Genomic DNA, 72,089 nt, shown 5'->3' with positions numbered 1-72,089 from the left:
CTTTTTGTGACTTCATGGACCGCAGCATGCCAGACTTCCCTGTCCTTCACTATCTCCCAGAGTTTGCTCAAGCTCATGTCCATTGAGTCAGTGATGCCATCCAACCATCTCATCCTCTGTCATTTCCTTCTACTGCCCTCCATCTTTCCCAGCATCAGGCTCTTTTCCAATGAGTCGGCTCTTCTCATCAGGTGGCCAAATATTGGAACTTCAGCTTCAACTTCAGGAAATTCAGTTCGTCCAATGAATATTCAGGGTTGGTTTCCTTTAGGATTGACTAGTTTGGTCTCCTTGCTGTCCAAGTGACTCTCAAGAGTCTTATCTAACACCACAGTTTGAAAGCATCAATTCTTTGGCATTCAGTTTTCTTTATGGTCTAAATCTCACACCTGTACGTGACTAATGGCAAACCCATATCTTTGGACCTTTGTTGGCAATATGATATCTCTGTTTTTGAATACACGTTTAGTTTTGTCATAGCTTTTCTTCCAAGGAGCAAGCATCTTTTAATTTTATGGTGGCATTCACTGTCTTCAGTAATTCTGGAGCCCAAGAAAATAAAATCTGCCACTGTTTCCACTTTTTTCCCCCCGTCCATTTGATGCGAACTGATGGGACTGGATTCTATGATCTTAGTATTTTTGAATGTTGAGCTTTAAGCCAGTTTTTTCACTCTCCTCTTTCACCTTCATCCTCTTTGCTTTCTGCCACATCTGCATATCTGAGTTTGTTGATATTCCTCCTGGCAGTCTTGATTCCAGCTTGTGATTCATTCAGTCCAGCATGTAACTTATGTTGCCCCTGCTGCTGCTAAGTCACTTCAGTCGTGTCTGACTCTTCATGACCCCATGGACTGCAGCCTACCAGGCTCCTCCATCCATGGGATTTGCCAGGCAGAGTACCGGAGTGGGATGCCATCGCCTTCTCCAACTTATGCTGAGTACCTATTTAAATTTAAAATAAATAAAGGAAATAAGTTAAAATTTCAGAGCATATTGCTAATAAAATTGCTATCAAAACATAAACCAAACAGACAGATTTTGTCCTATTTATAGGCAGCAGTCTTTGAATTATAAAATAATCTTCTGATTCCTGAACTGGTATATTTTAATGCAACTAAAGTACACATAGCTTGTCCTTGGCAGTAAATATCAAACAGAGAAAAGTTGTATTAGGTTAATAGTTAAAATATTACTTTGACATTGAATGTTCTTTGTGGACTGGATCTCAATTAACTTCTTGAACTTCTGGTACCTTAATTGATCATCTCCCTTTTCTATTTTAAGTGGAAGTTTTAAAATAATTTTCCCCCAAATTATGACTTCTGTTTATCTTTTTTCCTTGGGCTATCAGTTCAGTTCAGTTGAGTTCAGTCGCTCAGCCATGTCTGACTCTTTGCGACCCCATGAATCGCAGCACACCAGGCCTCCCTTTGGTCCATCACCAAATTAATAGATATCTGGTAAACTATATCTTTATCACTTGAATTGTAGAAATTATATCCAGTTGGCTTCTAGTTATATACACAGACACACACGTTTCAGATTTTCAGTCTGGTGCATGGTATTAAGGTATGTTATAAGACACCTTTATATAATCTAAAATATTGATATAGATTTATCTATCACTGAATATCATTACCTTATGAAGTGAAACCACTCAGTTGTGTCCAACTCTTTGCAACCCCATAACTGTAGCCTACCAGGCTCCTCCATCTATGGGATTTTCCAGGCTAGAGTACTGGAGTGGGTTGCCATTTCCTTCTCCAGGGGATCTTCCCAGCCCAGGGATAGAACTCAGCTCTCCTGCATTGGGAGATGCTTTACCGTCTGAGCCACCAGGGACACTCAATATATTAATATGATATTTTAAAATCATAGTTTAATAATGTAAATGTAAACTCCAGAACACATAATAGACACCTTTCTTCATATATAGGCACATGTGATTTAAGAAAGTAATTTACATTATATTTTCACCATCTACATGCAAATGAGTGTGACCCACTTCTTAATTACCCTATGAGAGGCTATGCATTCCTACCAACAAGCTGAAAACATTTCTGAAACAATTTTTTTTGAAAATTGCATTTAGAGCTTACTTTTTCCTATATTAACCAGTATCAACTCTTGGCAAAGTCTTGGTCCTTTCAGAGTTGGCTTAACATCTCAAAACAACATGCTTTTTTACATGTCAAAAGCATGTAAAACCAAAACTAATGAAGATGACTGGTGAAGAAGGTGAAGACACAAATTAGAATCAATTATTCAATGTGACTATGACATAACGAGGTGTATTTTTCTCTGTGGCTTCTAGCCTATATCTGAAGCCAGGCTCAAATGCGAAGCTAAAAACATAGTTTGAGTACATGCATATGAAATCTCTTCCTAATTGTCTACCTGAGTTGCACAAAATAATATATAAATATTGGCAACACGTTTGCTCTTCTTACTTTTATTCCTCGCATGGAATTGGGCTTCCCTTGTGGCTTAGCTGGTAAAGAATCGTCCTGCAATGCCGAAGACCTGGGTTTGATCCCTGGGTTGGGAAGATCCCCAGGAGAAGGGAAAGGCTATCCACTCCACTATTCTGGCCTGGAGAATTCTATGGACTATATAGTCCATGGGGTCGCAAAGAGTTGGACATAACTGAGTGATTTTCACTTTCACATGGGAAGTCCCTATTTAAAACCAGTGGAATTGGTAATTCTCCATCTTGGAAACATATAGCGAAAACTTTCTATAATACTTCCATGGAATTGCATATTTAAGATTTTCTTTAATCTATATGTGAAGTGAGCACATGACTCCTGGTTCATGAGTGTTTGGTGAAGATTAAACAATAAAGCATGTAAAGTCTATTACAATATCTGAAAAAAATATGTGTACAACAAATGTTAACAGTTTCCCCACCCTTCGCTTCTCCTCCTGACTAATACAATACTTGGGGTATTCTAACTTGTTAAATTAGGTTGCTAATCCAGCAAGTCATAAATGCTATAAAACCCCGCCCCCTCCAAAAACATTGCAGCTGATTTTAACCCATCAAAGAAGAAATGCCAAGAAGTTTAGGGGATCTTCATGTGCCACACATGTCACTTTTTGTTATAATACAGGAAACTCTTCAGTCTTATGTGATGAATTCGAACAAAATGTCTCAACTTGAAGCAAAACATTTTTTATTGAGGTAGAATTGACATACAATATTATATTCGTTTCAGACATAGAACATAATGATTCAACATTGGTGTACATTTCCAGATGATCATCACATAAGTCTAGCTGCCATCTGTCCCCATACACAATTAATACAATATTACTGACTACATTTCCCATGATATACTTGACATTTCTGTGATGTTTTTATTTTATAACTGGAAGTTTGTACTTCTGAATCCCTTTCATTCATTCCCTCCCCCCAACCTCACTCCTATCTGGCAACCACCAATCTGTTCTCCTTGTCTATGAGTCTGGGTTTCATCTTGCTTCTTTTTTTTTTTTTTTTAATTCTGCATATAAGTCAGCCAGAGAAGGACAAATACTGCATGATTTCACTGCATGAAGCAAACCATTTTGTCACATTTTCATCATTTTACAATTTCTGTAGGTGATGACAAAATGCTGAAGAGGATGGGACATTTTAGACAAACACATTTCCGCAGACATATTTCAGATTGATTGATTGCAAGGAGATCAATCTGTTTTCTTTTTTCTTTTCTAATTTTGGGCAAAACAAAGAACACTGGTAACCGAAATATATGCAAAGTCTTTTCAAACAGTATTTATTTTTGGCTCTCAGAGAGCTCAGCTGTGAAGGAAGGTGCTGAAATGCTGGTGATGTGGAGTTTCAGTTGAGTGTGTGCCTGAGCTGAGGTTACAGCCCAGAGGAGCCCCAGCTTCAGTGGGCCCCCACTTAGAGGAAAAGTGGGCCCCCTCCACGCTGTGAAGTGGCTACATACTGTGAACACAAAAGCAGAATAACAGTGTTTGGATGAACCTGCCAGTCTGAACTGCATTTTCTTACACAGGGCCCATAATAGGCATGGAAATTTCTCCATCCAGACTCTTCTACAGATAACAGATGATATCTCTCCTCTGGAGATGCAGCTCTCTTGAATGAATCATTTAATTACATAGTGTTTCTTTTTTCTTTTTTTGTCAGTGGGAGGTGTGGTTTGGAGGTATTTTTTGAAGAAAGTGGACCAGAACCTGTCATTAAATAGAAAGCATTCTGAGAATTCCTCGGCAGATGCAATGATTGTACCCCGTGATTTGCATTTCCAGGGAGAAGTTAGAATAACCCTATCAGACTCCTGCAGAACACGTCCCCTACTTGGTTTAAATTTTGTATCCTTGTTCATAGGTTTGAGAGGAGTGTCTGCTGTGTTCAGCCATCACATCATCAGTTCTACATCTTTGAGGGGGTCATCTAATCCATTACCATAGGTAACATTTTGCACTATGGTTCCTGGAATTATTTCTGACATAGTTGAAAAGATATTCTGGAGTGAAGCATGGGAAGGAGAGATGCCTTAAGAGCCAATAGCACAATACTTCAGAGATAATGTAGTGCTTTCTTATCAAAACTCACTGATGAGTATTTGATGTAGAAAGTGTGTCTTCAGGCCAAGCCTCAGATGGTCTGGACTAAAGCTAAGGAGAACTTAGTTGTTTTGCACAAAAATATAGGTTTTCTATACATAGTCATGTACGGATGTGAGAATGGGACCATAATAAGGAAGGCTGAGTGCTGAAAAACTGGTGCTTTTGAACTGTGGTGTTGGAGAAGACTCTTGAGAGTCCCTTGGACTGCAAGGAGATCAAATCAGGCAATCCTATAGGAAATCAAACCTAAAAATTCATTGGAAGGACTGATGCTGAAGCTGAAACTCCAATTCTCTGGTCACCAGATGCAAAGTACTGACTCATTGGAAAAGACCCTGATGCTGGGAAAGAGTGAAGGCAGGAGGAGAAGGGGATGACAGAGGATAGCATCTCTGACTCAATGGACTTTAGTCTGAGCAAGCTCAGGAGTTGGTGATGGACAGAGAAGCCTGGCATGCTGCAGTCCATGGGGTCGCAAAGAGTCAGACACGACTGAGTGACTGAACTGAGCTGAACTGATAGACAGTCCAGGAAGGAAGAGGTATGGATTCTCATATATAAAGAGATGCAAGAGTTTCTAATAGAAATGATCAACTTCCAGATAAGAGGCTGGGACTCTGGAAGATAATCTGTCTAAGGGATAAAACTTTGGGCTGGCTTCTTTGAAGCAACTTGATACTTAAGTATTATAAATTATTTGTTTCTTGTCTCTTTACTATTTCCTTGCTCGCATGAGCCCGCTAATTCAGTCAAATTCTACTCAGAAGAATGACCATGTTAGAGCAGTGCCTTGAGGAAATAAAGACCAAGGATTTTTGTTTGTTTGCTTATTAGTTTGTTCATTTGTTTGCTTTGTTTCTCATTAATAATTGGTACATAAAAGGAAACAACCAAAAGAAACAAGATAGGAGATTTGAATAGAAGCTGAATATTAGATTAATAAGAAATTCTGAGAAATGCAAGTTCATAGAAGAACTTCCCAAAATATGGGGAAGTGGGTGAATAACATAGGTTGTCCATAAGGTTTTTGTATATTCAATTTTATTTAGATATTGTTATTTAGTATAAACCCCAAATCTTGAAGGTTTGGGGACTGCTTAGATTGCAACTGAAATCTTTGCATTCTGGATTTTTACAGATATTTTGTTTAACTGGCTGTATGCATTTCTTTGGATAGAAGTATGGATTTTCACAGTCAACACATAAAATTCATACTCCTAAGTGTTGTGCATGAGACTTGTGGACCCAAACTACTTTTCACTCATTTTTCCTGCTTTTCCCTATAAGACTTTTTAACAAGCATATTTCCAAAAGAAAATATTTTGCAAACTTGACGTGGACTAGGAACAATTTTTAGGAGTAGGTCAGGAAAGAACATCATTCTGGAGAAGAGAAGTAATCTTTCTGAATGATATAGTTCAGAGAATCCTCCTTCTGTTCTTAGTCACTCAGTCATATCCATCTCTTTGCAACCCCGTGAACGTAGCCCTTCAGTCTCCTCTGCCAATGGGATTCTCAGGCAAGAATGCTGGAGTGGATTGCCATGACTTCCTCCAGGGATCTTCACAACCCAGGGAACAAACCCAGGTCTCCCACACTGCAGACAGATTATTTTTACTGTCTGAGCCAGTAAGGAAGCTCCAAAATACTGGAGTAGGTAGCTTATCTTTCTTCAAGGGATCTGGATCCCAACCCAGGAATCAAGCCAGGGTTGCACATAGATTGGACAGTACCATTAAAGATAATGGAAATTTTTTCCCTTAGAGGTTTTATCATTTTCTTTTGTTCATTTGGCTTTTCAGCATGATTTCTAAGAAGGCTAGCTGTAAAAATTATGGAAATAAATTTGACTCAGCTTAGTATGGAATACTAGTGAATGAAGCCTTCTGACTGCAGACTAACAAAGCAAATAGGTACTAAATTAAAGTGCAATATTTTGTGTTTCCATTTGTTTAACAAATATTTACTGAATTTAACAATTATTTACTAAATTTCAAATATACACTGAGTGCACTACTATATCATGGGGTTACAGTAATAAATAATGCAGGGTTTGTTTTTTTTTTTTCCTCCTTTTTGCAAAGTAGGTAGGTATCAGACATCACATCTATAACTACCAGCATGGGAAATATCATATAAAGGATTTTAAGTGGTGCTATCAAATTTCCAACATCCATTGAATAATAGAAAAAGCAAGGGAATTCCAAAAACATCTACTTTTACTTCATGGACTATGTTAAAGCCTTTAACTGGCTGTGGATCAAAAAAAGCTGTGGAAAATTTTTAAAGAGATGGGAACACCAGACCACTTTACCTGTCGCCTGAGAAACCTATATGCAGGCCAAGAAGCAAGTTAGAACAGGACATGGAACAATGGACCAGTTCAAAATATTGAAAGGAGTGGTTCAAGGCTGTATATTGTCACCTTGCTTATGTAAATTATAAGGCTGAGTGCATCATGCAAAATGCCAGGCTGGATGAAGCGCAAGCTAGAATCAAGATTGCCAGGAGAAATACCAGCAACCTCAGATGTTCAGATGATACCACGCTGTGGCAGAAAGTGAAGAGGAGCTAAAGAGCCTCTTGATGGGGGGTAAAGGAAGAGAGTGAAAAAGATGACTTAAAATTCAACCTTCAAAAAAACCAAGATCATGACATCAGTCCCATTACTTCATGGCAAATAGATGGGGAAAAGTTGGGAAAAGTGATTGATTTTATTTTCTTGGTCTCCAAAATCACTGTGGATGGTGACTGTAGCCTCAAAATTAAAAGATGCTTGCTCCTTGTAAGTAAAGCTATGACAAACTTAGACAGTATCTTAAAAAGCAGACACAGCACTTTGCCTGCAAAGGTCCATATAGGCAAAACTGTGTTTGTTTTTTTAAAATTACTTTACAATATTGTATTGGTTTTGTGATACATCAACATGTATCTGCCACAGGTATACACGTGTTCCCCATCCTGAACCCCCCTCCCTCCTCCATCCCCTTACCATCCCTCTGGGTCACCCCAGTGCACCAGCCCCAAGCATCCAGTATCATGCATTGAACCTGGGCTGGTTCCAGTAGTTATGTATGGATGTGAGAGCTGGACCATAAAGAAGGCTGAACACTGAAGAATTAATGCTTTTGAATTGTCATGCTGGAGAAGATTCTTGAGCACCCCTTGGACTGCAGGGTCAAACCAGTCAATCCTAAAGGAAATTAACCCTGAGTATTCATTGGAAGGACTGTTGCTGAAGCTGAAGCTCCAATAATTTGGCCACCTGATGGTAAGACCCAACTCATTGGAAAAGAGCCCAATGTCGGAAAATGTTGAGGGCAAGAGGAGTAGGGGGCAACAGAGGATGAGATGGTTGGATGGCATCACTGAGTCAATGAGCATGAGTTTGAGCAAACTCTTGGAGATAGTGAAGGACAGAGGAGCCTGGCATTCTGTAGTTCACGGGGTTGCAAAGAGTTGGACGTGACTTAGTGACTGGAAAACAACAAAGTAGATTATATGTGTGAAATTTAGAGTCACTTTCAATATTAGTTATTGATAGCTGTGCCAGCATAGGAAGTTCTTTCAGGAATAAATCTGTTATACATTGTACACAAAAGTGCAGTTCCAGGGGTCCTACAGTAAAATAAGCATGTAGTGTGAAGCCCAGCATTATAAGCACCTGAATAACAAAGGAGAAATAACATTAAACATGTAAGGAACCAACATCTAGAAAATTATCTTGGATGTAATACTGAATTGTAAAGAAGAATCAGTTCTCATCAACATCTATTCAAAATAGGATATCTGTCCTGTCAGAGATATACTTGAAGTGGAAATGGTTCGGAAGAGAGGACTGTTAGGAAGAACATCATGGGTGTTCTATGTTTCCATCAAGAATCTTACCCAAGGGAAGTGGAAATTATAAGAAGAATCCCTGGTGAGCTTGCCACAGGTTATCAAGAGACAGCAAAATATAGGGCTACCCTTTGGTTCTGGATTTGCTGAGTGGTTCAGTTATGTCTGACTCTTTGCAACCTCTTGGAATGTCATTTTCTGATATCACAGCAAAAGGTAGAATAATGCAATCAAGATGCACTTCCCCATGTGCTTTTGGCATAAAGAGCTAGTTAGGAAAGGGAAAAAAAAAAAAAAAGTATTGATCAAATCAAGGATATTGCAGTTGGGGTACTAAGAACAGACCTCTGAGGAATCCACAGAAGTACTCAATGAGAGAAAAAAAAAATAAAAATCACACGGACATTTGATACCTTAGTTGCACAGATGCTGGCTGACAATTCTGTCATTTCCCTCCAATTACCTCTCCCTCTGAAACTATCAGGAATAGCAGTTGAATAGTATGAGGTGTAAGAGAAAGAAAGAAGAAACCAACTTTTACCCCCTGCAGTCTACCAAGGCTAAATCAGATCTAGGGTTTTCAGCTGGTGAAGAGTTTTGAGTGTTTATTATTGCCTTAGACCAAACCAGAGTTGTTGTTGTTGTTGTTGTTGTTTTGAGTCAACTAGAGTGGATTTGTCATGCCCTAAAAGCATAGAAAGATGTGAATCATCAGCAAAATTGTGGAATATTTCTAAAGTTTCAAACAGAAATAAAGGGCCATCCCAGAGAGTGGAATTGAAGGGATGATGTAAGAAAGAACAAAGCTACTTTTTATATGCAATCAGAAGCTCACTTGACAATAAAACAAGTTATACATACATTCCTCACATTTGGACTCATTTTGATCTTAATTATTCATCTTTTTGTAGTGAAAAATTAGCTCAGTGTTGGATACATACTGGTCACAGGATACATTCTCAATAAATGAATAAATGTTCCTTGTGTGTGTGTCTGTGTGTGTGTGTTAAGTAATGTAATGTTTAGGGGAGAAAGTTGATGGAAAAAATACCCTGGTTGACCTTAAAATTGGCTAAAGACATGATCTTAGCCAGTTGGGAAGCTGGAAAGGGAAAATTTCCCAGCTATCAGCACTGATGAAGTGCTAAACCCAGTAGGGTTTAGAAGTCTAACAGAATGAAATTTCTTACACTCTATCAGCACCTGTAAGTAGATATTTAACTACTAAGCTAATCACAAAGGGTTTACATCATCAGAATTTATGAGGAATTAAAACACTTGACTGAATCAAGGGAAAATTTTCAAAATTACCTGCCATAGGCTATTGATCTCTCAGCAGTTCATTAAACACCTGAAGCAAACATCTCCCTGAGCCATGAGGGCAGCGGATGGGAGCACAGAGAGATACAGATGGAGCAAGGATGTGATCCATCAGCATCCTGGCTCTCCTTGTCCACCCTCACTCTCATCCCGGTTCCCTTTTCAGTGGTTGACGTGCTTGTCCCTCCTATCTTCTTAGTAGGTCTCATAGTGATTGATGAAGCCTGATAAATATAAGGATGTCCAACATAGGGGTTAAAAAATCATGTAACTTGGATTTCCCTGGTGATCTTGGGGTTAAGACTTTGTCTTCCAAAGCAGGGTGTGTTGGTTAAATCTCTGGCTGAAGAGCAGAAGCCATTATCTAGCAAAGTAAATAAAGACTTTAAAAATGGTCCACATCAAACAAAAAAACTTAAAAAAAGAAAGATGAATAAATCATATAATATGATGGCTCCTTTTCCTAAAGCTGTATTTGACCATAGCAAATCCTGAATCAGGAATCAATGTGTACTTTCCATAAACCAGATACTTACTATGACTCTCCATACTCCTCCATCGTTAAATTCCAGAGTAAATCATGTCTTATGTGGAAAATCACCCACAGAAACCCTGTCTCCTAGCCTTATATTGTCACTAATTGCGTAAAGGAGCTTCTTTAAGATACATGGAAATATAAAAGGAAAGGAAAAGTGATACTTAAGCAAGAATAGAAGTTGAGCGCTATCTTGAAAGTTGACGGAAAAATCAAAATCATCTAAGAATGTTTCAAGTATAAGAAACTAACAGTCATCAAATCTCCTAATTAAATTACTTCTAGTGCATGGAAGTAAAAACCAGTCTGTCAAGGCAGGAGATGTGGGTTTGATCCCTAGATTGGGAGGATCCTCTGGAGAAAGAAATGGCAATCCACTCTAGTACTTTTGACCAGGAAATCCCAGAGACAGAGGAGCCTGATGTGCTACAGTCCATGAGGTCTCAAACAGCTGGATATGACTTAGTGAATAAGAACAACAACAACAAGGGAAACTATTGCATGGGAGATCAATAGATAGATAGACACATAGATAAACATTTATTTTTAAATTAATGTATATAAGTTAATTTTACTCCTTTCCCCTGGATTATTGACCAGTGTAACATATATTTATTAGCCATCTATGTTGTCAGGAAATGTAGTACATAACTGAGGAGAGAAGACAGATATGAGATAGACCAAAACTTGAGAGATCACAGCTTTTAGGAGATGACAAGTGAACACAGTATCATAAGACCAGTAAACTGAGCTCTGATGGAGGCACTCTGCTTTCCAGGGAATCTCAGCAGAAGTTTTGTCAAGGCTGGAGGGCAAGATGGACTGAATTGTGTCTCAATCCCAAAATCCACATGTTGAACTCCTAACTCTCAGGACCTCAGAATGTCACTGTGTTTGAGATGGGGTCTTTTAAGGACTAATTTAGGTAAAATGGAGGAGGAAATGGCAGCCTACTCCAATATTCTTGCCAGGGAAATACTATGGACAAGAAGCCAGGAGGGGTATTGTCCATGGGGTGGCAAAGAGTCAGTCACAACTGAGTGTACATGGATAAACACATACACAAGGAAAAATGGGATCATTAGGATGTCTGTAATCCAGTAAAACTGATATCCTTATAAGAAGAGGAATTTAGAACAAGCATGCACAGAGGGATGACCACGTAAGGCCAGAGAGAGAAGACAGCCTGGTACAACCTAAGTGAATTCGCTATACACCTGAAACTAACAAAATATTGTAAATCAGCTATGAAAGTAAAAGCGTTAGTCACTCAGTCATGTTCCATTCTTTGGATCCCATGGACGGTAATCTCTGTCCAGGCAAGAATACTGGAATGGGTAGCTATTCCCTTCTCCAGAGGATCTTCCCAACCCGGGAAACAAACCTGGGTATCCACCCTGCAGACAGTCTTTACCATCTGAGCTACCAGTCCCTCAGCTGTGCTGAGTGCTCAGTCACTCAGTTGTGTCCAACTCTTTGAGAACCCATGGACTGCAGCATCCCAGGCATTCCTGTCTTGCACCATCCCCTGGAACCTGCTCAACTCACATCCATTGAGTTGGTGATGCCATCCAATCATCTCATCCTCTATCCTCCCCTTCTCCTCCTGCCTTCAGTATTTCCTAGCATTGGAGTCTTGTCTAATGAGTCAGCTCTTTGTATCATGTGGCAAAAGTATTGGAGCTTCAGCATCCATCCGTCCAAAGAATATTCAGGATTGAGTTCCTTTAGGATTGACGGTTTGATCTCCTTGCAGTCCAAGGGACTCTCAAGAGTCATCTCCAACACCACAGTTCAAAAGAATAAATTCTTCAGTGTTCAGCTTTCTTTAGAGTCCAGCTCTCACATCCTTACATGACTACTGGAAAAACCATAGTTTTTACTAGATGGACCTTTTTCGACAAAGCAATGTCTCCAGATTTTAATGCTATCTAGTTTTGTCATAGCTTTTCTTCCAAGGATCAAGTGGTTTTTGTTTTTGTTTGTTTTTTTAATTTTGTGGCTGCAGTCACCATCTGCAGTGATTTTGCAACCCTAGAAAATAAATTCTCTGTTTCCATTGTTTCCCCATCTATTTGCCATGAAGTGGTGGGACCGGATGTCATGACCTTAGTTTTCTGAATGCTGAGTTTTAAGCCAGCTTTTTCACTGTCCTTTTTTCACCTTCATCAAGTGGCTCTTTAGTTCCTTTTTGCTTTCTGGCATAAGGGTGGTGTCATCTGCATATCTGAGGTTATAGATATTTCTCCCAGAAATCTTGATTCCATCTTGTGCTTCATCCAGCCCAGCATTTTGCATGATGTACTCTGCATATAAGTTAAATAAGCAGGATGACAATATATAGCCTTGATGTACTCCTTTCCCAATTTGGAACCAGTCCATTGTTCCATGTCTGGTTCTAACTGTTCCTTCTTGACCTGCATACAGGTTTCTCAGGAGGCATGTAAGGTGGTCTGGTATTCCCATCTCTTTAAGAATTTTCTACAGTTTGCTGTGATCCACATAGTCAAAGACTTTAGCATAGTCGATGAGACAGATTTTTTTTGTAAATTCCCTTGCTTTTTCTATGATCCAGTGGATGTTGTCAATTTGATCTCTGGTTCTTCTGCCTTTTCTAAATCCAGTTGAACATCTGGAAGTTCTTGGTTCATGTACTGTTTAAGCCTAGCTTGGAGAATTTTGAGCATTACTTTGCTAGCATGTGAGATGCGTGCAATTGTGCAGTAGTTTGAACATTCTTTGGAATTGCCTTTCTTTGGGATTGGAATGAAAACTGACCTTTTCCAGTCCTGTGGCCACTGCTGAGTTTTCCACATTTGCTGGTATGAGCCACCAGGGAAGCCCCTAACAAAGAATTCTAGAGTGAGTAGCCATTCCCTTTTCAGGGGATCTTCCCAAGCCAAGGATGGAACTCAGGTTTCCTGCATTGCAAGATTCTTTGCCATCAGATAAAATAAAGCAAAGTAAACCTCAAAGTGTATCTGACTGGAGGACAGAACTGGAATATACATAGCAAGATGAATATGGGCTTTCAGCAGCCTTCAGATCCTAGATGGCAGCAAGTGGTTGGTTACTAAGAGCTACTGACTTCTAGCAAAAAAGAAAAAGGGCCCTACAGAGCTGAGGATGACACATTGGCAAAGTTGTATTTCACCCTCTGCTTCATCTTTGGACATTATAATCACTCTATGCTTTGTGATTCGTTGCTATTCTCACCAATAATGGAAAGTCACATGTTAGAAACCAGGAAAAAACCACTTTGCAAAAGGACATTAATTTATTAGTAGAGCTTCTGAGGGGTTCTAGAAGGATTGATCACAACAGATGGAGATGAGTCACTTGAGGAAGTGTACATCTACATTGGTTTTTTTTTTTCATGATTTCAAATTTATAACAGAATTAATACAATTTATCACCAGAGATTGATGGCATTTCAAAAGCAATGAGTAACCACAAGGGTGAAACATTTTAGTGTAGATATGAACACAGCCATTAGTTAAAATAAGAAATATTCTTTAAACTATTAGACTGATGACTGGATAAGTGAATAGAATTCAAGTATTGGCTAATATTATTTAATAATACAACTGAGATTGTAATATTTTGTAAAGCACAACTTGATCATGATAAGGAAGAAGCTTTATTGAAAGAAGAAGCATTAAAACACAAAATATTCTTAAAACTCTGAGATAGATGACTGGATAAATGAATAGATTTCAGCTATTGGCTAATTTTATTCAATAATACAACTGAGATTGTTTTACAGAGCAAGATTTGATCATAATAAGGAAGAAGCCTTACCAAACTGAAAGAAGCAACCTTGAATAATGGTTAAATTTGTGAATTACAGAACCACACACTCATTTAAAATTGCATCTCTACTGTACATTTGTTGTTTAATCTTGGGAAAGTATCACAGCCTCTTTGTGCTTTAATTTTCTCATATTTAAAGTCATTTTAAGAATGATAATAGCATTATGGAATGTGCCGGCCACTGTAATGAACGTTTTGTATACAAGTATTATTTTGTTTAATCTTCAGTGCAGTTCAGTCACTCAGTTGTGTCTGACTCTCTGTGACCCCATGGACTGCAGCATGACAGGCTTCCTTGTCCATCACCAACTCCCGGAGCTTTCTCAAACTCATGTCCATTGAGTCGGTCCCAGCATCAGGGTCTTTTCTAATGAGTCAGTTCTTCACATCAGGTGACCAAAGTATTGGAGTTTCAGCTTCAGCTCAGTCCTTCCAATTAATATTCAGGACTGATTTCCTTTAGGATGGACTGGTTTGATCTCTTTGCTATCCAAGGGACTCTCAAGAATCTTCTCCAACACCACAGTTCAAAAGCATTAATTCTTGGGCACTCTTGAACAATCATCAGAAAACTTATAAATACAAGCATTATCATTAACCTCATTTTATTCATTAGGACTCTGAGACAGAGAGTGGTTAATTAATCACTCCAAAGTCCCATCTCTGGTAGTGACTAAGCTGATATGTGAACCTAGACGATCTCTCTCCAGTGTCCCTACTTTCATTATAATCTACTGGTTCCATAAGATTATTAGTATAATTATTATAAAAATTGTTACTAGAGGCAAACACTCTCTGCTCAATTAACTTACTGAATACCTAGATATTTTTGCACATATCTGATATCACCTTATCCTGAGCCTTAAGCAGTCTGTCTCTTGAACCAGACCTCAGTTCCTTTCTTCCTATCAGGGACTCTGGCTAGTCCCTTCTTCCTATAGTGGCTCAGTTCCTTTCCAGAACTGCTTCCAGCCAGATTCCCTCTTAAATCTAGATTTTGATGCCTGGGCAGTGTTTCCTTGATCAGTTCTTTGGTCTTAGGTTCAGGACATCTTCAAATTGATCATTCTCTTCCCTTAAAGTTCCTTCTCATGGCATCAATTTCACCCTCAACTCTGGACCTGCTTCTTGCCCACTGGCACCAAATGGCTTTGTTCTTCCAACTACAAATGGCTTTGTTCTCCCTCCTCGCTTGATGTGAAACTTCATGCTTTCAGACATAAGGGAGTCCAGAATTTATAAAAGAAGGTGGAACATAGTGTGTGAGAGCCTGGACTTTGGAGAGAGAAGCCTTCAGTTTGAACTTAACTCTATCATTTATTATGTATGTGACCTTGAAGTTCTTGCCATCTCTAGATTTAGGTAATCATGTAGGTGACACCAGCTCCTCTCTCTTAGAGTTGCCTTGAAGATTAAAAGCAGCAGCATGTGAAAAGTCCTGGGTATAAATCACAGCACTTAGTACATACTCAGTAAAGTGCTATCTTAAGATAATAATATTTTAGTTTTGCTTAAGGTAATGTAAGCTATATTGTCAGAAATAATAGATACATAAGCAACAAATGGCAAGACTTAGATGCTCATAAATTTTTCCTGCTTGAAAGCAAGAGGTCTTAATTACCTCCTAAATGGGTTTGCCAAGTTGATATCCCCTTATCGCTTTTACTCCATAGCCATCCACTCGACCATACTTTATATTTCAGTAATGGTAAATTATATTCTTCCTCAAAAAATACCATATGTCTTTACATTTACATAACTGTTCCTTAAACCTGGTCTCCCTATCCATTCATTTCCCCACCTGGAAAGATTCTACTAAACCTTAAGAAGAATCCAACTCAAATAAAGATTATGTCTCTCTTCCAGCCTCTCTGAGTTTCCAGATTCACAGTCCAACTGAAGTGGAACAAATGTTACTTTCCTTGAAAGTGCATCCAATAGCTTGCTTGTTCTGATAAATTTATGGATTGATGTTCTTGTTAAGTTGCTAAGTCATGTCCTATTCTTTGTGACTCATGAACTGTAGCCTGCCAGGTTCCTCTGTCCATGGGATTTCCCAGGCAGGAATACTGGAGTGGATTGTTATTTCTTTCTCCAGGGGATCTTCACCTCCCTGAGACTGAACTCTTGTCTCGTGTATTGGGAAGCAGATTCTTTACTACTGAGCCACCAGGGAAGCCCAATTACACATTTACAGTGGTAACTGTATCATTCTAGGTTTCACCTAGATTCTGAGCTCTTTATTACATCACTGGTGTATCTTCAGGACCCAGTAAAGATTCCTGATGCTTACCAGGAGTCTAAACTTTGAATGGATGAATGGACACAAGAGAACTTTAATGACAGCAGTAAATCAGAACATTTTTTTTAAGTCATTCTCTACCAAATTCCAGTAGTTTCTACCAGAGGTCACAAATGCAGGTCCTTCTCTCTATATTTTCAGCAATTAGTTTCTACATTATCTGGTTTGCCAGTGAACACATGTTACATATCAAGCATATATTTGATCTTTATATGGGGCTTCCCTGGTAGCTTAGATGGTAAAAAAAAAAAAAAAAAAAAAAAAATTGGCCTGCAATGCAGGAGACTTGGGTTCTATCCCTGGGTTTGGAAAATGCCCTGGAAAAGGGAATGACATCTCATTACAATATTCTTGCCTGTAGAATTCCATGGACAGAGGAGCCTGATGGGCTACAGTTCATGGGGTTGCAAAGAGTAGGACACGACTGAGTGACTAAGACCTCTTAAAAAAATCTTGTTCAGTTTAGTTCAGTTCAGTTGCTCAGTCATGTCCAACTCTTTGTGACCCCATGTACTGCAGCATGCCAGGCCTCCCTGTCCATCACCAAATCCCGGAGTTTAAAAAAACTTTGATCTTCATGTAATTGGCTTCAACTTCCTTGTATAAGTTGCTACAATTGACATAAATAATACCCTGGATTTCCGTCATAACATTCAGCACTATGAAGTGGAAGGAATATGTGCTTTAGACCTACAGTGCTTGTTATGCTTCATGGACTCTAGGTACTTATTTTACTACTTATTTTCTCTGAGAAAGTTTTTCTCCGTCTTTAAAGAGAGTTTATAATCCCAATTTACAAGGCTTTGTTAAAAATTTAAAATTATAATATTGCACATTAATACACAGAATTTAAAATCACTGAATAACTGGACGATATAACTACTACCAATTATTGATTACTATCGACATACTATTGTGATATATGGTATCTCTATATATCTATTATTAAGAGGGAAAGAGTAAAATAAATATATAGAGAGGAAATCAGAAGAAAAATTGCTGGGGATTGAAAATGTACTGATAATATTTGTTAGATCGTCAGTTAAGTTGGCAACTTAGGAGAACACAGATTAATAGGCATTCATAAGGAAAATAAAAGTAGTGGGCAGGGATAGCTTAATACTGCATTCCATTTATGATAAGAATAAGGAGACAACATAGTTGAAGCTCAACCAAATAGTCAAACTGAGCTGTTTTGGCTAAAATTCAATATCCTCATGATAATGAGAACACAATAAGAAAAAATCACAAGTTAACTAGGAAACTAAGTAGAAGTGAATCAACATTCTTTTGTCTTAAGCAGTCATATAAGAAGAAATAAAGAAAGGGTTTGTGTAATGAACCAAGAATGAGAATTTCATATTCAGGGACTTCTTAGGCACTTCATTCTGACAAAAACTTTTCTTCCCTGTTCTTGATATTTTCTTGCTTTAGAAGAAAACCCTGAATTAACATAATGCCCTGGCTTCTTTCTGCCTCGTTACCAGTGTGCTGAACATAATTGTCCATCTCGTGCACTGAACAAATCTAGGGACACTATTCACATTGTATTCTCTTTCAACAGGCCCAGTGGAATAATTGGGCACACACAGCCTGTGCAAATGTTCTCAGATGCATGTCTTCATCTCTCCTTATCCTTGGGCTGGGGAAATAACTTTTCTCTCTGCAACTTGGCCTGGTAGGCTTAGTTTCTCTCCTTATCATCTTGAGGAGGAGCTGTTCCTCAAACACATTTTTTTCTGTTTGCTTGTTCCTCCATGCCTAATCTGTACAGAGTCTGCTTCCTTGTAGGGTGACCAGTGCGTGCCATGCTCAGTTGCTTAGTCATGTCCAATTCTTTGTGACTCTGTGTATTGTAGCCCTGCAGACTCCTTTGTCCATGAAATTTTCCAGGCAGAAATCCTGGAGTGGGTTGCCATTTCCTAGCCCAGGAAATCTTCCTGACCCAGGGAATGAACCCTCACCTGTTGCTTCTCCTACATTGGCAGGTGGGTGCTTTACCACTGTGGCACCTGGGAAGCCGTTAAGTATGGCTAATTTTGATGTTCAGTGTTAGGAAGTCCAGTTGATCATACACATAAACCTTTACTATTATTGAAGGGAATGTTTTGGCTCCTTTTGCTGTTTATTTCTCAGTTAGTTTGTGACCCAGGTCACAGCAAAGAAGAGTATTGTTTATTTAGTTCCTTCCAAGTAAATCTAATGTGGGAGCTATGGGCCTTGAGAAATGAGCAAGGTGTAAAATTTTGTAGAACAAATTACACATGAAATGATTTGGGCTTTGGGTATGGTTTGAACAGATGGCTGTAAGCTTTGTTAGTAATTTCCTAAGCAAGACCATGTTGACTTTTCTTTTAAATCCTAGTGATTTGCAACCTGTAGTGCACAACAGCTGATTTTTCAGTTGCAGAATTAGCTTCATGAATGCGTGGCTTGGGTATAGGATGCTGAACCTTTGCCGTATTGTGATTTTAGCTGGTCGCTGCCACTGTCACAGGGGAGTGGCTAGAATGGCCCACGTGCAAGAGTCTTCCCAAACCTCAACAAATGTGTGGACTCCTTCCGTATGCAGCTGAACACATCTCAGTCTTGTCCTATGTTTGGTTTATATGTGTGAAGAGCAGAGACCATGGTTTTTAAGGGCTGTCCTCAGAAGCTTTGTTATGAAGGGGAAGCAGAGGCAAGAGTTGATTAGAAAGAGCAGATTGTCATTACGGAACTTTCCGACATCAGTATGTAAAGAATATGTCCTGTATTTGGTCTGAAATGGGGTAAATTGTGAACATTACAGAGCACAAAGAACCTTCTGGCTGGCTGTAAATTGTTAACATCAGCTCTAGGAAGGAGAATGCATTGTTGTTGTCTAATCACTGAGTCCTGTTCAACTTTTTGCAACTCTATCAACTGTAGCCTGCCAGGCTCCTCTTTCCATGGGATTTCCCAGGCTAGAATACTGGAGTGGGTAGCCATTTCCTTATTCAGGGGATCCCATCCCCAGGGATCGAACCCACATCTCCTGCATTGTAGGCAGACTGTTTACTCTTTGAGCCACCAGAGAAGCCCCATTGCTGTGCTAAATAGTGCCAAAATTAACCTCTTGCTGAGAGACTTTCCCAATTGAGTTTTAATTCCAAGTCTTAGATATCAGAAAATTGATATAAACCACCTGGTATCCCAGTAAGACCCAACTGAGACTGCCATATTCTTTCAGGATAATGGCTCTGCTGTGGTCTTTGGCAACACACCCAAAAACTGCCTTGGAAGTAATTTTCTTTTTCTGAGAAAACTCTTTTAGGAGCAAGGATTGATTTGCTTTTTCCACTTCTGAGATATGATGCCAGTGCTGTGATAATTTTGTTTTTCATAACTCCTGGGAATCTTTAAGATAATGAGGAATATCAGTGACTCAATGTTGAACAAATACAAGTCTGAGGCCATAGAGGAAATATTTTCCTTCTAGCGAGAAAGGAACTAGTCTTCAAGTTAAAAGAACACTGTCCCTACCAATATGCCAAGAACTCTTTCAGCTGAGGCTGAACGGACTAAAAGTTGAGAAGTACTTTATATTCTTTGAAATTTTAAATCATGATCATAAGAAAAATTGACTTGGAACCTTAATTCTATGAAACTTTAATATATTTGGACTTTAACTTACAAAGAATTTAATATCCCTATTTTAATATTTCCCAAGTAATAGTAACAGTATTTATATTCAAATGTGTGCCACCTTTTTTTGACATTTTCTTATTGGAGTATACTTATGTCATCAATCATGCTCAACACAGACCTCATAACAGACTATGCTAAGCAATGTTTTTTGGGGAAAATGTAGATTGGAAAATCAAATAGAGATTAAATTTTCAACCTTGTTTTTATTTTAAGTAATGAGCTCTTCTCACCCATTTTGGAGCCTTTGGGCAGGAGATTTCAGGGTAGTCAGCCTTGATCACAGTGCTCCTGAAGGTTACTTCAAAACGAAGCATTGACATTGGGGGAGGGCCCACACAGGTCAGGGAAGAACAGGCTTGTTAAACTTTTGCTCTTCTTCCTGGTCAGGGAAAACAGCACTAAGAGAGCAAAATGTAGGGGAAGGCAGAAGGGGAATTCTTTCCCCCTGTTTCTCAAGGTTCCTTCCTTGTGGAGCAAGATTAATTAGTCAAACACTCCTAGCTTTTCTCTGTTTCATTACTCACTACATTGTGGAGAAATTAATGACTAATCTTGAAGTAATTTGGGAAATAAAAAAACTGTACCTTCTTGACACAACTCCTCCTTTTCCTTCTGGAAGTGTATAAGGTCTCTTCTGATCCTTTTTGTCATAGGTCACACAGTTGTTTTTTTTTTTTTTCCTCCCCAGGAGTGGAGGTTTGCAGGGGTCTAGTGATACCTGTCCACGGAAGACTAATTCTTTTTAACTTGGTTGTCATTCAGTCACTAAGGCGTGTCCGACTCTTTGCAACTCCGTGGACTGTAGCACACCAGGCCTCCCTGTCTTTCACCATCTCCCAGAGTCTGCACAAACTCAGGTCCATTGAGTCAGTGATGCTATACAACCATCTTATCCTCTGTCACCCCCTTCTCTTCCTGGCATCCATCTTTCCCAGCATCACAGCTACCTTGTCATGTCAAAAGGGCTTGCATAATTCAATGAAGCTATGAGCCATGCCATGCGGGGCCACCCAAGATGGACGGGTCATAGTGGAGAGTTCTGACAAAAGGAGGTCCACCAAAGGAGGGAAGGGCAAACCACTCCAGCGTTCTTGCCTTGAGAACCCCATGAACAGTATTCCAATTTGGGGAAAGGGTCAATACCAGGGAGTGTACCCACCAGGAACTGCATCCTCCAAACTGTGATGTGTCAATAATAAAGATGGTATTTTGTTCTCATCCAATGATTAACTAGTTTATTCTTGAAAATTCTTCCTTCTGGGCCAACCTGAATAAGTGGTAGTATTTCAGGGTTTTGCTGGGAAGGAAAAGAGCCCCAAATGAGTACAGTCTTTCATCTGGAATGGGTGTACCCTATAGACAGGATGGTGAGGAGAGAGACTAGGGTGTGTTTAGGCCAGGACTGTGTAGGGTGTGATTATGTACACAACCGTTTCCATCCAGTAATAGTTATAGTAATAGTTCTGAGACAGTTGTTTCTGTATCAAGCTCAAGGGAAACTCTGCTGAGAATGGAACAGAATTGGTCTAATTTCTATGTGTGACCTCACCTTAAGATGCCATCTAGTGAGAAATCAATTCTGAGTCTGTTTTACTGATATCCCCTAGCCATGAATGCTTTTCATGATAGATCAAGTCCTGGGGGAGGTAAAGCCAGTCTCCCTAAGGCAGCCCATGGTAAGATATTCTGTGACTATACAACTTCATACACTATGCATAGTCAAAGAACATAAGAGATAGCTGAACTATCCTCATCCATCAATGTCTTTTTGCCCAAAAAACTCACTTGGAGCAACAACAAACAACTTTTACCTTTGAATACATGACCTTCAGGCCCAGGATGACGTATTTGAAGACAGAGACAAACAAAAGTTAACCCTCTCTCTTCTCTCTCCAGGCCTGACCAGTGCAAAAGGAAACAGCATCATCACCTCTCATAATGTAAACATGATTCTCTTAATTCTGCCAAGTATCCCAAGTATCCTCCAGACCTTTCTGTATGTTACCATGCGATTCACACTCTACACAGAGCAGGGGGAGTGAGTCTGCGGTCTTGTGGAGTCTAGCCTAGGCTCTCATACATAATACTGTATCTTCCAGTGGGTTTCCCAGCATCTTTAAACCATGTTTTACTTTTCATATATAAACAGCCTTACTTTAGTCACATATTTGTAATAATAAATAGAAAGACTTCAGACTCTGAAGCCAGACTATCTGGGCTCAAATCCTGACTCTACCTCTTACTAGCTTTGAATCCTTAGCAGAGTGAAATAAATACCACATGCCTCTCCACAAGTAAAATGGAGATAACTAAAGTCTCTCTATATCGTAAGGCTGTTCCCAAAATTATTAAACCGTGAATAAATGTAAAGTTGTCAGAATAGTGCCTGAAATATGACTAGTGTCAAAAAAGTTGTTAGGAGAGATAAGATAAAACTTAAAACTCCTTTGTATGTCTTTGAAAACTCTTCACTGACAATAATGAATTAACCTGTATTTTGATGTCTATTGGACCCACACCCCAGGGGCCATCTCCATCTCTGAACTTTGTGACAGCAGTGAAATGTCTAATCTGCTGTTTTATTTACAGTATCTGATCATGATATGTATACACATGTTAATATATATTGAGTTAATGAACTAATTCATATCACACCAAAATCTACCTTGTTCTTGATCCTTGTCAGAGGCATCCAGAGTCCATGTGTATGAATTCATGAAAAGCACTCTCTGGAAGTCTTCTCCCACTTTTTTTCCAAGATAAATTTTGTCTCTGCTTCAAGGTCTATATCTAAGTTCAACTGTTTAATGAAACTGATAAGATAATATAATGCTTTAACTGGAAAAGACAACTTTGTTACAAAATGGGAGAGAAATAAGGATTGGAGAGAGCGCAACTCTTTTTAGAAGTTTTGTTGGGACGGAGTCCAGAAATATGAAACAATAGCTTCAGGGGTATATGAAGACCATGGCAGTTCTGAGGAAGGTTCTGGGGCTTTAACCATGACCCTCAAATATCCTTTAGCCCATCCAGAAAGTCCTTTGGTATATTTATAGTCTGAAAGGGAGAACTAGAAATTTATTATTTATAAGTAGAGTTCACAGAGAAATAATTTGAATACTTTGATTTTTTCTTTAATCTGTAACTCATACTCTAAGGGCTTCCCTGGTAGTTAAGCTGGTGAAGAACCCACCTGCAATATAGGAGACCCTGGTTTGATTCCTGGGTTCAGAAGATCCCCTGGAAAAGGAATAGCCTACCAACTCCAGTATTCTTGGGACACCCTAGTGGCTGAGATGGTAAAGAACCTGCCTGCAATGTGGGAGGCCTAGGTTCAATCCCTGGGTTGGGAAGATCCCCTGGAGGAAGGCATGAAAACTCACCTCAGTATTCTTGCCTGGAGAATCCCCCTGGACAAAGGAGCCTGGTGGGCTACAGTTCATGGGGTCACAAAAAGTAGGACATGACTGAGCAACTAAGAACAGGATAGCAATTCACAGTCTAAGGTGCAACAATACGTTTGATATATAAATAGGCTTCCCTGGTGACTCAGATAATAAAGAAACTCCCTGCAATGCAGGAGACCCAGGTGTGATTCCTGGGTGAGGAAGATCCCCTGGAGTAGGAAATGGCAACGCACTCTAGTATTCTTGCCTGGAGAATCCAATGGACAGAGGAGCCTGGCAGGCTACAGTCCATGGGATCATAAAGAGTAAGGCATGACTGAGTGACTACTCTTAATTCAAATCAGATCAGTTGCTCAATTGTGTCTGAATCCTTTTGATGCCATGAACAGCAGCTCACCAGGCTTCCCTGTCCTTCACCAACTCCCAAAGCTTGCTCAAACTCATGTCCATCACGTCGGTGATTCCATCCAATCATCTCATTCTCTGTCATTCCCTTTTCTTTCCATCTTCAGTCTTTCCTAGCATCAGGGTTTTTTCTAATGAGTCAGTTCTTTGAATCAGGTGGCCAAAGTATCAGAGCTTCAGCTTCAGCATCAGTCCTTCCAGTGAATATTCAGGACTGATTTCCTTTAGGATGGACTGGTTTGATCTCCTTGCAATCCAGGGGACTCTCAAGACACATACTCTAAAGTACAACAATATGCTTGTTGCATCAATAGACTGTCAAGACAAATTCCCCAAATCCTGGTCTCTCCACATGCCTCCTCTTAGATCCCTTAAAGAAGATTTAGTACCACTGCTGCTTAAGGGTGGGGAAAAATGTCTTTTAACACAAAAGACTTGGCATTATGTTTATATACACATTAAAACAGGAGAAGATATGTGTTGTTTTACCATTATTTCTTTGACTTATGTAGGAAAAGTACAGAAAGCACAGAAGTTCAACAACAAGAAAAAGAAAACACGACAAGTTGAGTGCAAGGTAAAAAAGGTGAAACCTGTTATTATTACAAACTTTGTCTTTTATTCATGGTGTTTTTATAATAATGGAAAGTAAATTTTAATTTCATAGCCATGATGATATAGACCAAAACATTTCAAGTTCTTAATAACCATTCATGAATATTATGACAAGAATTAGATTTTTGCCCTGTAGTTATATATCCAAGTTGGGCTTTAATTCCTTAAGCTCTTTTTTGGCTATGGAGAAAAATATCAGAAAAAAAGTTTAATAGTTGTAGTATTAACCCAGCAGAAAGCTTTGGGCTATTAATCAGAGAGTGGACCTTTAGCCCACAAAGACAAAACTTTCTTTATACAGATGAAAAGTTCAAGGAGCTGAAGTCTGGGAAAGTTGATTGCTGTTAAGGATCCTATGAAGGAGAGAGGAGCCAATGTTTGCACCAACTGGGAACTATTCAATGGGTCTGAAATGGGAACATTTTTTCTTCATTGTTTAAGCTCCGGATAGTATCAGTGTGATAATTCTTTTCTATATTAAGTGTATGCTATGTGCCAGCTACTATTTTAAATTCATAGTTTAGAACCCCCAACAGCCATGTGTTTTTTATATGATTCAAACCTCACTGGCAATACTGTTGGCAGAGAGGTAGACATCTGATTTTCTGACCCAATAGATTGCTCTGGGATTTTCAAAGTGGAACCAAAGTCAGAAAGTGAAGCTTTTTTCAGTAGTGACAGCTATGTGGAGAGTGGCTTTGGTGTCAGTAATAGTCACATATTCCAGCATATCAGGAATGAGATATATGAAAGAGACATGTGAAGACAAACAACAGAGAAGAGAACACGATGGTGGAGGAGTAAGTGGATGTGGAGTACGCCTCTCTCCATGGATACATCAGGAATACACCTTCAGACACAGAAGTGCATGCAGAATACCAGCTGAGAGCAAACAGGAGTACCTGACTAGTGGAAAATAATATATAGAACCATGCAAAACTCGGTAGGATGAAGAAACTGGGGGAAAAACAAGAGTGTTATTAGGATGGGGCCTGCCGTTGGTGGGTGGGGGAACCGAAGCAGGGGTCCAATCGATCCCCACATCAGGGCAATTGTCTGAGTCAGAGGAGAAACATTCAAAGCTGAGAGTGAAACAGCCTATCTGTGGCAGCCTAAATAGAATGAGAAACAGACAGTCCTTGCCGCAGCCATACATACCCCGGATGGCGCGGCGGCTGAGAGCTGGAGTTTAGGGATTGTGGGGCAATCCCAGGGAGAGGGCTGTTGTTGACTGTGTTGAGAGGGATCGAGGGGATGTGAGGGAGGAGACTGTAGTGAGAAATGCCTGTGGGGGAAAGCCAGGCAGCCATGAAAGCAAGTCGATACTGCTGAGTCATGCCTAGCGGGTAGAGCCACCACCATAGCCTCTCTCCCCCAACACACCAGCATTAGTAGATGAACAACAGAGAGGCCGGCCCATCAAACACCTGATGAAGAACTACAGAGTAGGACCCCACCAAGGGTGCCTCTTAAAAGTGCCTAATGCTCCAATTTGCAGAGTAGGACCCCAATCAGGGGGAGCCCTCTAAGTGCCTGATGCACCAAACAACAGAGAAGGACCCCAGGAAAAGAAGCCCTCTAAATGCCTGAATGGGCAGAGCTATGGAGAAAGACTGGCCAAAGAGGCCTTCTGATCGCTAGCAACAAGAGGCTTGAAAAAAGACTGTTAGGGCCATAACTCCTGCTGTGGAGGCAGTCTGATCCCTGCACATTTGCTGCTGCCAGGGTCCCCTCAAGTCAAGCAGCTGTGCAATTTTCACGCTCAACTCTCACTGGGGCAGAGCTGCCACAGGCAAAAATGTCTTGTGCTTGTGAGCACAATGTCACTTCAGTCATGTCCAACTCTTTGTTACCCTGTAGACTGTGGCCTGCCAGCCTACTCTGTCAGGGAATGGGGTTCTTCAGGCAAAAATACTGAATTGTATTTGGCCAATACTGGTTGTCATACCCTTCTAGAGCACTATTTTTCCTGCTGCCCTAGATGCCAACTCCCCTGAGTACCTGGTGCTCCCAGAAGCCCTGTGACCCAAGCAGCTGCACCACCTCCACATCTGATCCTCTCAGGGGCAAACCCAAGTCCTCCAGGGCAGTCTCAGCAGCAAACCCCAGTGGACGACCCACATGCAGAGGTGAAAATAAAACCACAATTGAAATCCAGGGGCAGTGTGGCTAAGGAAAAAGACCCCAAACCTTCCCACCAGCTACACAAGCTGCAGATTAAATCCACACGATCAACTAAGCAGACTCTGTGCCTATGGAATATATAAAAGCCTGCTGAGAGCTCCCACAAAAGAAAATGAACTAGTTCTGATAGCTATGGACATTGGAGGCAAGAACATAGAGGAGTAGGACCAGATTAGAATCTGAGCTGTGCCCAAGTCCAGAGATCAGGATAGTGTTAGAGGGCATCCTAGGGAGGTGAGGTGGACTGTGACTCCCAGGGAGAGGGCTCTGACAGCAGTGACTGAAGAAAAATATCTATTATTCTTACGGTTTGACTTGTTCTGTAGATTCTTTTGGATTGTTTTTTCTTTTCTTTTCCTTCCCCCAACCACTCTGTTTTAGTTGTCAATTTTATTGGCATTATGAAATCTAATTAACTTTTTGAGCTTTTAATTTTTCTTTTCTTTTTTCTTTCTCAGTCATATCTTTTATTGTTATTATAAACCTCTGCCTCTCCATCAGGCTTTTGCAGTTCTAAGGAGTTTTTCTTTTTTTTTTCTCTCTCTCTCTCTCTTTTTAAATTTTTTACTTTTTAAACCTATTGATATATATTTTCTGTGTTTATTCCTTTGTTTGTGTTGCCTACTGTTCCTTTCCCCTTGCAGTTAATCTTTAATATATATAAATCTTCTTTATCTACCTCTACTTAACTTTGCATATCTCTTCTTACTTTCTTTCCTTTCCTCTCAACATATTTGTTAGTTTTATTTTCATTGATTGGCACCTTGCTTTAGTTTTGTTTTCCAGTTTGTACTTTAATTAGTTTTGCTCTGGTACAAACAATTTTTTGTTTCCTTTGTTTGCCAGTTCAATCTATTGTACTTCATTTTTTGTTGGAATGTTTTGATTTTGCTTATGGGTGTATATGTATATGTTTATATTCCGTCACACTTTCTGTTGTTGTTATAAACCTCTGCCTCTACATTGGACTTTTACAGTTCTGGGGTGCTTCCTTTTTTTTTTTCCTCTCTCTCTGTTTTTTTAATTTTAACTTTTATTTTTTTTAACCTATTATATTTTCTCTACACTTATTCCTTTGTTTGCCTTTCCTACTGGTCTTTTCCCCTTGTGGTTAATCTTTAATGTATATAAATCTTGTTCATCTACCTCTATTTAACTTTGCATATCTATTCTTTCTTTCTTTTCTTTCCTCTCAACATATTTGTTAGTTTTGTTTTCATTGCTTTGTTCCTCACTTCGTACCTTGCTTTAGTTTTGTTCTCCAGTTTGTGCTTTAGTTAGTTTTGTTCTTAACTGGTAAATATAATTTTTTTATTTCCTTTGTTCACAGGTAAATCTATTGTACTTTATTTTTATTGGACTGTTTGACTTTGCTCATGGGTGTATATGTATGTATGTATATTTCATTATTTTAATTTTATTTGCCTGATTTTATACTGCCATTTGTCTGAGGTTCATCTTTGGTTTTTTGTTTTGGAATATTTGTTTTAATCTCACTTAATGCCACTTAATAACAAACCACTTGAGGAATCTTAGTCCCTGACCAGAAATCAAGCCCTGACCTTTTGGAATGGGAGCACTGACTCCAAGACCCTAGACTATTAGAAAACTAACCCTAGGGAGTATCAAATAGTGAGAACTCACACAAAGGAAACCACTTAAATACAAGATCTAGCATCACTCAGCCACCAGTAGCATCCTGTGCAGGATGCCTCATCTAAGCAACAAACAAGACAAATATACAGATGCAGTCTTCAGCAGACAGGAATACCACCTCACTCAGCCTTGCCCATCAGAGGAAAAACAAACAAACAAAAACTCACCACAAATCTCACCCTATACGAAGCTTACACAAACCACTGGGCCAAACATATGAGAGCAGTAACCAAAAGGAAGAAATATAATTCAACCTTGAAGCCTGGGAAAAAGAGACCTAAAACACAATAAGCAAAAAATAGTAATAATAATAACAATGAAAAGATAGAGAAATACCACACAAAGGAACAAACTAGAAACACGGAAGTCCAAATAAATGAAGAGGAAATAGGCAAACTACCTGAAAAAGAATTCAGAATAATGATAGTAAAGATGATCAGGAACCTTGAAAACAAAATGGAGAAAATGCAAGAATCAATTAACAAAGACCTAGAAGAATTAAAGAATAAACATGCAGACACAAACAACACAATTACTGAAGTTAAAAAATACTCCAGAAGGAATCAATAGCAGAATATCTGAAGCATGAGAATGAATCAGTGAGCTGGAATATAAAATGGTGGAAAAACTTCTGAAGAGCAGAATAAAGTAAAGAGAATGAAAAGAACTGAAGATAGTCTCAGAGACTTCTGGGGCAATATCAAATGCACCAACACTCAAATTCCCAGAAGAAGAAGAGAAAAAATAAAGGTATAAGAAAATTTTCAAAGCAATTATCGTTGAAAATTTCCCCAACATGGAAAAGGAAACAATCAATCAAGTCCAAGAGGCACAAAGAGTCCCATACAGGATAAACCCAAGGAGAAACAAGACACATACTAATCAAATTAACAAAGACTTAAAAACAAATAAAGCATATTAGAAGCCTCAAGGGAGAAGCAGGAAGCAATAATCAAGGGAAAACCCATATGCTTAACAGCTGATCTTTCAGCAGAAACTCTGCAGGTCAGAAGGAAATGGCAGGATATATTTAAAGTACTGAAAAGGAAAAATCTACAACCAAGAGTACTTTACATGGGAAGGATCTCATTCAAAATTGATGGAGAAATAGAAAGCTTTTCAGACAAGCAAAAGTTAAGAGAATTCAGTACCACCAAACCAGCTTTACAACAAATGTTAAATGGACTTATACAGTCAAAAAATAAAAGAGAAGAAAAAAGATCTACAAAATCAACCCCAAGCAGTTCAGTTCAGTTTGGTTCAGTTGCTCAGTAGTGTCTGACTCTTTGCAACCCCATGAATGCAGCATGCCAGGCTTCCCTGTCCATCACCAACACCCAGAACTTACTCAACCTCATGACCATTGAGTCAGTGATGCCATCCAACCATCTCATCCTCTGCTATCCCCTTCTCCTCCTCCCTTCAATCTTTCCCAGCATCAGGCTCTTTTCTAATGAGTCAGCTCTTCATATCATGTGGTGAAGTATTGGAGCTTCAGCTTCAGCATCAGTCCTTCCAATGAATATTCAGGACTGGTTTCCTTTAGGATGGACTGATTTAATCTCCTTGCAGTCCAAGGGACTCTCAAGAGTCTTCTCCAACACCACAATTCAACAGCATCAATTCTTAGGCACTAGGCACTCAGCTTTCTTATAGTCCAGTGTTCACATCCATAAATGACTACTGGAAAAATCATAGCTTTGACTAGATGGACATTTGTTGGCAAAGTAATGCATCTGCTTTTTAATATGCTGCCCAGGTTGGTCATAGCTTTTCTTCCAAGGAGCAAGTGTCTTTTAACTTCATGGCTACAGTCACAACTGCAGTGATTTTGGAACACAAGAAAATTAAGTCTCTCACTGTTTCCATTGTTTCCCCATCTATTTGACATGAAGTGATGGGACCCGATGCCATGACCTTAGTTTTCTGAGTGTTGAGTTACAGGCCAACATTTTCACTCTCATCTTTCACTTTCATCAAGAGGCTCTTTAAATGTTCAAAATTGACAACAAAAACCTAAGAGCAAAGATTAAAAATCTAGAGTAGAGGTTGGATTTTCAAAGATACAATATTAAAGAAAAGCAGAAGGAAAAAGGAAGAAAGAAAAGAAAAAAAACACACAAGAATTATTAAAACAAACCAAAAAAACAACAACAAAAACAAACAAACAAACAAAAAACCACCAACAACCATCCAAAGACTATATATGGTGTTTGCCTTAAAAAAAAAAAAAAAGTCTTTTTTTTTAAAAATAGTAATAGTAGGTTATAGAAATAAAAATTAGAAGAGAAATAGAAGACTTAACAATTAAAAAAATTAGAAAAAAAAGAAAAAACAAACAAAAAACAAACAAACAAACAAAGGAATGATTTTAAAAATAGTAAAAATATATCTAGCCCTTCTCTGATGTTGTGGGCCGTGTGGTATCACTTCCAAGGTGGTTCCCTCTGTTTAACTTCTTCTGTTTGCTGGTTTTTTAGGCTCACTAGTTCAGTCGCGCTGTGGGGAGGGATGCTGCAAACAAATAGCACTGTCGTGTGCACACAGTGTCTCAGCCCTGCTTGACCTGTCCCTTCTCGCAGGGCACAAACCACTCCAGCTCTACGATGCTCAGCCAGGAACCGTCTGGGGCCGGCCCTAGGCTGCGTGCACTTCCCCAGTCCAAGCCACTCAGATTCGGCCCTCAGGTAGCCCTCAGAGGCACAGATTCGGCTGGGACTGCGCTTTGTGCCCTTCCCAGGTCCTAGTAGCTCAGGAGTTTGGCGAGCATGATCGCCGCGGCTTGTCACCTTTTCTGCCGCTGCTGCTCAGCTTTCTGGGTGGACCGCTGGTGCCCCCCGTGAGGAAGATTGTGACTGTCCAGCACCCCCAGAAGTCTTAGCAAAGAAGCCTGCTTGCAGTTAGGTAAGTAAAGTCTCTCCAGGTCTGCAATTGCCCCTTTCCAGTCCACTTCACACCAGTCAGAATGGCTGCGATCCAAAAATCTGCAAGCAATAAATGCTGGAGAGGGTGTGGAGAAAAGGGACCCCTCTTACACTGTTGGTGGGAATGCAAACTAGTACAGCCACTATGGAGAACAGTGTGGAGATTCCTTAAAAAATTGCAAATAGAACTACTGAATGACCCAGCAATCCCACTGCTGGGCATACACACCGAGGAAACCAGAATTGAAGGAGACAGATGTACCCCAATGTTCATCGCAGCACTGTTTATAATAGCCAGGACATGGAAACAACCTAGACGTCCATCGGCAGATGAATGGATAAGAAAGCTGTGGTACATATACACAATGGAGTATTACTCAGCCGTTAAAAAGAATTCATTTGAATCAGTTCTGATGAGATGGATGAAACTGGAGCCGATCATACAGAGTGAAGTAAGCCAGAAAGAAAAACACCAATACAGTATACTAACACATATCTATGGAATTTAGAAAGATGGCAATGACGACCCTGTATGCAAGACAGGAAAAAAGACACAGATGTGTATAATGGACTTTTGGACTCAGAGGGAGAGGGAGAGGGTGGGATGATTTGGGAGAATGGCATTCTAACATGTATACCATCATGTAAGAATTGAATCGCTGGTCTATGTCTGATGCAGGATACAGCATGCTTGGGGCTGGTGCATGGGGATGACCCAGAGAGATGTTATGGGGAGGGAGGTGGGAGGGGGGTTCAGGTTTGGGAACGCATGTAAGAATTAAAGATTTCAAAATTTAAAAAATTTTTAAAAAATGAAAAAAAATAAAAGAGGCTCTTTAGTTCTTCTTCACTCTCTGCCATAAGGGTGATGTCATCTGCATATCTGAGGTTATTGATATTTCTTCTTGTATTCTTGATTCCAGCTTATGCTTCATCTAGCATAGCATTTCTCATGATGCATATAAGTTAAATAAGCAGGGTGACAATATACAGCCTTGACATACTCCTTTCCAGATCTGCAACCAGTCTGTTGTTCCATGTCCAGTTCTAACTGTTGCTTCTTGACCTGCATACAGATTTCTCAGGAGGTAGATGAGGTGGACTGTTATTCCCATCTCTTAAGAAATTTCCACAGTTTGTAGTGATCCACACAGAGGCTTTGGCATAGTCAATAAAGCAGAAGTAGATGTTTTTCTGGAACTCTCCTGCTTTTCTGATGCTCCAACGGATGTTCTCAATTTGATCTCTGTTCCTCTGTCCTTTCTAAATGAAGCTTGAACTGGATTTGAACTTTGGAAGTTCATGGTTCACACATTGTTGAAGCCTGGCTTGGAGAATTTTGAGCATTACTTTGCTAGTGTGTGAGATGAGTGTAATTGTGCAGTAGTTTGAACATTCTTTGGCATTGCCTTCCTTTGGGATTGAAATGAAAACTGACCTTTTCCAGTCCTGTGGCCACTGCTGAGTTTTCCAAGTTTGCTGAGATATTGAGGGCAGCACGTTCACAGCATCATCTTTTATTATTTGAAACAGCTCAACTGGAATTCCATCACCTCCACTAGCTTTGTTTATAACGATGCTTCCTAAGGCCCACTTGATTTTGCATTCTAGAATGTCTGGCTCTAGGTGAGTGGTCACATTGTCATGGTTAGCTGGGTCATGAAGATCTTTTTGTGTAGTTCATCAGTGTATTCTTGCCACCTCTTCTTCATATCTTCTGCTTTTGTTAGGTCCATTCCATTTCTGTCCTTTATTTGGCCCATCTTTGCATGAAATATCCCCTTGCTGTCTCTCCCAGTGGTATATTACTCAGCCATAAATGAATGCATTTAAGTCAGTTCTGATGAAGTGGATGAACCTAGAACCTATTATACAGAGTGAAGTGAGTCAGAAAGAGAAAGATGAATATCATACTCTAACAAGCATGTACAGACTCTAGAAAAATGAGGCTGAAGAATTAATTTACAGGGCAGCAATGGAGAAATAGACAGAGAATCAACCTATGGACATGGGGAATGGGGAGAAGAAGGTGAGATGTATGGAACGAGTAATTTGGAAACATACATTACCATATGTAAAATAGATAGCAAATGGGAATTTGCTGTATGGCTCAGAAAACTCAAACAGGGACTCTATATCAACCTAGGGGATGGATTGGGGAGGAAGATAGGTGGGAGGTTCAAAAGGGAAGAATATATGTATATCTATGGCTGATTCATGTTGAGGTTTGACAGAAAACAACAAAATTCTTTAAAGCAATTATCCTTCAATAAAAGAATAAATTTTAAAAAAAAATGAACACCAGATCCATGCAGAGACCTCTGGAGTTCTTAAAATCTTTGAAATCCAGTAAGTATTCTTTTTTTTTTTTTAATACAATACTTCAAAATCAGTTTCTGTTATTATCAATCAAAATATGTGAAGTCGCTTCAGTCAAAACATCTTGAAATGGCAATCGAAGTATCTTTTATTTATTTAAGAGTCTAATAATGTCAGAAGAAAATATACTGTCTGGTGTGGTAACTGTAGTTATAGAGGAAATTCTAAGATACTGTGAGGGCTTAAAAGATAATTTCCTATTCCAACTATCAAGTTGACCCTGTGACTGGCTACAGTCCATAGGATCTCAAAGAGCCTGACACAACTAAAGTGATTGAGCACCTAGGAGTAATCCCATTAGAAAAATATCAACTTTTTATCTAATATTATTACATTTGATTGTAAAGAGAAAAAATAAGAATTCCCTGAGTATCATTTACCTAGCTCCTTCCTGAACATGAAATTTCAATAAGCATGTACTCAGTAGTTGAATTTACAAATTATGATTTGAAGGTAAATCTCACTCTTTATGTAGCTTTATGTTCAATTTTTCAGAGGAAGAAGACTAAAGGATTGAGAATCAAATTTCACCCTGGAGTTTAATTCAGTTCAGTTCAGTCGCTCAGTACTGTCCAACTCTTTGCGACCCCATAAATTGCCTGTCCATCACCTTCTCCCGGAGCTCACCTAAACTCACGTCCATCGAGTTGGTGATGTCATCCAACCGTCTCATCCTCTGTCCTTCCCTTCTCCTCCTGCCCCCAATCACTCCCAGCATCAGAGTCTTTTCCAATGAGTCAACTCTTCCCATGAGGTGCCAAAGTCCTGGAGTTTCAGCTTTAGTATCATTCCTTCCAAAGAACACCTAGGACTAATCTCCTTTAGAATGGACTGGATGAGAATCCCTTGCAGTTCAAGGGATTCTCAAGAGTCGTCTCCAACACCACAGTTCAAAAGCATCAATTCTTCGGCACTCAGCTTTCTCCACAGTCCAACTCTCACATCCACACATGACCATTAGAAAAACCATAACCTTGACTAGATGGACATTTGTAGGCAAAGTAAAGTCTCTGCTTTTCAATATGCTACCTAGGTTGGTCAGAACTTTTCTTCCAAGGAGTAAGCGTCTTTTAATTTCATGGCTGCAATCACCATCTGCAGTGATTTTGGAGCCCCCAAAAATAAAGTCTGACACTGTTTCCACTGTTTCTCCATCTATTTCCCATGAAGTGATGGAACCAGATGCCATGATCTTCATTTTCTGAATGTTGAGCTTTTAGCCAACTTTTTCACTCTCCTCTTTCACTTTCATCAAGAGGCTTTTTAGTTCCTCTTAACTTTCTGCCATAAGGGTGGTGTCACCTGCATATCTGAGGTTATTGATATTTCGCCTGGCAATCTTGATTCCAGCTTGTGCTTCTTCCAGCCCAGTGTTTCTCATGATGTACTCTGCATATAAGTTAAATAAGCATGGTGATGATATACAGCCTTGAAATACTCCTTTTCCTATTTGGAACCAGTCTGTTGTTCCATGTCCAGTTCTAACTGTTGCTTCCTGACCTGCATATAGGTTTCTCAAGAGACAGGTCAGGTAATCTGGTATTCCCATCTATTTCAGAATTTTCCACAGTTTCTTGTGATCCGCAGTCAAAGGCTTTGGCATAGTCAATAAAGCAGAAATAGATGTTTTTCTGGACCTCTCTTGCTTTTCTGATAATCCAGCAGATGTTGGCCATTAGATCTCTGGTTCCTCTGCCTTTTCTAAAACCAGCTTGATCATCTGGAAGTTCATGGTTCACGTTTTGCTGAAGCCTGCCTTGAGAATTTTGAGCGTTACTTTACTAGCATGTGAGATGAGTGCAATTGTGCAGTAGTTTGAGCATTCTTTGGTATTGCCTTTCTTTGGAATTGGAATAAAAACTGACCTTTTCCAGTCCTGTGGCCACTGCTGAGTTTTCCAAATTTGCTGGCATATTGAGTGCAGCACTTTCACAGCATCATCTTTCAGGATTTGAAACAGCTTAACTGGAATTCCATCACCTCCACTATCTTTGTTCATAGTGATGCTTTCTAAGGTCCACTTGACTTCACATTCCAAGATGTCTGGCTCTAGATTAGTGATCACACCATCGTGATTATCTGGGTCATGAAAATCTTTTTTGTACAGTTCTGTGTATTCTTGCCACCTCTTCTTAATATCTTCTGCTTCTGTTAGGTCCATATCATTTCTGTCCCTTATCGAGCCCATCTTTGCATGAAATGTTCCCTTGGTATCTCTAATTTTCTTGAAGAGATCTCTAGTCTTTTCCACTCTGTTGTTTTCTTCTATTTCGTTGCATTGATTGCTGAGGAAGGTTTTCTTATCTCTTCTTGGTATTCTTTGGAACTCTGCATTCAGATGCCTATATCTTTCCTTTTCTCCTTTGCCTTTCACTTCTCTTCTTTTCACAGCTATTTGGAAGTACCGCCACCCGCCCCCCCCAGACAGCCATTTTGCTTTTTTGCATTTCTTTTCCATGGGGATGGTCTTGATCCCTGTCTCCTGCACAATGTCACAAACCTTAGTCCATAGTTCATCGGTCACTCTATCTGTCAGATCTAGTCCCTTAAATCTACTTCTCACTTCCACTGTTTAATCATAAGGGAATTGATTTACATCATACCTGAATGGTCTACTGGTTTTCCCTACTTTCTTCAATTTAAGTCTGAATTTGGCAATAACGAGCTCATAACCTGAACCACAGTCAGCTCCCATTCTTGTTTTGCTACTGGAAATCAGTGGAGAAATAACTCCAGAAAGAATGAAGGGATGGAGCCAAAGTAAAAACAATGCCCAGCTGTGGATGTGACTGGTGATAGAAGCAAGGTCAGATGGTGGAAAGAGCAATATTGCATAGGAACCTGGAATGTCAGGTCCATGAATCAAGGCAAATTGAAAGTCATTAAACAGGAGATGGCAAGAGTGAATGTCTACATTGTAGAAATCAGCAAACTAAAATGGACTGGAATGGGTGAATTTAACTCAGATGACCATTATATCTACTACTGCAGGCAGGAATCCCTCAGAAGAAATGGAGTAGCCATCGTGGTCAACAAAAGAGCCCGAAATGCAGTATTTGGATTCAATCTCAAAAACGACAGAATGATCTCTGTTCGTTTCCAAGGCAAACCATTCAATATCACAGTAATCCAAGTCTTTACCCCAACCAGTGATGCTGAAGAAGCTGAAGTTGAACGGTTCTATGAAGACCTACAAGGCCTTTTAGAACTAATACCCCAAAAAGATGTCCTTTTCATTATAGGGGACTGGAAGGCAAAAGTAGGAAGACAAGAAACACCTAGGGCAACAGGCAAATTGGCCTTGGAGTATGGAATGAAGCAAGGCAAAGGCTAATAGAGTTTTGCCAAGAGAACGCACTGGTCATAACAAACACTCTCTTCCAAGAAGACAAGAGAAGACTCCACACATGGACATCACCACATGGTCAACACCGAAATGAGATTGATTATATTCTTTGCAGCCAAAGATAGAGAAACTCTATACAGTCAGCAAAAACAAGACTGCGAGATGACTGTGGCTCACATCATGAGCTATTTATTCCCTTCATTACAATGTCTAAATTTAATACCTCAAGTTCCAGTATTTCAAATAGCATATTACTTTATTTCTCTTATTAGTACTTAGCCCTACCTACTGACCTATTTTCTATTTTGCTTATTTTTTTTTTTTTAAATTTTAAAATCTTTAATTCTTACATGTGTTTCTATACCACATTATAGGTTGTGTACTCTCGGCTACCCCACAAGAAAGTGAGTTCATAATAGCAGGAGATTTGTGCATTCTGTTCATTTTAAACCCATAATTTCTCAACTAATGCCTGACACACAAAGGTACTAATATTTATTTAATGATATTTATCATTAATTCCTCAGAACCAAGAAGAGGAGATATGATTATTCATAATTTTAGCTAAATAAATTGAGTCCCCAAACACAGTAAATACTATTGTTCAGTCACTAAGCTGTGTCTGACTCCTTAAAGCATCCCATAGACCAGAGCATCCCAGGCTTCCATGTCCTTCACTATCTCCTGGAGTTTGCTCAGATTCATGTCCATTGAGTCAGTGATGCCATCTAACCATCTCATCCTCTGCTGCCCTCTTCTTCTTTTGTCTTTAATCTTTCCCAGCATCAGGGTCTTTTCCAATGAGTTGACTTTTCACGTCAGGTGTCCAAAGTATTAGAGCTTCAGCTTCAGCATCAGTCCTTCCAGTGAATATTCATGGTTCATTTCCTTTAGGATTGACTGCTTTGATCTCTTGCTGTCCAAAGGAATCTTGGGAATCTTTTCCAACACCACAATTTGAAAGCAATTCAGTTCTTTGGTATTCAGCTTTCCTTATGGTCCAACTTTCACATCCATACATGACTACTGGAAAAACAAAGTTTAACTGCATGAACCTTTGTTATCAAAGTGATGTCTTTGCTTTTTAATATGCTTAGGCTTATCATAGCCTTGCTTTCAAGGAGCATATATCTTAAATTTAGGGAGTAAATAACTTACCTCAAACCTCAGCAAGCAATAAGCTTCCTTTGAGAGAAGAAAAGGTGAAAGAGGGCAATAAGCTAGCTGGATGATAAGAGTTAAGGACTGGCATTCAAAGACAGATAATACTTGCTATGTGGATTCCCAAGGAATCAGGATGGAGTCACTGAAGGGAAACTAGGGGAGGGGAATTTCAGAGTTGAATAGACTTTAAAATGCAACTCTTTTTTTTGGAAGGAGAGGGTTCCTGGATAATAGGGATACTGAAGAAAAGTGTTCATGATTATACTGCAGGGCTGTGGCAATGATTATGAAAGTACTAAAAGGAACTTGGAATTAGATGTTTTTCAAGGATCTTGGATGATTTTTAAGTATAACATTTTAATAAAGAGTGGCTGCCAATAACATCAATTATTACATTTCTATGGAAGAAGAAATGTTAGGATTTCCAATAAAAGTAATGAAAAATCACTGTTCTATTTTGAGCAGATATATCATAGCTTCAAGGAGAAGCCTTGGGAGTGATAGAAATAAACATCACAGTGCGTCTACTGTACCAAACAATGTGTGAGATACTCTGCTTACATTTTCTATTTTTTCTACACATCATATTTTCAAATGGGGTCATGAAGGTTCAGAGAAGTTAAGTGATTTTCTAGGGATGAACAAAGTGAGGAGGTCTCCATTCTAGGAGGTGAGATCAGGCTTTTAGTTTCCATTCTAGTCTTATTCAAGTGTTTACAAGTAGAAGTGTTAGTCTCTTAGTCGTATCTAGTCTCTTGGTCGTATCAGACTCTTTGCGACCCCATGAATCCAGCATGTCAGGCCTTCCTGTCCATCACCATCTCCCAGGGTTTATTCAAACTCATGTATATCAAGTTGGTGATGCCATCCAGTCATCTCATCCTCTGTCGTCCCCTTCTCCACCTGTCCCAATCCCTCCCAGCATCAGAGTCTTTTCCAATGAGTCAATTATTCACATGAGATGGCCAAAGTATTGGAGTTTCAGCTTTAGCATCAGTCCCTCCAATGAGCACTTAGGATTGATCTCCTTTAGAATGGACTGGTTGGATCTCCTTGTAGTCCAAGGGACTCTCAAGAGTCTTCTCCAACACCACAGTTCAAAAGCATCAATTTTTCGGCGCTCAGCTTTCTTCACAGTCCAACTCTCACATCCGTACATGACCACTGGAAAAACCATAGCCTTGACTAGATGGACCTTTGTTGGCAAAATAATGTCTTTGCTTTTTAATATAATATCTAGTTTGGTCATAACTTTCCTTCCAAGGAGTAAGCGTCTTTTAATTTCATGGCTGCAATCACCGTCTGCAGTGATTTTGGAGCCCCCAAAAATTAAGTCTGACACTGTTTCCCCATTTATTTCCCATGAAGTGATGGGAACAGATGTCATGATCTTCGTTTTCTGAATGTTGAGCCTTAAGCCAACTTTTTGAATGTTGAGCCTTAAGCCAACTTTCTGAATGCTGAGCCTTAAGACACTCTCCTCTTTCACTTTCAACAAGAGGCTGTTTTGTTCCTCTTCTCTTTCTGCCATAAGGGTGGTGTCATCTGCATATCTGAGGTGATTGATATTTCTCCCGGCAATCTTGATTCCAGCCTGTGCTTCTTCCAGCCCAGCGTTTCTCATGATGTACTCTGCATAGAAGTTAAATAAGCAGGGTGACAATATACAGCCTTGATGTACTCCTTTTCCTATTTGGAACCAGTCTGTTGTTCCATGTCCAGTCCTAACTGTTGCTTCCTGACTTGCATATAGGTTTCTCAAGAGGCAGGTCAGGTGGTCTGGTATTCCCATCTCTTTCAGAATTTTCCACAGTTTATTGCGATCCACACAATCAAAGCCTTTGTCACAGTCGATAAAGCAGAAATCAATGTTTTCTGGAACTCTCTTGCTTTCTCCATGATCCAGCGGATGTTTGCAATTTGATCTCTGGTTCCTCTGCCTTTTCTAAAACCAGCTTGAACATCTGGAAGTTCACGGTTCACGTATTGCTGACGCCTGGCTTGGAAAATTTTGAGCATTACTTTACTAGCATGTGAGATGAGTGCACATGCTGGAGTGAGTAGCCTTTCCCTTTTCCAGGGATCTTCCCTACCCAGGGATCAAACCCAGGTTTCCCACATTGCAGGCAGATTCTTTACCAGCTGAGTCTCCAGGGAAGCCCTATATTCTAGTCCCATATTCCTCAAATTTAATACAGTTAGATTCTTTTTTTAAGTTAAGAAATAAACCAGTTGAAAAATCTAGATTAATAAATAATGGCTTAAGTTTATTTTTAAGGCTCAAACTTTGCCATTTAGCTTTATTTTAGAAAAAACAATTTAAAAGTAGTAAAAAAAATAAAAAATAAAAATCACCACGAGTATAAGTTCTGAAATTCATGTAAGCATTCTTAAGACAAACTTTCAGGTAAGCATTCTTAAGACAAACCCGTCCAAATGAGACTGGATTGGCCATTTTTTCCACTTCAAAAAGTTTAAAGAATAATGGCTAATTGTTGTAGAATAAAATAATCCAGTGAATTCACAGTTTACTATATTTAAGCAGGAAAGGTAACTTGATTCATCAGTTCATTCATTACTCATATTACTAATTGTGTTAAATAGGTCACCACTCTTTACACAGCTTTATTTTAAAATTATTTTATGATTATAAAATTAAAAAAAAAATCCCACTTATGAACTTTGGTAAATAGAGACAATCTTTCCTAGATTAATGCTGTTAAATTTTTTTCTCTTCCTTTCTAAAGTATGTGATCTCAGGAAGGTTTGTATAAATTTGTTGGTCAGCTAATACAATAGCATTGATGAACAGCTTTATCATACTTATTCTATTGCTGTATCTTATCTGTGTAACTCACTTAATATTTATTACAAATACAGTATGCTGTTGCATCTCCATTTAATGATAGTGGAAGCTAAAGCAAAGAGATATTTAAGTAACTTGATCAAATTTACACAAATACTGTGTGTACTTAGTGCTGGCCTAGAAATCTTTGGAAATTAAAAATTACTACTTCATGCTTTGTTTGTCCTTAAAAATAAAAACTCTGAAATATTTGATCATTAGATGAATTAATATATTAGTAAGTTATAAGTTAACTAATCAATTGGGTAGTGGATAAAACAGCTAACAAACAATGCATAACATATGATCAAATGCTATCTTTGTGGCAAATGAGTTGAAGTGGTTTGATATCTGCAGGAAAAAAATGTGGAATTGGTGTTTGAGAAAATGAGGTTATGTCAAACTTTAGGAAAGAGAAAATGACTCAATTAACTAAATATATATATATATATATATATATATATATATATATGTATATATTTTTCCACATAATGCTGAAAAGACATTGGGCTAGAATATAGGGATGTAGAAACCAATATGATATATTTACTGTCCTGAATATCTTTCTAGTAGGAGAGTAAGATTTATAAACACATAATTCCCAAGGCATTTGGTTTAGGCAATAATAGAATATAAAGACAAATTAGAAATTCTATACAGGAGGAAAGCAAGGCTGAGTGTTTTTCTAAATGTTGATAGAAAATTCATGTAGGTATCATTTGTAATTAAATTCAAATTGCCATTTAGGGCAAGAGCCCTTCTGCCAGCAACTTTGTATTTTCCATTCGTTTGAATTTTTTTAAACTTCAGTGCACATTGCAACTGAATGCTGTACATGACTTCCCATAAATAGGAAATGGACCTTAGCTCAGCTGTCTGTCTTTGTGAAGCTAAATGATGTATCATTAGCATAAATTAGTGCTCTAGGATTATTTCTTTAACTAGAAAAATATGCAGATGCCAAATTTTTCCATGGTCATTATCAACAAGTACTGCCGATCTCTTTTCACAATATGGATTCATTTCAGAGAATCGACAGCAACTGCACACACAGTATCTTTGTTCAAATGCAGTTTTTGTAAATGCATTTCCCCTTACAGATCTGCTTGTATATATTTGAATATTATTCATCCTCTAAAACAATGGGAGGTTATTTCTAATTTAACATATTGAATTGTAATGTTCCTTGTGCAAAAACAATTCTAACAGAACAATTACTTCCTTAATTACTCAGAATTTGGGTCATCAGTGCATACTATGATGGATGAAGGAGTTAAATATTTGGCATCTAGATTTCAGATGACATCATCACAATAAAAATATTTAGGTCCAGAAATCAAAAGTGTGTTTGCACATCAAAAATTGAAATGAATATTTCTGAAATGAGAATTCAAAATGCTCAGGAATTGAAATTAAGATTTCCAAAGATCCTCAGATGAAGTAGCTGCCAGGGACAGGTCAAATAAATACAGAAAATAATTATACCTCATACCGTCTCATGTCAAGTGCTATGGTCAGATTACTTATCTGTTATTAAACTAATTTAGTCCTTCTTTGAATCTATGGTGTTCATTTGAAAATCAATTCTATAGTCTTTAGGAGAGGTGGAAATAGGAGTGAATGACATGTTTATTACTGAACAGTTTCATTAAGTGCACCTTGTTTCTCAGATAGATGGAGCTTCTCCTTACTATGAGACACAACCCATAATAAACCAGATGCCAGAGCAGTTAGCTAAGAATCTGCTCTTCCAGATAGCAAGACCAACTAGGAATTTTATTTCAATTTAAAGGGATATTCCAAATCTAGGAATGTGTATACCTTTTCAAAGATTTTTTTAATGTGGACTAGAAGGGGATGGATGTGAGAGTTGGACTGTGAAGAAAGCTGAACGCTGAATAATTGATGCTTTTGAACTATGATGTTGGAAAAGACTCTTGAGAGTCCCTTGGACTGCAAGGAGATCCAACCAGTCCATCCTAAAGGAGACCAGTTCTGGTTGTTCATTGGAAGGACTGATGCCAAAGCTGAAACTCCAATACTTTGGCCACCTCATGTGAAGAGTTAACTCATTGGAAAAGACTCTGATGCTGGGAGGGATTGAGGGCAGGAGAAGAAGGGGAGGACAGAGGATGAGATGGCTGGATGGCATCACCGACTCGTTGAACATGAGTCTGAGTGAACTCTGGGAGTTGGTGATGGACAGGGAAGCCTGGCGTGCTGCAATTCATGGGGTTGCAAAGAGTAGGACACGACTGAGTGACTGAACCGAACTGAACCAAACCGAGAAGGGGACCACAGAGGATGAGATGGTTGGATGGAATCAATGACGTTATGGACATGAGTTTGAGAAAGCTCTGGTAGTTGGTGATGGACAGGGAAGGCTGGTGTCCTGCAGTTCATAGGGTCTCAAAAAGTCGGACATGACTGAGTGACTGAACTATATTGAACTGAACTGATTTTTGAAGTCTTTACTGAATGTTTTTTTTACAGTATTGTTTCTGCTTTATGCTTTGACTTTCCTGGTCCTGAAACATGTGGGATCTAAGACGAAGTCTTAACCTCCAAACCACCAGGGAAGTCAACTCATTCCATTTTTGAAAGCGGTCTTCACAATGCCATAGCTAATGACCTTCATAAATTTACTTAGTTTTGCTGTCTTTAGAAGTGCGTCTTTTTGGAATGTTTTCAGAACACCTGCCTTTCAGGGTAATACCTGAAAGAGTGGTTGGCATGATCCCTTTTGACATTTCTCACTCTGATGGTCTTTCTAGTTGACTCAGTGGTAAAGAAACTGTCTGCCAATGCAGGAGATATGAGAGATACAGATTCTATCCCTGGGTCAGAAAGATCCCCTGGAGGAGAGCATGGCAACCCACTCCAGTATTCTTGCCTGGGAAATTCCATGGACAGAGGAGCCTAGCAGGCTACAGTCCACGGGGTCGCAAAGAATTGGACACGACTGAGCACACACACCTTCTCTGTTTCTGCTCAGTTTAATGCCAAAGTCCTTACAACTCATCAACTGGGATAGAGAAAACCCCACTGTTTAAGAAAAAGTGTGCCCAGTGAAGCCTGAGATGCTTACAGAGAAACAGAAGTGTGTACAATCTAGCATTCTAACCAGGGCTTTGCTTCTGCGTTCTTTCCCTCCTGAATGTACTAGCTTATCTGTGGCTGAACTAAGACCTTGGCAAAGCAGTTGATCTTCAAGCCAGCAATTGCCCAAACTTTCTTCATTGTGCACTTGAAGTACTATGTAGTCTCTCCTGATGCCTTTTATCCTCCAATGTTTTAGTGTCCTTTTTGTTATATAAGCAAAATGTTGTTATATAAACAAGTGAAGTGAAAGTTGCTCAGTCGTGTCCGACTCTTTGCAACTCCAGGCCAGAATACCAGAGTGGGTAGCTTTTCCCTTCTCCAGGGGATCTTCCCAACCCAGGGATCACATGCAGGTCTCCCACATTGCAGGCAAATTCTTTACCACCTGAGCCACAAGGGAAGCCCAAGAATACTGGAGTGGGTAGCCTATCCCTTCTCCAGCGGATCTTTCTGACCCAGCAATGGAACCGGGGTCTCCTGCATTGCAAGTGGATTCTTTACCAACTGAGCTATCAGAGAAGCCACTTACATAAACAAGATGTTTCTATAAAACATCTTGATTTATTGATATGTATACCTCAAAGTTGGGGTGGAAACTCCCAAATCTATATACTCTCCTTCCAGTGCTTCAAAGCTAAAAATGCATTAAATTATACTTTTTTAGAAATATTCAACACAAGTGTGTATGTTACTTTCTCAGCTGTGTCCACTCTCTGTGACCGCTGTGGACTATAGCCTTCCAGGATCCTTTCTCTCTCTCCATGGATTTCCCAGGCAAGAATACTGAAGTGGGTTGCCATTTCCTTGAGTACTAAACTGGCTCAAATCCTTATTTTGTAATGTGTCTTCAAGCATTCAGATCTTTGTTCTTGGAGTGAGGAGGCAGTCCTGTTTGATGTAATACGACCATTATAAGACAGGGTTTATAACGTGCCTTAACTTTGCACTAGAAGTGTTTCAGATGACCAGGCAAAGCAAAAGAATGCAGTATCAAACTCTACACTTCTTTTAAAGTGTATAACAGAAATTCAGAGGTCTATTTTCTCATGTTCTTAAGTGGTTTTCCCTATAACTCAGTACCCTGGGCCCCTTACTGCAGCAACAGTAAGCACAGTTCATTAAGCAATTGAAAAGTCAGAAAGGCTCATTGCTAATAAAGACACCTTAGAGGCTAATGTATGTTCATTTGGCTTTATGCCAATTTCAATTTCCTTCTATGTTTCATTTCAACTCCTAATGTTTTTATGAGTTCTCTACAGAGTCAAATGAAGAATAATTAAAAAAAATAAAATCCACAGTCTTTAAAGAAAAGGAAGAACAAACACCTTGCTTGATATCTATTAGTAGTAGGAATATTTGCACATAGATCTAATCTTAATGCATAATTAGAATTAAAAATTTATGTATATTTTAAACAAATATTTATGATTTTGGAGAGAGCCATTAAATTATATTGAAATTTATTGGGAGGTCAGAAGATCTAGGTTAAATACTAACCTAATAAGAGCCACATGTTTTCGAGAATGTCAGTTAATGTTTCTGAGCAGCACATTCCACAACCTCACTCTCCCCTTGGAACATGAGAAAGCTCATCAAATGTAAAATGTGACCCTCATGTCTTATGTTCTTTCCTATTTTTTCTTGTCTCTGTCCCTGGAAGGACCTCTGAACACTAGCTTTTACTTTTTCTCCCTCTCCTTTCTCTTCCTTTCCTCTTCCTTTACTTCTTCCTCTCCTCTTTCCTCTTCCTTCTTCTTCACCTACCTCTACTTTTTGGTTTTTTATGTTTAAGGACCTATACTTATTCTCTGATATCATTTTAACTGCATATGGCAGATTTTCATTTGCTATGTTTTTGTCATAATTCTGATCAACATATTTTGTAATTTCCTTTGATATTGTGTCTCTCATTGGATTTTTAAACAAAATATTTTAGTTTTCTTTTAACTTCTAATTCTGCTTCCATTGTCCTTAGGAGACATGAAAATAAAATAGGTTAGAGGTGTGTCCAGCTGGCAGAGAAGGGAGACACTGAGCTCACTTCCTCTCATGGGCACACCAAAATTACAGCTATTCACAGGGTGACTGTCTATTAGAACAACATATTGTACACTCACAATAATCACCCCAGTGCAACAGAAAGGCCCATGCAGCCCTTGTAGGGGGCACCCCTAAAGCATATAGCTTTGGTGACTAGAGGGGACTGTGTTGCCAGACTCCACAGGAGATCTTATACATAAGGTCAATTCTCCACACTTGGAAAATGTAACTAATTTACCTAATAAATAGAAATAAACAAAAATAAGTAGGCAAAAAGAAGAAACCGAGGAATATGTTCCCAAACAAGGAACAAAGCAAAAACTCCAGAAGAAGAAGTGAAGTGGAGAAAAGCAATCTATGTAACACATAATTCAAGGTAAGGATCATAAAAATGTTCATCAAATTCAGAAAAAGAACACAATAAAAAGTTTAACAGAAGTTACAAAACATAAAGAGGAATTGAACAGAGTTGAAGAATACAATAACTGAAATTTAAAAAGCACTCTAGAAGGAATCAACAATATATTAGATGTCCAAAGGAACAGATCAGTGAATTGGAAGAGAGAGTAGTAGAAATCACACCAGCTGAACAGAAAAAAAAAAAAGAAAGAAAGAAAAGAAAAGAAACTAAAGATAGCTTAAGAGGCATGCCTGCTGGCCCAGATGGTAAAGAATCTACCTGCAATGCCAGAGACCCAGTTTCAATCCCTATGTCAGGAAGATCCCCTGGAGAAGGGAATGGCTAACCTATGCAGCATTCTTGCCTGAAGAATTCCATGGACAAGAGCCTGGTGGGCTGCAGTTCGTGGGGGTCATAAAGTTTAACTGGACACAACTTAGTGACTTTCAGTTTTCATAGGATACATGCAGGACAGCATCCAATGTACTAATTTTTGCATTATAGGAGTCACAGAAAGAATAAAGGAAAGGAGCAGAAAATTTATTTGAAGAAATAATAGCTGAAAATTTCGTAATTAGGGAAAGAAAACAGACATTTGGGTTCAGGAAGTAAAGAGAGTCCCAAACAAGATTAACCCAAATAGGTCCACACTAAAACCACATTATAATTAAAATGGTCATAAAAAAGAATAAAATCTTGCCATTTTCAGCACCATAGATGGACCTTACATTTTGCTAAGTGAAATAAATCAGTCCGAAAAAGACAAATGTCATATGATTTTACTTACATGTGGAAGCAAAAACAAATAAAGGAACATTCATAATGAAATAATAAGAGACTCATAGAGAATAAGCTGGAGATAACTAGATAAGATGGGATCACAGGTATTGATAAAATATTAATAGCTGAGGAAAGTTGACATACAAATGTCCAGTTATAAAATAAATGTCACTGGATAGGCTGTACAACATAGGGAGTATAGTCAATAACACTTAATAGCTTTGCCTGGTGAGGTAACTCTACTGGTAAAGAACCCACCTGCCAATACAGGAAATGTAATAGACGTGGGTTAGATCCCTGGGTTGGGAAGATCCTCTGGAGGAGGAAATGGCATCCCACTCCAGTATTCTTGCCTGCAAAATCCCATGGACAGAAGAACCTTGTGAGCTACAGTCCACAGGGTTCCAAAGGGTCAGACGCAACTGAAGTGACAGAACACACGGAGTTATCATGGTGATCATTTTGTAATGTATATAAATATCTAATTACTGTGTTATATATCTGAAACTAATATAATACTGTAAGTCAACTATACTTCAATAAAGAAAGAAAAGAGGCTTATATTATAACATAGTTTGTGATCAAAATTTATAAGTATTCTTAAGATCAAATATTTTTCAGTTTTTTTCTTTTTTCTCTCCTTATCTATCCATATTAGTTCTAATCTTTCAATTTCATTATTCAAATTTGCCATAAAATTACTTATATATATTTTTATATTTGATATAACCATTTTGATAAAGTTATATTTAGAAATTATGGCCCAGATGATATCCTGGTGATATTTGAAAATATCCCTTTGTAAATTATCTGTATATGGCTTATATATTTTTTTAGAATAAAATATAACAAAAGAAGAAACTTTAATAGTGTTAATTTTTAAATTTAGACTTTAAAATATTGTGTAAGGTAAATGCAGAATGCATAGGTCTTCTCTGATTTGATAAAGAAATAAACTTTAGTATCACTTCAAGTTCCATTCTGATTAAGAGGAAGAACTTTGGAGTTAAAAATTCCAGAGTTTCAATCCCAGCTCGTCCACTAACTATGAAATTTGGACATGTTGTCTTTTCACTGGGGTTCTTAATTTTTTCACCTGTGGAATAGAAAGAAATATAATTATGTCACACATTTGTTATGAAAATTAGTAAATTAAATAAATTTATTAACAATGCTTTGCATAAGTCCTATTCCATGATAAAGCTATTCAACATAAATTTATTATTTTGATTTTAATAACAGCTTCAGTCAAGAAATAAATTACAAGTAACTCATTTGCATTCATAGCTAGTATCCATTTTATTCATACAAGAAATCTAGAGATGTTGTTGTTGTTCAGTCACTAAGTACTGTCCAGCTCTCTGAGATCACAGGCATGAAATTAAAAGATCCTTGCTCCTTGGAAAGAAAGCTATGACAGACCTTAGACAACATACCAGGTTTCTTTGTCCTTCACTATCTCCTAGAGTTTGCTCACACTCATGTCCGTTGAGTTGGTGATGCCATCCAACCATCTTATCCTCTGTCGTCCCCTGCTCCTCCTCCTTCAGTCTTTCCCAGCATCAGGGTCTTTTCCAGTGAGTTAGCTCTTCACATCAGATGGCTAGAGTATTGGAGCTTCAGCTCCAGCATCAGTCCTTCCAATGAATATTCAGGATTGATTTCCTTTATGACTTATTGGCTTGCTCTCCTTGTAGTCCAAGAGACTCTCAAGAGTCTTCTCCAGCACCAGTTTGAAAGCATCAGTTCTTGTGCTCAGCCTTCTTTATGGGCCAACTCTCACATCTGTTCATGACTACTGGAAAAAATATAGCTTTGACTATATATACCTTTGTCAACAAAGTAATATCTTTGCTTTTTAATATGTTGTCTAAGGTTTGTCATAGCTTTCTTTCCAAGGAGCAAGCATCTTTTAATTTCATGCCTGCAGTCACCTTTCACAGTGATTCTGGAGTCCAAGAAAAGAAAACCTGTCACTGCTTCCACTTTTCCCCCCTTCTATTTGCCATGAAGTGATGGGATCAGATGCCATGATCTTAGTTTTTTGAATGTTGAGTTTTAAGCCAGCTTTGTTGCTCTCCTCTTTCACCCTCATCAAGAGGCTCTTTAGCTTTTCTTTCTGCTGTTAAAGTGGTATCATCTGTATATCTTGGGTTGCTGATATTTTTAAGAGCAGTTATTCCTATGTCTAGTCACAGATAAGAAGCCTGATGCTCATTCTGGGGAGGTGATCTGCTCAAGTACAGGCTAGTAATTAGCAATACAGTCAAACCTTGAACTGGAGGCACTTGATTGCAATCTTGGTGCATTTTTACTTCGGCTGTATTTTAGTGTATTAAGGTAATATGTCTTTTATATTAATTCATTAAAGGTACTTGAGGGAAAAAAACATACACAAATGAGATATGTAAGAACATTAAAAGAATAATTGCAAACTTGAGGTCAAGAGGACAAGCTCTAAAGAAGACTACACCACTACAGAGAAGCGAAGGGGCAGGTCTAGTGACTGCTCTTGGAGAAGGGCGAGGGAGGACATAAAATGCAGGAACAAGAGGTCAAGTTTAAAATAGTAAATGCCTCTGAGGCTGATTATTCATTATTACGATTACTCAAACAAAGAGGCACAGCTGTTACCTGCACCTTTGGCCTCAACCACTGGCTTCCTTACATGTCTGTATTGAATGTCACTAAAAGAGCTGTTCTTAAGTAACATTTTTAAAGGCATGAAAGTGGAGGGAAATGACATCGAATAGAGTTCAAATTTGTTCATAAATTTGTTGAATTAGTAATTCGGTATCTTCAGCTCCCTACATTTTTTTCTCCCAACACATTAAAAGGAAACAGAAAAAACAAAAATGAAAAGACTCACTCCAGATAGGAAATATCAACCAATACCAGTCCCTTCTGTAAGGGTCCTCTGTTGTCTCACTCAGAGAGAATTTTTATGAGTTGGAAAGGAAGAGGAAAGAAATTAACTGTCATATTTAACATCAGATCCTCTATCACACATGTCACTTGTCTGAGGCAATGTAATTCTTACTTTGTGAAGTAGATTATATTTTTCCTCTGTAAAAGGGTTGGCAAACTATGGCTTACCAATGAAAACTAGCCTGTCATCTGTGTTTTGCAAATAAAGTTTTATTAGAATACAGCCACTCTCATACACTTAAATCTGAACTATGCAGCTTTTGAGTTCATAGGATGCCTGAGTCGAGAAGTTGCAAAAGAGATGGCCAGCAGAGCCTAACACAATAAGATTGAGGAGCCCGGTGTAAGAAATGTCATCTTCAAGGTCAAATAGCCTTTTTTTCAAAAATGAACATTCATCTAAGATTGTCTCAGTTTGATATGACATGAAACCCAGAGACTTCTCCAGGGCAAGCAAGATGCACTTTTCCTAATAAGGTGCCATTTCACACACATTGTGGAACATAACTTCATCATAAAGAAAATGAGTGTTAACACGGGGAAAGTTTGCCGTTCAGAATCTGAAGCATTTCTGAGAGAACCAAATTCTCTCACATCCGTTAGCGCTCTTGACTCTTAAAGTGAAAATTAAATGAGTGAAGATTAGTATAGTTACATTCTGCAAACTAAGAAAAAAAATAAAAAAAACACATAGATATGTGTGTTTAATGTCTTTCACTGCCAAGTAAAAGTTTTGCTTCTTTGCTCAAAAATTTGTTTCCTCTCATAGGATTTCCTTTTAAATATGCTGCCTCTTTGAAGATTTTTAAGAAGTTTCCTATTGTCCTGCCCTTGCAGAAGGATTGAAGAAAAGTTGCTGACTTCAGCCTTCAGGCTGATAAGGAGGAAGAGGGCATGGTTAGCAAGAGGAAACATCTGGGCAATGATATGTGAGTTTGTGAACCCAGGGTGGGTCTCTTAAAATATCCCTGTTAATATTTGTGTTGTATAACTACATACTCTCCCAACTGGTTTGGGGTTTTCAGATGTGTTATCCCACCAGATCATAAAGTCAAAGAGTCAAGGTATTATCAAGAAAGTTAAGAAAACAGTATGGAATAGTGGGGAAACTCACAACTGTGCTCACAAAAACGTGGATCCAAGCTCTGCTTGCTTACCAAAAATTCATCTGAATGTGCAGCTACAAATCCCAGTTTCTTTATTTGAAAATGGGGACAACTTTTTCCCCACCTACCCACAGGACAGTTGTAGGAATTAAAACAAACAAAGCATGTGAACATGTCTTTAAATTATTAACCATGATGCAAAGTGAAAAATGATCGGTATCATTAAAGTGGTGATAATGATTGCAAGGATATCCAACCAGTCCATCCTAAAGGAAATCAGTCCTGAGTGTTCATTGGAAGGACTGATGCTGAAGCTGAAACTCCAAAACTTTGTCCACCTGATGCAAAGAGCTGACTCATTTGAAAAGATCCTGATGCTGGGAAAGATTGAAAGCAGGAGGAGAAGGGGACAACAGATGATGAGATGGTTGAATGGCATCACTGACTTGATGGACATTAGTTTGGGTAAACTCCAGGAGTTGGTGATGGACAGGGAGGCCTGGCGTGCTGCGGTCCATGCAGTCGCAAAGAGTCGGACACAACTGAGTGACTGAACTGAACTGAATGATACTGAAAATGATAACGGTACAGATGACCAGTCCAGGATATTTTTGAAAGAAAATGAGGGTGATTACCTTAGGGCAATACTTTAAACCACAATTCCTCAAAACAGACTAGGGAAATATTCTCAGACACACTTCTTAAGCTTCTATCTTCAGTCTGCAGTGGGAGAGGGAAAATTTATGCCATTGTGTGTGTTTGCTAATTGCCCAAAAACATATAGATGCTTCAGAACCCCATTATTTACAAAACAAAAACAAAAATGCAAATATTCTTGAGGGGCCACTTTATCTTCTTTCGAGTATGGTTATGCTAAAAAAATCCTCTAGGTAATCTTTATTCTTAAAAATTTTCATTTGTGTGTATGGGGATTATCATATCTGACTAAGAGAGAGCTGATTTGAAAATCACATTGAATTCAATAAACTAGTTCCATGGGAGGTTTTTGATATCTAGTGTATTATTTATGAAATAACTTAAACTTCTTTATGAGATAACACTTTGCTTTATTAGAAAGCAAGGTCTCTGCAAATATATGATATCACTTATATGTGGAATCTTAAAAAATGCTACAAATAAAATTATTTATAAAACAGAAATAGAGTTACAGATTCAGAAAACAATCTAAAGGTTAAGATTAAGATAATGTTAATCTTATGGTTAAGGGGGGGAAATGGAGTGTGGGAGGATAAATTGGGAGAACCTACTGTATAGCACAGGAACTCAATTCAATAATCTGTAATGACCATATGGGGCGTCCCTGATAGCTCAGTTGGTAAAGAATCCATCTGCAATGCAGGAGAACCCAGTTCAATTCCTGGGTCAGGAAAATCCTCTGGAGAAGGGATAGGCTACCCACTGCAGAATTCTTGGGCTTCTTTTGTGGCTCAGCTGGTAAAGAATCTGCCTGCAATGTGCGAGACCTAGGTTCGATCCCTGGGTTGGGAAGATCCCTTGGAGAAGGGAAAGGCTACCCACTCAAGTATTCTGGCCTAGAGAATTCTATGGACTATATAGTCCATGGGATAGCAAAGAGTCAGTCATGAATGAGCAACTTTCAATTTCACTAATGAGTGACCTATATGGGAATAGAATCTAAAAATTAGTGGTGAATGTATAACTGACTGACATTGCTGTAAATCTGAAATTACACAAATATACTTCTATAAAATTTTAAAAATGGAAATCAGGATCTCTATATGAAATTCTGTGGTACAATGATTATATCACATTTTTAAATTTATCATATAAAATATTTAGTATTAGAAAATGAGATTTGTTATTGTTCAATAGCTACATTGTATCAGACTCTCTGTGACCCCATGGACTGGAGCATGCCAGGCTTCCCTATCTTCCACTGTCTTTCAAAGTTTGCTCAAATTCATGTCCATTGAGTCAGTGATGCTATCTAACCATCTCATCCTCTCCCACCCCTTTTGCCTTTTGCCTTCAATCTTACCCAGCATCAAGAAAATATGATAATGATACATAAATCCAACATGAAAGTCATACTGTTATAATAGGATCCAGGGAGAAGGTAACTAGAAGCTATCCTTTCAACAAGAATTTTACCATTTTGATTTTTGTTGTTGCTGATGCCTCTTACTTAGTCTATAGGACTTCCCAGGTGGCACTAGTGATAAAGAACCCAACTGACAATGCAGGAGATGCAAAAGATGCTGGTTCAATCCCTGGGTCAGGAAGTTCCCCTGGAGGAGGGCATAGCAACCCACTATGTATTTTGGCCTAAAGAATCCCATGGAGAGAGGATCCTGGTGGGCTACAGCCCATAGGGTTGCAAAGAGTTAGATACAACTGAAGTGACTTACCAAGCACTTACTCTGTGTACATTCAGTCTGCTTTTTGTTGATACTTCACAGGAGCTATCCTTATTAAAAAAATAAATAAATAAGGAAGAGGATATCATAATTGAGAAAATTCTAAGAATTAACCTAGCTTTCTTGATACATTTGAAAAAGATTTATATAACTGACTACCTTCCTCCTAAATTCCCCAGAAATTTATGATTTGTTTGGACCAAAATCTTTATTTTAAAAGGTAAGAAAATTTTCAAAAATAAGAATTACTTCTTGATTGCCACACATCAAGGAACTGAGAATTGAATTTTATGTCATACTTAGAGCAAAATTCTTGCTTTGTTCATTTTGTTTTCTTTTCTCCAAACTTGAAAAGACCAAGGATGATACTTGGGGACTTTGAGAAAATAAACAACAGCAATATTACTTAGCCACAATGTTTGCCCTGCTAACTGGCCACAAAGAGCACTAAAAATAGAATGAGTTAAGTTGTTGGCATAGGACAGGATGACTAAGGTTACAGGATATGACAGGCAGGGGCTTTACATTTGTCGAAGTGTATTTAATGTGAAAAGGAAAGTGACAAGAAAGATCGTGAGCCAGTAATTCTGAAAAACTCATGGTATGGAGTCAGAGAGGCAAGTTTGAATTACAGCTCTGCTCCTTACAAGCTGCTAAGTTATATTAAGCAAGTCAATTAACTGTCACCAGTCTCTGCTATATTTGTTTAAGTGATAATAATAATAATGGTTAAAAATGCATATACATGCAAATCTAGGCAATAAATGATTCCAGACATGCCTCTTAATTATAGAAAAGTCACAACTAGTACTATTGCTATCATCAAAACAGTATTTTGATTTTGTCTTTTGTTATAGGCTTTTCTTCAAGGAGTATGAAAATCGGTTTTATTGAAAGTTACATCAATATAGCTGTTGTGTTTTCTTCCATCCTCCATCTTCCCTGTGCTGTGCAGATTGCCACCAGCTCAGGATATTATCAAATATCAAAGAAGACTTGCTACACACACTGACATGGCCAGTGTTCTGTTTAACAGATCAGTATTTGTTATCCTGGTTGCTCCAAGTTAAATGGCCTTGTTTCACCTTTGATGCCTGTCCTGCAACTAAGGCATGGGTGTAAACAGGAAAAAAAGTAATAATTTTAATCTAATTATGTTGTTGCTTTTATTATGTTTTCTTTTCCTCAAGTTTCAAGATACTCAGTGAGTAAAGAATAAACATTTTTGAGGGCTTTGTCCCTTGAAGAGGAAGGAGAAATTGAATTTTCCTTTCAGGAATGAAGTCTGGGTTTTCAAGACAGTAATCAGTGGAAGAAGTTGGCTAGCAGTGATGAGCAAAGGTTTGATGATACAAGACCCTGGCCTCAGATCTTGGCTCTAACTTGTGTAAGATGCTCTATTCTGTTCTCATGACCTGATCCTTTGAACTGCAGCTGCATAATTAGCAATTCATTTATGTGATTAGTAATTCATTGGTGTGTAAGATTGGAAAGTGATCCATTAGCCATTAAGTACTATGTAAACATCAGTTACTCTTGTTATGACTTTTTTAAAAATATTACTTCTTTAGGGAAAATAGTTTTGTAAGTTATAACTAAAAATTCTGATTACTTTACAATTCCATAAATAATGTTGTGAAAAACTCTTAAATGCTAAGATTTAGGGTACTAATACCATATATATGCAGAAGGGTCTATATGTGTGTTTATAGACATATGTGTATATATATTTACACATATACTTATTTATACCTTATTCAGAATAAATAGCATGGTGACTAAAATTTGCCACAATTATGAACACAACTGCCATTAATGCTACAAATTACACTGCAACCCATCATGTGAATTCAATTCAGTTCAGTCACTCAGTCATGTCCGACTCTTTGTGATCCTATGGACTGCAGCACTCCAGGCTTCCCTGTCCATCACCAACTCTCGGAGTTTACTCAAACTCATGTTCACTGATTCGGTGATGCCATGAAATCATCTCATCCTCTGTCATCCCCTTCTCCTCCTGCCCTCAATCTTTCCCAGCATCAGGGTCTTTTCAAATGAGTCAGCTCTTCGTATCAGGTGGCCAAAGTATTAGAGTTTCAGCATCCGCATTAGTCCTTCCAATGAACATTCAAGATTGATTTCCTTTAGGATGGACTGGTTGGATCTCCTTGCAGTCCAAGTGACTCTCAAGAGTCTTCTCCAACACCACAGTTCAAAGGCATCAGTTCTTAGACACTCAGCTTTCTTTATAGTCCAAGTCTCAATCTTTACTTCAGTTTTCTGTTGATGGCTGGGGCCGTGTTCCCTCCCTGACCTGAGGCCAAACTATGGCAAAGGAAATTAAGATAATGGAGACCTCCTTCAAAAGGTCCCATGCACGCACTGCCACACTGAGTGCCCCTAACGCTGAAACAGGCCACTGCCAACCCAAGCCTCTGCTGGAGACTCCTGGACGCTCATGGGCAAGTCTGGGTCAGTCTCTTGCGGGCTCATCGCTCCTTTCTCCTGGGTCCTGGTGTGCACAAGGTTTTGTTTGTGCCCTCCAAGAGTCTGTTTCCCCAGTGCTGTGTAAGTTCTGATGGTTCTATGATGGAGTTAATGGCAACCTCCTCCTGGAGGGCTTATGCCATACCCAAGTCTGCTGCATCAGAGCCCCTGCACCTGCAGCAGTCCACTGCTGACCTGTACCTCCACAGGAGACACTCAAACAAATGCTCAAAAGCAGGTCTGGCTCAGCTTCTGTGGAATCTCCTGGTGTGCACAAGGTTTTGTTTGAGTCCCTCGAGCATCTCTGGTGGGTATGGGGTTTGATTCTAAATGTTATTTTGCCCCTCCTACCATCTTGCTGGGTCTTCTCCTTTGTATGTGAAAGAACTGTATTTAATAAAATGTTCCTAACTACATAATGGACTTCCCTGGTGGCTCAGATGGTAAAGAATCTGCTTGCAATGCAGGAGACCTGGGTTTGATCTCTGGGTTGAGAAGATCCCCTGGAGGAGGGCATGGCAGCCCACTTCAGTATTCTTGCCTGGAGAAACCCCATGGAGAGAGGAGTGGTGGGCTACAGTCCATGGGATTGCAAAGAGTCAGACAAGACTGAGCAACTAAGCACAGTACAACATAGCACAGCTACCTAATATCTAGAGACTCGTGTATTAACACACACACACACACACACACACTCACATGCACACACATGGACAACATGGAAAATCAAAGGAAATGAAGACGATAATGAGTTCATATGAGGACGAAATTTCCCCTGACACCTAGGGGTAGGTTAAGCAGTGTTGAGTCTAGAGACTTCTTAGGTCTATAGTTGCTTACAACCTTCACAAAGGGTCCCCAACTACTCTCAAAGGGTCCCCTTAATTCAGGAAAAAGCTTAAGCGTGATAGACCAAGTTCCAAATCCACATATGACTCTGTTGCGAGAATATGTTCAGTACAACCTAGTCTCCCTTCTTCTTCCTGATACAGATAATGAAGTTTGCTTCTGAAATTCCCCAAGGCTCCAGTTGGCTTGGCTCTGGGTCCCCACGTGGAGTGTGGCACTAGCCATGCAATGACAGCTGCTCTCCACCCTGGGTGATAGGGTCCAACATTCCTCAGGACTATATGGGCACAGGAAGTACAACAATTCTTTGCTACCTTGAGTGTTCTGTGCACTGCAGGTTTCTTTTACTTCTTTCTCCCAATGTGAAATTCTACTAAGGCCTCACAATAAATTTATAAAAGGTTTTCATATAGTTCCAAATGCTTCCTGGGGAAGAATTGCCATCCGTGTTGAGAGTCTTGGGGCTAGTTGTTACTGAGGCTGGATTCTTAAGAGGAGTCTGAAAATCCATTCCTCTTCTCTGAACTGAGTATACCCTTAGACCTAGAATGCAAATGAGGTGTCAGTGGTCAAAATATGTAAGTGTTATGTAATGGACATCTGCCATTTTTTTTGGTTGTCCATAACTTAAACATTTTATTCATGTTTACATAATCCCTGCCTGTCACTGAAGGTTAATAGGGGTCCAGATTTAACTTTACAAGCTCCCAGGGAAATGAGAGTTAAGGTCTGCAAATTAACATATCAGCCCAGAAAACTGTATCAGGATTAGTGACGGGAGTAAAGAATTTTATTTTCTGATGGACAGCAGACTTAGCAGAAATGTAAAATTACTAGAGGTAGCCCCACCATGGTGTTCATACTGCATGCAATTGCAGGCAGCACGGGATACTGCATTCAGGTCCTCCCTAGACTAGTTCTATTGCTCTGTTTTACTGTGGTTCTGACTGGGAAGTCTCTCCTTTTCTATCATTTGTGTTTGGTTCTCCAGCCTTTCTGGAAGTTTGCAAATCACTCCCTATCTTTTTTAGTAAATGCTTCTGTTTCTGCCTAAAGTAGCTCTAGTTGGCTGTTATAGACTGTATATTTGTGTTCCCCCCATCCCAAATCCATGTGTTGAAACCCTAACTCCCAGTTGGACTGTATTAAGAGATGGGACCTTTGAGAGGCAATTATATTATTAGGGTGGAGTCTTTATGAATGGGATTAGTGCCCTTATGAGAAGCGGCACCTGAGAACTTGCTTCCTGTCCCCACCCCACCGTCTCTGCTCTGGGCCATGTGAGGATACAGCTAGAAGAATTCAATTCACAGAACAGAAACAGAACCTTTCCTGGACTCTAGATCTGCCCATGCCTTGATCTTGGACTTTCCATCTTCCAGGACTGCAATAAATAAACTTCTATTGTTTAAGCCACCCAGGCTATGGAATACTGTTAAAGCAGATTGAAATAACTGTATTGTTTCAACCTAAATCCCTGATTGATGTGGATGGTTGACTATTTGTAAATCACTGGAGAGGATTCAGCACAGAGTCTTGTATTTCATGGACCACACGTACTGGGAGTTAGTAGGTTTGTTCTATACAGTTAATATTTCTATTCATTCAGTAAGCACTGGCTGTGTACCGATATTTACCAGGTACTGTGTTATAGTCTGGGGATACAAACATGATCTAGACTCAATCTATGTCAAGTTCTCACTGTTTCTCAAAGGTGGGAGAAATACTTAAATGTTTACATTCACATGCCAGTGCTAAGACAAAGATATGGCCCAGCGGTTTTATATTTAATATATTGTGAATCCTAGTCTTCTGCTGATTATAGGTATTGCAAATATATTCTTTTAGTTAATGACTCCTCTTTTCCCATTTTTATAGTGTCTTTGATATGAGATTAATTTTATTATAATCTCTGCTTCTGTGCCATATATAAAATATCTTTCTCCTGAAATCCAAGATTACTAAAATGCTTGCCTATATATATTTTTCTCAAGATTTTATGTTTTCCTTTAGCTTTCAAAAAATTAATTTAGCAAATATTTTTCTTTAATCTAATGAAGTGATTTTATGGTGTATCTCTTTCAATGAATTAAGGAAGTGAATCACTTTAGATATTTTCAATATTAAGCCTTGCTAGTATTCCTGGAATACACCTAACACAGTCTTGATTTTGTTAATATATAGTTGGAACCAATTTGCTAATATTTTGTTTAAAAATTTTATGTCCATGTTCATAGGTGAGTTTTCCATATAATTTTTATCAGTGGCCCTTGTTCAGTTTGATACCAAGATTATCTCAGGCTCATAAAATAAATTCACATGGATTATCTGTTCAAAATTCTCTGGAATTGTTTGTGAAAGTTTGGAATTAACCCTTTCACATCTTGGTTGCTAACTTAAACTTGAATATGATATCTTCTGAGCAAAGTGCCCATTGTTTTCAATAGATTCAGCCTTTTTTTTTCTTGAGAATCACTGTACCCTTGATGTAATAGTCATGTATCTTGAATTAAGAAGAACTCACTAAATTACACCATTCATTCTTCTATGATCCCACACACACTCTTCAAATTCCTCACTCTAATTCTTCTCTTGACAGTCTTTCCACTTTTTATAAAACTGTCTAAACTGATTCTGTCCCAAATTGCTTTCCTAAAGAAGTTTCAAGGACTCTAGAGATGGAGCATATCAGGGTTCAGGAAATGATCCCTCAATATTCTCAGAGCACAGAATGCTCCTATCTTACTAAAACACCTACTATTTAATTCCTGAGTCCCTTGCAGGAATTTGAGTCTCTCCTGCAAAATTAATTGCCAAGCATTTAAGGAATATTCACTGTGTGCCAGACTGAAATCCAGGATTCAAGATGAGTAAAGCAAGGTCCACACCCTTTGCTCTCCTCTAAGAGGTTTTATTGTCTTCACTGGAGATGGACATTTCATAATGAAACAGCAATGAGATAAATCTTGAGATATCAACCAAGGAGCATAGAGAAGGCAATATCTAAATACTCAGGTACATGAAGGTGCTATTAAGGTCTGCATATTCGTCTAGATCCTGAGTGAACAACTATTTGTTCCCAAGCATCCTTTTTTAGCACTGAAAGTCCCCAAATCTAGGAAAATTACTTAGTCCTTGGCAAACCAGGTCAACTGGTCACCCTATCTGGACCTTGAGTTCCTGCTGCTATACTTGAACAGAGAAAGAATCAAAAGTGTGCTTTTAATTAGCTGGCATATGACTTGAATAATCACAAGCAGTTACAGGGTAAGAGTGGGGACTAAGGTTGCTGGAATAGGAAAGAAGATAGTAAAAATCATGTTGAGGAGAGCGACCTTTATCTGACCCTTGGCCAGTATGAGATGATTAAAAGGGAGGCGGTAAGAAAATTGTCTCTGAAATAACAAGAGCAGGATAGAGAAGCATCTGAATTGCATCACAGTCTTGTATGTACTGGCTTTTAACTACATTTGGCATAATTTTCTGCATCTTTTTTCTTCAAGACCCAGTGTCCTGCAGAAGAGAAAGCCTCAAACTCCTGCATTTTCATCAGAGTGGGCTAACATTCTCTGTGTGACCTCAGGCAAGCATCTAAATTTCTTGCAGCCTTGGTACATTCCTCTGTAAAGAGAAACAGTGATACTACTCAATTGAAAGCTTTTGTCAGCATCAAGGGAGAAACTACTGTTTGCCGGGCTCTAGGAAATGCCAAGCAACCAGCAGATCTGGGTTTGGATTTTGTAGTTGGGAGTGACTGAATGGCTAACGGTGTAGGAGAAAACTGCTGAAAAAGAAAGAGCTGAACTCATTAGTGATTGAAGTTACCCCTAAATTGTGTGTGCAACTTCAGCAAGGCTGCACAACAAGCCTTAAACTTGAAATAAATCAGCAGCAGCATAGCTCAGCACACTTAAAGTTAACTGCATATAATTTGCACGTGAAATGGATCACTCTGTGATCTCAATGGCAAAGGAAAGCTATATTTACCCTGACATAGAAGTCAAGCTAACTTACGAGTTAACAAACATTAGGTTGATATAGCATTTTTAATTAAATGGCACCTATCCACACTTTTCACAGTTAATTCCAACAAGGAACCACATAATTCCCTTTGAAGGCCTTAATTCTTCTGGGTCCTAGCACTGTGAACACCATTGTTTCTATTCACACCAACTTGCTGGCTTGTGGGAGCTGAAGGTGCCGTTCTCACTTGCTTATATCCAAAGTTTGCCAGAACCTACATCCTCCCATTTCCAGGAGAGCTGGTCCCAGCACTGTAAGTGGGGCTGTACTCATGGCTTATTTGTAGAGGACCTGTGGGTCACTTTGCTTTATCCAAATCATCATTTTCTTAGGATGAGGTTAGAATAAATGACAACCACGCCTATACCTAGAACTCACTCAGAGTAGCATAAAGTGGTGGTCTACAAATTTCACTGTAGTTGAAGGGTCTTGTGTATTGGCTTCCAGTCACATGACTGCTGCTAATGGCTAATGGGACCCTGGATGTGTCTTTTGAGCACTCTGAGCCTGAACACCAGTTTCCAGCTATGAGAGGAGAGTAATTTTACTTGCTTCACACAGCTGTTGAGTTGCAAATAAAGAAATAATGGTAAATGGGCTTTAGTAAACTACAATAGTTACGAGGAATCAGTCAGTTCAGTCGCTGAGTCATGTCTGAATTTGTGACCCCGTGGACTGCAGGGGTATAAGGCTTAAAAAACAAATAATTAAAATGCCATATATTCAGTCAAAAGTTAAAGTTTACAGGTTGGGTAATGGTGGATGAGACAGCATCAGTATTCTGGAGTCATTAAGAGTCTGACTCTGGAGTCAGATCACATGCAAACATGCTAGGTTGCCTCAGTTCAGTTTTATTCAGTTCAGTCGTTCAGTCGTGTCTGACTCTTTGCAACCCCATGAATCGCAGCATGCCAGGCCTCCCTGTCCATCACCAGCTCCCGGAGTTCATTCAGACTCATGTCCATCGAGTCCGTGAAGCCATCCAGCCATCTCATTCTCTGTCGTCCCCTTCTCCTCCTGCCCCCAATCCCTCCCAGCATCACAGTCTTTTCCAATGAGTCAACTCTTCGCATGAGGTGGCCAAAGTACTGGAGTTTCAGCTTTAGCATCATTCCTTCCAAAGAAATCCTAGGGATGATCTCCTTCAGAATGGACTGGTTGGATCTCCTTCAGTCCAAGGAAATCTCAAGAGTCTTCTCCAACACCACAGTTCAAAAGCATCAATCTTTGGTGCTCAGCTTTCTTCACAGTCCAACTCTCATATCCATGCATGACTACTGGAAAAACCATAGCCTTGACTAGACAGAACTTAGTTGGCAAAGTAATGTCTCTGCTTTTCAATATGCTCTCTAGGTTGGTCATAACTTTTCTTCCAAGGAGTAAGCGTCTTTTAATTTCATGGCTGCAATCACCATCTGCAGTGATTTTAGAGCCCCCCAAAATAAAGTCTGACACTGTTTCCACTGTTTCCCCATCTATTTCCCATGAAGTGATGGGACCGGATGCCATGATCTTCATTTTCTGAATGTTGAGCTTTTAGCCAACTTTTTCACTCTCCTCTTTCACTTTCATCAAGAGGCTTTTAGTTCCTCTTAACTTTCTGCCATAAGGGTGGTGTCACCTGCATATCTGAGGTTATTGATATTTCTCCTGGCAATCCTGATTCCAGCTTGTGTTTCTTCCAGTCCAGCGTTTCTCATGATGTACTCTGCATATAAGTTAAATAAGCAGGGTGACAATATACAGCCTTGAAATACTCCTTTTCCTATTTGGAACCAGTCTGTTGTTCGATGTCCAGTTCTAACTGTTGCTTCCTGACCTGCATACAGATTTCTCAAGAGGCAGGTCAGGTGTTCTGGTATTCCCATCTCTATCAGAATCTTCCACAGTTTATTGTGATCCACACAGTCAAAGGCTTTGGCATAGTCAATAAAACAGAAATAGATTCTTTTCTGGAACTCTCTTGCTTTTTTTATGATCCAGTGGATGTTGGCATTTTGATCTCTGGTTCCTCTGCCTTTTCTAAAACCATCTTGGACGTCAGGAAGTTCGCAGTTCACCTATTGCTGAAGCCTGGCTTGGAGAATTTTGAGCATTACTTTGCTAGCATGTGAGATAAGTGCAATTGTGCGGTAGTTTGAGCATTCTTTGGCATTGCCTTTCTTTGGGATTGGAATGAAAACTGACCTTTTCCAGTCCTGTGGCCACTGCTGAGTTTTCCAAATTTGCTGGCAGATTGAGTGTAGCACTTTTCCAGCATCATCTTTCAGGATTTGAAACAGCTCAACTGGAATGCCATCACCTCCACTAGCTTTGTTCGTAGTGATGCTTTCTAAGGCCCACTTGACTTCACATTCCAGGATGTCTGGCTCTAGGTGAGTGATCACACCATCGTGATTATCTGGGTTGTGAAGATCCTTTTTGTACAGTTCTTCTTTGTATTCTTGCCACCTCTTCTTCATATCTTCTGCTTCTGTTAGGTCCATACCATTTCTGTCCTTTATTGAGCCCATCTTTGCATGAAATGTTCCCTTGGTATCTCTAATTTTCTTGAAGACATCGCTAGTCTTTCCCATTCTATTACTTTCCTCTATTTCTTTGCATTGATCACTGAAGAAGGCTTTCTTATCTCTTCTTGGTATTCTTTGGAACTCTGCATTCAGATGCTTATATCTTTCCTTTTCTCCTTTGCTTTTCACCTCTCTTCTTTTCTCAGCTATTTGTAAGGCCTCCCCAGACAGCCATTTTGCTTTTTTGTATTTCTTTTCCATGGGGATGGTCTTGATCCCTGTCTCCTGTACAATGTCACGAACGTCATTCCATAGTTCATCAGGCACTTTATCTATCAGATCTAGGCCCTTAAATCTATTTCTCACTTCCACTGTATAATCATAAGGGATTTGATTTAGGTCATGCCTGAATGGTCTAGCGGTTTTCCCCACTTTCTTCAATTTGAGTCTGAATTTGGTAATAAGCAATTCATTACCTGAGCCACAGTCAACTCCTGGTCTTGTTTTTGTTGACTGCATAGAGCTTCTCCATCTTTGACTGCAAAGAATATGATCAATTTGGTTTTGGTGTTGACCATCTGGTGATGTCCACGTGTAGAATCTTCTCTTGTGTTGTTGGAAGAGGGTGTTTGCTATGACCAGTGCATTTTCTTGGCAAAACTCTATTAGTCTTTGCCCTGCTTCATTCCTCATTCCAAGGCCAAATTTGCCTGTTATTCCAGGTGTTTCTTGACTTGCTACTTTTGCATTCCAGTCCCATATAATGAAAAGGACATCTTTTTTGGGTGTTAGTTCTAAAAGGTCTTGTAGGTCTTCATAGAACCATTCAACTTCAGCTTCTTCAGCATTACTGGTTGGGGCATAGACTTGGATTACTGTGATATTGTATGGTTTGTCTTGGAGATGAACAGAGATCATTCTGTCGTTTTGGAGATTGCATCCAAGTACTGCATTTTGGACTCTTTTTTTGACCATGATGGCTACTCCATTTCTTCTGAGGGTTTCCTGCCCGCAGTAGTAGATATAATGGTCATCTGAGTTAAATTCACCCATTCCAGTCTATTTTAATTTGCTGATTCCTAGAATGTCGACATTCACTCTTGCCAACTCTTGTTTGACCATTTCCAATTTGCCTTGATTCATGGACCTAACATTCCAGGTTCCTATGCTATATTGCTCACTCATGCCCAACTCTTTTTGACTCCATGGGCTGTAGCCCACCAGACTTATCTGTCCATGGAGATTCTCCAGGCAAAAATACCTGAGTGGGTTGCCGTGGCCTTCTCCAGATCTTCCTGACCCAGGGATCAAACCCAAGTCTCCTACATCTCCTGCACTGGCAGATGGGTTCTTTAACACCAGTGCCACCAGGGAAATCCCTTGAGCCAGAGTGCCTAGGTTCAAACCCCAGAATTATAACTTACCAGTCAAGTGCACAGCTTTTGGGGGGGTGGAGGGTCACTCAAATAATCTTTGCTTTAGTTTCTTCATCTGTTTAATGCTGATGATATTTACTGATTAATATTGCCAAAGTTATTGATATGTATAAACCGAATTTATGCTATGTAGTTGACGTGAAGATTAACTGAGTTAAAAATCTATAAAGCACCATATCAAAAACTGGCATATTGAAAATCCCTCACTCCATATGAGAGTCATTATAATTATTTCAGTTACATTTTCTGAAATGAAAAGAATTAAGATACCTCTGTCTACAATATGAAATAATTAGAGGTTCAAGCTGGCAGCTTTGGAAGACACTGAACCCACTTCCTCCTACTGACACATGGAATCTATACCTAATCTATAAAGAAGTCCTTCCTGAAGACTGAGTGCTGATCAAACAATTTCTGCACATAGAGGGAGGGACCACAGAGAAACCAGTAGGAAAGATGGAGATGCAGTATCCATGGGAACACATTCCCAACTCAGTGAACTGCTAGAAGAAGGGATATCATTGAGGGGCCTGAGATCAGACTCACCTGCCCTGGGACACAGAAAAAAGAACACACCAGTTTAAATGGCACCTAGAATCCACATAAAGAAATGAATTTTTAGAAACTTTATCAACTTCAAAAGATAATTCAAATATTACTAGTATGTGAGTATGCGTGAATAAATATCAGTGAAGAGCATTTTTGTTTTGCAAAGTGAAACTCCTGAAGCTGGAATCTCTCTTTCTTGTGTGCGCGTGCGCACACACACACACAAACATATACACTTCACACTCAGACACAGACATACACATGCTCAAATACATAGATGCACATGTCAAAATGTACTAGATTTATAATCATTCTCAGGGGAGAAATTGTTCCCTCTTATCAAGTTTAAATGTGGAAGTATAAAACCCAGCATTTTCCAGAAAATTTATAACTTTGTTTTCAGAAAGTCCCCTAATCCCCAAAGATCATTGATTTTTATATCACAGGCCATTAATCATGAACAAGACAAGTCTCTTGTCCCTTTTGGGTACTCAGTTACCTCAACTGTTAGAGCAACTTGTCCAGTAGAATATTTGGAATGGTGGACTCTTGAGGTTAGTTCAGTTCAGTTCAATTCAGTCACTCAGTCATGTCTGACTCTTTGCAACCCCATGAAATGCAGCACACCAGGCCTCCCTGTCCATCATCAACTCCCGGAGTTTACCAAAACTCATATCCATTGAGTTGGTGATGCCATCCAATCATCTCATCCTTTGTCATCCCCTTCTCCTCCTGCCCTCAATCTTTCTGAGCATCAGGGTCTCTTCAAATGAGTCAGTTTTTCACATCAGGAGGCCAAAGTATTGCAGTTTCAGCTTCAACATCAGTCCTTCCAATGAACACTCAGGACTGATCTCCTTTAGGATGGTTGGAACTTCTTGCAGTCCATCAGGTGATTAAACGAGTCAAGAGATATCCTCACAGTGCTATCAGAGTCCTGCCTTGATCTGTGGATTCATAGATGTTTATGACTCCATTTCAAACAAATTGGTTGCTGTTGTTCAGTCACTCAGTACTGTCTGACTTGTGACCACATGGACTGCAGCCCACCAACTTTCCCTGTCCTTCACCATCTCATGGAACTTGCTCAAACTCATGTCCAGTGAGTTGGTGATGCCATCAAACTTTCTCATCCTCTGTTATCCCTTTTTCTCCTGCTTTCAATCTTTCCTAGCATCAGGGTCTTTTCTAATGTGTCAGCTCTTTACATCAATTAGCCAAGGTATTGGAGTTTCAGCTTCAGCTCAGTCATTCCAATGAATATTCAGGACTGATTTACTTTATGATTGAATGGTTGGATGTCCTTACAGTCCAAGGGACTCTCAAGAGTCTTCTCCAACACCAAAGTTCAAAAGCATCAATTCTTCTGTTCTCAGCTTTCTTTATAGCCCAAATCTCACATCCATACATGACTACTGGAAAAACCAAAGCTTTGACTAGATGGACCTTTGTTGGGAAAGTAATGTCTCTGCTATTTAATATGCTGTCTAGGTTTGTCATAGCTTTTCTTCCAAGGAGCAAGCATCTTTTAATTTCATGGAAGCAGTCACCATCTGCATTGATTTTGGAGCCCAAGAAAATGAAGTCTCTCAATGTTTTGTTTTTCCCCATCTATTGGCCTTGAAGTGATGGTCTGGATGCCTTGATCTTCTTTTTTTGAACGCTGAGTTTTAAGCCAGCTTTTTCACTCTCCTTTTTCAGCTTCATCAAGAGGCTCTTTAGTTCCTCTTTGCTTCCTGGGATAAGGGTGGTGTTATCTGCATATCTGAGGTTATTGATATTTCTCCCAGCAGTCTTGATTACAGCTTGCGCTTCATCCAGCCTGGCATTTCATGTGATGTACTCTGCATATAATTTAAATAAGCAAGGTGACAATATACAGCCTTGAGGTACTCCTTTTCCAATTTGAAACCAGTCTGTTGTTCCATGCCTGGTTCTAACTGTTGCTTCTTGACTTGTATCCAGATTTCTCAGGAGGCAGGTAAGGTGGTCTGGTATTCTCATGTCTTTAAGAATTTTCCAGTTTGTTGTGATCCTATGCATCACATTCAAAAGCTTTAGTGCAGTCAATGAAGTAGATGTCTTTTTCTGGAATTCTCTTGATTATTCTATGATACAAAAGATGTTGGAATTTGATCTCTGGCTCCTCTGTGTTTTCTAAATCCAGCTTGAACATCAGCAATTTCTTGGTTCGCATGCTGTTGAAGCCTAGCTTGGACAATTTTGAGAATTATTTTGCTGACATGTGAGATGAGTGCAATTGTGCAGTAGTTTAAACATTCTTTGATATTGTCTTTCTTAGGGACTGGAATTAAAACTGACCTTTTTCAGTCCTGTGGCCACTGTTGAGTTTTCCAAATTTGCTGGCATACTGAGTGCAGCACTTTCACAGCATCATTTTTTAGAATTTGAAATAATTTAGCTAGAATTCCATCACCTCCACTAGCTTTGTTCATAGTAATGCTTCCTAAGGCCCACTTCATATCACACTCCAAGATATCTGGCTCTATGTGAGTGATCACACCATCGTGGTTACCTGGGTCATTAAGATGTTTTTTGTATAATTCTTCTGTGTATTCTTGCCATTTCTTCTTAATATCTTCTGCTTCTATTAGGTCCATACCATTTCTGTCCTTTATTGTGCCCATCTTTGTATGGAATAATCCCTTGGTAGCTCTAAATTTCTTGAGATCTCTAGTCTTTTCCATTCTATTGTTTTCCTCTATTTCTTTGCATTGTTCACTTAAGAAGGCTTTTATCTCCCCTTGCTATTCTTTAGAACTCTGCATTCAAATGGGTGTATCTTTCCTTTTCTCCTTTGCTTTTAGCTTCTCTTGTTTTCTCAGCTATTTGTAAGGCCTCCTCAGACAGCTATTTTGCCTTTTTGCATTTTTTCCCTCCTTGGGAATCATTTTAATTACCACCTCCTGTATAATGTTACAAACCTCCTTCCATAGTTATTCAGGCACTCTATCAGATCTAATTCCTTGAATCTATTACTCACTTCCACTGTATAATCAAAAGGAATTTTACTTAGGTTATACCTGAATGGCCTAGTGGTTTTCCCTACTTTCATCTACTTAAGTCTTAATTTTGCAATATGGAGGTCATGATCTGAGCCACAGTCACCTCCTGATCTTGTTTTTACTGAGGGTATAGAGCTTCTCCATGTTTGGCTTCAAAGAATATAATCAATCTGATTTCAATATTGACCATCTGGTGATGTCCATGTGCAGAGTCTTCTCTTGTGTTGTTGGAAGAGGGTGTTTGCTATGACCAGTGCTTTCTCTTGGCAACTCTGTTTGCCTTTGCCCTGCTTCATTTTGTTCATCATTTACTATTTCAAATAAATACATTATTCATTAAAAACAAAAAAGTTTAAAAGAGGATAATCCACAGATCAATATACATTCATGACCACAGGTAATAGATAATACAATTGCATTTGAGGTCCATTAAAAGTAAAAATAAATAAATAAAACACTGAAGTATAATCCAATTATCTATATTAAGAGTTACAATGGAATATCGTCCTTGAAGAGAAACCTTCTGCTTGTTAGAGTCCTCTTTAATTTGTTCAAGTCCAGGGGTAAGAGGAACACTTTCAAGAATTTGGTTTCCAGGGTCTAGGACACACACATTATGGGACTGTATGACACAAATGACCTTGAGCAGTGCCAGGCAGAAGCCTAATTTCCAAAACCCCAGCAGTCACCAAGTCACCCAAAGAAAGGGAGAGTTGATGGGCCTCATGCTGGGTAAACAGGATATGAGGAGTTACAGAAAATAAAGAAGATGCTTGTTAGTCATTGCCAAAGAACTGTTAATAATAGAAGCCTGTGCAGTGAACTGGAATAAATACCAAATTAGAAGACTACCTTCAATGCTGCCCCTTGTTAGTCTTGGGCTTTCAATGCAAGTCACTTTTTCCATTCCTTTTCTTGCCTGTTTTTGAGAAACTTTTGTGAGACAGACATAAGCAAATATACAAGAAAATGCTTTTGATGTTACAAGACATCTAATGAAAGTGTGAAATTATTATTTTGATTATTTGGCTTCCCTGGTGGCTCACACAATAAAGAATCTGCCTGAAATGCAGGATATGTGGGTTCTATCCCTGGGTTGGGAAGATCCCCTGGAAAAGGAAATGGCAACTGACTCCAGTTATTCTTGCCTGGGAAATCCCATGGGCAGAGGAGCCTCACAGGCTATATATTCCATGGGGTCTCAAAGAGTTGGACACAACTGAGCAACTAAAACACACAAAGATTTTGAAGACTGAGTAAACAGGAGACATGCCTAGAAGCTCATGATGTTTATAAGATACTTTCTGATATGCTTTGTGTACCTAGCTGCTCCCCTGTATTCTGTTAACTATTGAATCAATAATGACATAATCACAAAGAACTCTAATGCTGGCCTCTTTACAATCGAACTGCACAATGACAATGGTTTCATAGCTACAATCCCTTTCGCCCCACTGTCCAAATTGGTAACAGTCTAGTTCTTGCCTGGAGAATCCCAGGGATGGCAGAGCCTGGTGAGCTGCTGTCTATGGGGTCGTACAGAGTCAGACACGACTGAAGCGACTTAGCTGCAGCAGACTTTATGAGACAAAAATCTAATTATACAATCCTGCTTAAAAATTCCCTTGAGCTATCTAATGTCTAAAAAAGAAAAAAACAAAAAGCTCAAATGCCTAAGCATGATATTAAACACCCTTAGCATAATCTGTTTTCTCCCTAACTTTCATCTCCCTACTCCTTTTTGTCTGCGTCAAAAGCATACTGATCTGTTGAGTTCTAGAACTGTGCCATGCTCTCTCCAAGCCTTGCAGTACTTCATGTTCTTCTTGATGCCTGACATTCTCTATCATTCTTCACTGCATCCCTACCAAGCAAACTCTAGTGCACTCTAACATCTGAAGCTCACATATCTGCTCTCCTTGTCAGCCAAAGGCAGCGTTTCATAGCCCTGTCTCTGTGGGCACCCATCACAACTCATGGAATGATCTGTTTATGTGTCAGTGTTCCCAAGGCAAAAAGTATGCTCATCTCTTATCTCCAGTACTCAGCACAGTGTTTGGAAACAGAGGACATGCTCACTATGTGTGTGGTGCAGAAATAGAAGAAAAGATTTTGCCTTTTCTAGGTGTAGCACAGGAGACATTCATGGCAGGGAGCCTGGGAAGGCATTTCCCATGGGTTTCTCAAAATGATTCCTTTGGAAAAGAAGGAAAATGGAGGTACTGACATTTCAAATTCCTCAAATTTGCCCAGCCCTCGAGAACTTATTTCTTGTAACTTTGACTCTATGAGACTGAATTGTGTGTGTTGTGTTGTGTGTTAGTCGTTCAGTCTGAACTGGATTTTACCAAATAGTAGTTTGTCATATGTGTAATAGATGGAGGTAGGTGATTGATATGAAATTTTGGAAAATAACTCTAATATGTCAGAAGGATAAAAAGATGAGTGATAATCACTGTTTATAGTAGTGACTGTGGCTTTTCATAACCCACACAAATCAAAAGCCTTATTTAAAGAGAGGCTACCTCATACCTGACTCCTTCCCAAACTAAATATTATTGCCAATAAGGCCAGTATAGTCAAAATATCCCAGGGATGTTAATTTCAGGCTGTTCCATCTACTTCCTATGATTAATACTTCAGAATATTTTTTGTTATATGTGTTTATAAAAAATGTGGATGCATATTATAAAGTCTATCACTAGACTAGAGATAAGAATTTTCAAAAAAATATAAATATATCTTTCTGAGGTTTTTTTTTTTTTTTGGCTTGTGTGTTTCTGTTTTTGTTTAGCATTTTTTGTTTGCTTGTTTAGCATCTGTTTCTGGTTTAGCATTTTTTTAAAGTCTATACTTTGCTCTTATGGACTAAATTTTGCTGTCGCCAAAATTCACTTGGTGAAGCCATAACACTGTAATGTAAAGAAGGTGAATAAATGAAGTCATAAGGCAGGGCCTTCATTCAGTGGAAACACTGTCCTCCTAAGAAAGGAACACGTGAAAGGGCTAGTCACTCAGTAGTATCCCGCTCTTTGCAACTCCATGGACTGTAGCCCTCCAGGCTCCTTTGTCCATGGGATTCTCTAGACTAGAATAATGCAATGGGTAGCCATTTCCATCTCCAAGGGGTCTTCCTGACCCAGAGACTGAACGCAGTTCTCCTGAACTGCAGGCAGATTCTTTACCATCTGGGCTATCGGGGAAGTCCAAAGAAGATTCCAGATCTCTCTCCATAAGCACACAAAGGAACATTCATATGAGGGCACAGAGAAGGCAAACCAGGAAAAGGCTTCACCAAAAACCAACTCTGAAGGCACCCTTGATCTTGGACTTCTAGAAATGTGAAAAAATGCATTTTTGCTGTTTAAGGCACCTCATCTGTGGTATTCTTTTGTGGTAGCCTGCGCAGACTAGCAGTTCCATGCAATGAAATACGGCATAAATGG

The 72,089-nt window shown here is 39.1% G+C and overlaps 1 protein-coding gene and 1 long non-coding RNA gene across 2 annotated transcripts; one reads left to right on the top strand and one right to left on the bottom strand.

Moving 5' to 3' along the window:
- Positions 1-12,499: 12,499 nt before the first annotated feature.
- LOC132659984 (uncharacterized) lies at positions 12,500-70,369 on the bottom strand. Its single transcript, XM_060417492.1, has 2 exons — positions 62,744-70,369; positions 12,500-12,518 (listed from the first exon to the last, which is right to left on the bottom strand). The coding sequence occupies exon 1, from the start codon at positions 64,683-64,685 to the stop codon at positions 63,183-63,185; it is 1,503 nt and encodes a 500-aa protein (XP_060273475.1). The 5' UTR covers positions 64,686-70,369; the 3' UTR covers positions 12,500-12,518; positions 62,744-63,182.
- On the top strand, positions 18,237-59,437 carry LOC132659983 (uncharacterized). The gene is made up of 3 exons (XR_009601113.1): positions 18,237-18,402; positions 51,028-51,187; positions 54,621-59,437. It is a non-coding gene; the product is annotated as an uncharacterized LOC132659983 (long non-coding RNA).
- Positions 70,370-72,089: the final 1,720 nt, after the last annotated feature.

Source organism: Ovis aries, chromosome 6 (genome assembly GCF_016772045.2).
Source record: "Ovis aries strain OAR_USU_Benz2616 breed Rambouillet chromosome 6, ARS-UI_Ramb_v3.0, whole genome shotgun sequence".
Taxonomy (NCBI): domain Eukaryota; kingdom Metazoa; phylum Chordata; class Mammalia; order Artiodactyla; family Bovidae; genus Ovis; species Ovis aries.
The sequence above is the reverse complement of the archived record's forward strand: the minus strand, read 5'-3'. Positions and strand labels throughout refer to the sequence as shown.

Bases quoted from the DNA above. Each gene is read 5' to 3' on its own strand.
- LOC132659984 (XM_060417492.1), bottom strand. From the start codon at position 64,685: ATGGGTGAATTTAACTCAGATGACCATTATATCTACTACTGCGGGCAG.